Below are 72,089 nucleotides of genomic sequence, written 5' to 3'. Positions count from 1 at the left end.
ATAGACGAGCCGGAAGAGAAGGCGTAGTGATCCAAACTCCGCAGGGGGACAAGATCCAATGTATGATCCAACTGGATTTCCCCACAACCAACAACGAGGTAGAGTATGAAGCCTTGGTGGCAAGGCTAGACCTTGCAAAGGCTGCGGGATCAGAAAACATAGTTGTACACTGCGATTCACAGGTGGTAACGAGTCAGATCAATGGCGACTACGAGTGCAAGAACGATAGAATGAACAGATATTTAGAAGAAGTAAAATACCGAATCAACGACCTCGAAGTCAAATTCATTCAGATCCCAAGAGAAGAAAACGAATGTGCCGACCATCTAGCAAAAGCTGCGTCAGCCAAGTTTATGCTGGTTCCCGAACAGGTATTATCATTCGTTCAAATCTCCTCACTTATCAATGACGGAATAAATATGCAAGTTGTAAACTCTGAATGCAATTAGACTACGCCATTGATATCCTACCTAAAAACTGGGGTGTTACCGGAGGAGAAAGGCGCCACAAGAAAGTTGAAGGTCCAGACATCATGGTTTGTGTTGATAAAGAACGTCTTATATAAAAGAGGTTTCTCTCGACCGTACCTAAGATGTTTAGGCCAAGAGGAAGCAGATTACGTGATGAAAGAAGTACACGAGGGTATTTGCGGAAACCACTCAGGCGCGCGATCATTAGTACACAAGTTGATCCAAGCAGGATACTATTGGCCTACAATGATGAAGGACGCGCAAACTTATGTCCAGTCCTGCGACAAATGCCAGAGGTTCAGCAATTTCATCAGATTGTCGTTCGTAGAACTGACCTCTATAACGGCACCCTGGCCGTTCGTACAATGGGGACTTGATATCATGGGCCCATTCTCGACGGCGATTCGGCAGCTAAAATTCCTGGTAGTTAGCATAGACTACTTCACTAAGTGGGTAGAGGCGGAAGCCTTAGCCACCATCACGGAGAAGAACATCCGAAGTTTTGTCTGGAGGAATATCATATGCAAGTACGGGATACCCAGAGTACTGGTCTCTAACAACGGTAAGCAATTCGACAACGGCGCGTTCAGAGACTTCTGCTCGGAGTTAGGGATCAAGAATCACTACTCGTCGCCCACACACCCACAGGAAAATGGACAAGTCAAAGTCACGAACCGGTCCTTGCTCAAGATAATCAAGACCCGGCTCGAGAGGGCAAAGGGAATCTGGCCGGACGAACTACCAAGCATCCTATGGGCATACCGAACCACAGCAAGAACACTCACTGGAGAAATACCATTTCGACTTGCATATGGAACCGAAACTGTCATTCCCGCAGAAGTAGGGCTCACGAGCTACTAGGTGGAGAGTTACGACGAAGATAAGAACAAAGAGGCCATGCCCCTCCAGCTCGACCTAGTGGACTAAGTCAGAACGGCAGCAGAGCAAAGGTTGGCACGTTATCAGAATCTCATGGCAAAACACTACAACACCAAAGTAAGGCATAAGGACTTCCAGGTCGGTGATCTTGTACTACGGAAAGTAATGGGTGCCGTTAGAGATCCTTCACAAGGAAAGCTCGGCCCCAACTGGGAAGGACCCTACAGGATAGCATCATGGCAAAGGAAGGGGACCTACCACCTCAAGACAATGGACAGACAAAAGCTGCAGCACCCTTGGAACACGGAGCATCTACGGAAATACTACCAGTAGAGAGAATATGAAAAACCAACGATGATCCCCAATTTCCCAGTTTATTTAATTTTAGCTACAATTACTAGTTTTCCTTTAATAATTTTTGCTACAATATTTTGTGCCTTTTTAAGCCCAAGGGGACAGGTACTTTTCCTACAAATGCATTTTCTTTTTAAAAAGGAATTATTCAGACACAACCATGTTTTTCTAATTAAATTCAAGGATGGATAACCGTGGGTGCAAATGACTACCAGAATCCACAAAGTGGACAGATCACCCATAGGGTGAAAATATCTACAAAGTCCACAAAGTGGACGGATCAACCATAAGGTGAAAATAATTAGTCCACAAACTAGACAGATCACCCATAGGGCGAGAATATCTACAAAGTCCACAAAGTGGACGGATCACCCATAGGGTGAGAATATCTACAAAGTCCACAAAGTGGACGAATCACCCATAGAGTGAAAATATTTACAAAGTCCACAAAGTGGACGGATCATTGATAAGGTGAAAATAGTTAGTCCACAAAGTGGACGGATCACCCATAGGGTGAGAATATCTACAAAGTCCATAAAGTGGACGAATCACTGATAAGGTGAAAATAGTTAGTCCACAAAGTGGACGGATCACCCATAGGGTGAGAATATCTACAAAGTCCACAAAGTGGACGGATCACCCATAAGGTGAAAATATCTAGTCCACAAAGTGGACGGATCACTGATAAGGTGAAAATAGTTAGTCCACAAAGTGGACGGATCACCCATAGGGTGAGAATATCTACAAAGTCCACAAAGTGGACGGATCACCCATAAGGTGAAAATATCTAGTCCACAAAGTGGACGGATCACTGATAAGGTGAAAATAGTTAGTCCACAAAGTGGACGGATCACCCATAGGGTGAGAATATCTACAAAGTCCACAAAGTGGACGGATCACCCATAAGGTGAAAATATCTAGTCCACAAAGTGGATGGATCACTGACAAGGTGAAAATAGTTAATCCACAAAGTGGACGGATCACCCATAGGGTGAGAATATCTACAAAGTCCACAAAATGGACGAATCACCCATAGGGTGAAAATATTTACAAAGTTCACAAAGTAGACGGATCACCGATAGGGTGAAAATAGTTAGGAAATCCACAAAGTGGACGGAACACCCAAAGGGTAAAAATATTTAAAAACCCCCAAAGTGGACAGATTGACCATATGGTGATATACAAAGTGGACGGATCACCCAGTGGGTGGAAATACCTACCAAGACCACAAAGGGACGGATCACATGTGGGTTGGAAATATTTACAAGTCCAAAAAATGGACGGATCATCCTAGACGGGCAACAGTCAAAGCCCATAAATAGACGGTTGAAATTAAATTACGCTGTAGGTGAATCGTCCTTGACGTAAGAAACTCCTTAAAGTCAATAAAAATGGACGATTAAAACAAAATCCACCACATAGATGGGTAATCCAAGACATAGCGTTTGATATGCAACAAATTCTAATTGGACGGACACAAGCCCGTCAACTGAATATTTCCAAGTCCACAATAAAGGACGGGATAGGTTACCTAAAATATTCAAGTAGGACGGATCGTCCAAAAACAAAAACTACACAAGTCCATAATAATGGCTAGTTCTATAATGAACAACTTGAAGAGGACGAATATTTATGCATCATTCAAAAAATAATAAAGATTGATATAGCAAGCATAAAATTGTAAAACAATGCAATAACGACGGATAAAACCCTCAGAGGGTAACTATTTAATACACAAAATTAAGGACGGATTGTTCTCAAAAAAAAAATATTATTACATTTTCGAGTCGGCATCTTGAACATTTTTTTGCTGGAGCTGATTCTCTGTCACCTTGAACTGCCTCCTCAGCAAAAAGGTCGTCTGTGTTCTCTGAGGCAACGAGCAAAGCAGACGTCTGGTCTTGGTCATTAACATTTATCATTGACACATCCAGTTCAAGGTAGGCTTTCTTAACTTGACGGAGTGCATCATCAAAGCCTTGAAGGAACGAGCCCCCCAGCTCGCCTAATAAGGTGTCGAAATCACGGTATTCTCAGACCGCTACCTCCTTAGCCTGACGGAGCTTTTCCTTCAAGTCTTGGATTTCCTTTTCTTTGACCTCCAGGGCCTTTCCAGCCTCATCCATCTTTTGCTCAAGCTCTTTCCTTACCTGCTCTGAAAGGTCAAACTTTTTCTCCATAGTGGACTTCCACTTGCTAAGTTGACTCAGCTCACTCTCCGTCTGCTCCGCCTTTGCTCGAACACGTTCCAGGGCCGCCTCACGGTTAAGGCACCGGTCCATTAGACCCTTCATCATGACCAAGGACTGAAACAAACAAGTTAAGAGTGTTAGACAAAGACGAAGTAGAATGGACAGGCGTAAACCGACAGACAAACATTACCTATGCAACAGCAAAGAGACCCGTCTCCCCCATCACCTCCGTCGAGTGATTACCCAAATCCTCGTAATCTTTAGACGAGATTATAGAAGAAAGCTTCTCCAGGGCGAATTTGGAGTCGTCACGAAGGAGAGGAGGAGGCTTCTCTTGGCTTGTGGACGGGGCCTTCATCAAACCTTTGCCCGACCCGTGCTTTACTGGGGTGACGGTCTTCGCACCCTCAGCCATTAACCCGAAGACGGGTTCCAGAGAGACTTTCTGCTGCTTAAGCGGACGGTAAGATTTGGACAGAGGCTTTCTTTTTATCGACGAAGTTGTCCCCTTAGGAACCACCTCGCCAGATTCTTTTCTTTTGGCAGCCTGTGCCTTTATCAGAGCCCTCCTCTTAGCATCGTCTATCTCTGCAAAGAAGGACGGATAAAGTCATTAACTAAGTTGAAGTTGTTTATACAAAATAAAGGTTGACGGACTTACGTCTGTGAATTCTCTCGTTATATCTAACGGCTTCAGGAGTGGGTTCAGGACCGTCACAATACCAGTAAATGGTGTCTAGATTTACCAACTTTGCCCAAGTCCTTTCTTCCGGCTTGGTCTTTTGAAAATCTTCTCGAGAAAACCAAACTCCTCAACACTAACTTATGGGCGCCGTCTACCTGCAAAGGAAATAGACGATTAGGAAAAAGGAATCATAATTGACGAATATAAAAAGAAATTGCAAATTAGGACGGATGCATACGAGATGGATGTAATACTTCCCAAGTTGTGTCGACGGGCATATACTCCGTCTCTCCTGGATGGCTCATCCATTCGTCACCCTCTAGGAAGAAGTAACGACTCTTCCAGTCTCTATTTGAGTCGGGTGTTTCAAAAATAACCTTCAACAATGGGCTCCTATTGGCAAAACTATACATTCCCCTTGACCTGTCAATTTCATCTGGACGGTAGCAATGAAGGAATTCACGCACCGTCAGCCTCCTAGCGCCGTCTGTCATAGCACCATAGAGAATCTCCATTGCTATGAAGACCCTCCAAGTGTTTGGGGATATTTGGATGTCGGACAGACCCAAATATTTTAAGAGTTCTCTATGTAGGGTACTTAGTGGAAACCTAAGTCCCACCTTCAGCATCTGCTCGTACACTCCGACACCTTCTACCCCTTCGTAATAACATTTCTCTGATACATAGGGTAGACGGATTGGGATGTAGTCTGAAATTTGGAATTTAGCCCTAAAAGTGCTGAAATGTTTCTCCCTGATGACGGATGTGAATTTATGCACCGTCCACTCTGGTAGCATGATGAACTCCCTAAGTCCATCAGCACCAATGACGGATCCCAATGGTCGATCCTCGCCGTCATCAGACGTATCTTCTACTTCAACCATCTCCATATCCTCATTTGTTGAGGACGAGGAAGAGGCGGACGAACTCCTATCTTCGTCAAGACTCTCTGGGTCTTTATGACAGGACGGGTATACTTCCTCGTATTCTAACCCGTCACGAACTACTGACTGATTTCTTGACGCACTAGACATTGCCTACAATCGACGACAAAACCTAAGACTGACGGATCTAGTAGTGACTGACGAGTGTGTAGGTCTAGCAAAATGTAAGCACAAAATGCAAGACTTGGAAAAAATAATAATAACAATACTCACCGCTCTCTGAGTAACGAAAAGTTGACGGTTGTATAGTTGACTGGTAAAGATGTTCGACGGAGTGCTCTGACAAGGTTGATGATGGCGCTCTGACAATATGTTTTGGCTGAAAAGTATAGAAATGAGGAAGGAGAAGTGTGTTATATATATGAGAGATGCACGGAAGACGAAGCGATATTTCTATCCGGTACAAAATCCAATCAAAAAGTGACACGTGGCATGCCTCATAAATGCTTGACAACATGTCAACAAATGTTCGCAATTCATGTCTTTTTGAAGAACCGTCAACTTCAAGAAACTTCAACCGTCAACTTCAAGAGTCTTCAACCGTCAACCTAAATAATCTTGGACCGTCAACCCCAATTAAAATTGAACCGTCACCCTACTAGTCCGACCACCTAAATCATGACGGACCATTCGGTGAAGGGGGCAACTGAAGGAGTAAAAAATAGCATGACGAACCTTCGCTACATTGGGCCTAACGGATCCTAGCCCATGGGCCGGCAATAGGTGAGAGCCCATGGCCTAGAATGACTTAAAATACTTGTTACACATGTTTGAAATCCGATAGAATCTCAAAGGAAATCAAAATCCTAGTAGAAGGATAATTCTAGAAGATACGCGCTCAATGAAAGACCCACTCTACAAGGAAATGTTTTGCCTATCACGTTTGGGATTACTCAAGGAAAAAAGGCCAACCTTCTACTACTATAAAAGCCCCAATACCCTCACAAATCAAGGTACGCATAATTTCCCCTTCCCTAGCACTCTAGAGTTGAGAATAGTTCTAACTTGACCTTCCGAGGGTATTTGGCCGGCACCACACCGGTGCCCTCTGCTAGATCACTTCTTTCTTCTTGCAGGTTATTAGTTCAAGCGTGCGAGGATCGTGTAGCTTACTGGTGATTTTACGGCATCATCACTAATTAAACACTGTCGTAGTGTTGTTGTGGCTCCACCTTTGTAACTTATTATTAACTAGTTATAATAACCAAGTCAGTTTTTTCTTGAGTTATTAATCTAGTCAATTTAAGTGTCTAACATTAACTAGTATGAGTGAGTCTCACTTTCTAAAGAGAGAATAATGAGATATGCTGCATGTTTTGCTGTCGTGGCTCCACCTTTGTAGCTTGTCCTTGAAGATGTTAATTAGATGAGGGCATCTGTCCCTACAACTCATTTATACTACTTAGGAAAATTTCATGAGGTTGAGGGCTAGAGCCCCCCTTGGTCAATACTTAGCTCCGTCCCTGCATGTAATAAATAATTTTCATAGGAGAAAGTCATGTTAATCTTTTCTTTGATAAAGTGCATATTTTGTCATCAACATTTGATATTTATTTTAAAATTATTTTTATACTTTAAAGCATTTTATTTTAGTCTATATATTTTCAAAACTGTTTCAAGGTCTTTACGAACATCTAATAGATTAAAAAAAAATTTGTTGATGGGTTATGAATATTACTTGTCAAAATTATGGTTTCTAACTTGAGAAGTTATGTGATAGAGGGAGCTTATGGGTATGGTAAGTAATATTTTCGATCAAAGGTACGGCCTCGCGACAGCAGCCGTAAGCTCTACACTCTTCAATGAGAGACTCACTTGTGGCGCTTGTTTTGAGATCCAGTGTATCAATGATCCATAATGGTGCATACAAAATGCTGGTACTATCAAAATCACTGTAACCAATTTTTGCCCTTCTAGGACTCAACCATGCTTGTCCACAATGAAAGCAACCTTTCCCCACAACAGACTTGGCATATGGCAAAAAGCTCAATGGAAGACTATTCAAGTGCTGTTGATTAGGACCTTTCCTATATCAGAATTTCCCTTACCAGATGGGAATCCCCTTTACCAGGAGTTTACAAAATAAATGTTGATGGAGCTTCGGACCAAAAGAGGTACTCTAGCGTTGGAGACATTGTAAGGGTCAACCAATTGCTGGTCTCTGCAAGTTTCTTCAATCTAGTTATTCTGCAGAACTCGTAGAGATAATGGCTTTGGAGCAAGGAATCCTACTTGCTAAGGAATTGCAGCTGCCTAGAGTTATTTTAGAATCAAACGCACTCAATGTCATCCAAGCCATTAATGACAAAGCTATAGGGAGCAGTTTTCGGCCACTTCATTCAGGATTTTATCCAAGCTCGGGATATGTTTGAATCATGCTCTTTCAAGCATCTAAGCCATGACCTTAACAAGGTTGCCCACGAGTTGGCCCAATATGCTTGGAGGAGTGCAATTTCACATATCTGGAGAGGAGTCCCCCCACCCCCCCCCCCCCAATGGTTGCTTATTTAATTCAATCTGAGATGTGTACTGTTTAGCTATGTTGTCTGGCTTGTATCTGAACTCTCTTTGTTGTACTCTTTGTTTGGTTTTTAATGCCATCTTATTTCCCTTTCAAAAAAAAAAAAAAACCTATAGTAAGCCTAATGATGATTGGTTCAATCCCCCACAAAAACACTTTTACTTGTCCACGCCCATGTTCACAATACTGCTTGCACCATATGAACTTGGAATTATCCCGGTTAAATATAGTCGAGTCTCATGTATTAAGCAAGGAGGGGTTAGGTTTCAAATAAGAAGAAATCGATATTATTTGTTTGTATTATTATTATTTTGATAAGATTGTTTGTATTATAGTACAATGTTGGAGATGCTAGTGATATTTCTAATGTCAAAATTAAGGACACTTAGAGCATTCCCATCAGATGTGCTAAATGCCAAATATTTGGCATTTGGCACACCAAACATCAAAAAACCCTCCTATGACATGTTCTAAATGCTATAATATTTGACACACATGAACAGTACCATTCCATCTTTGGAATGGTACGGATGAAAATGATAACAAAAAAAAAATTATTCATTTTCTCTCTCTTCTTTTATGACTTTCTTTCTTCTCTCTCTTTCTATTTTTTTCTTTCTTTCTCCGCCTCTCCCTTCATCTTCTATCACTCTCTTTTCCTTTTTTCTTCTTCTTTCTTCTCCAAAAATCTTCACCTCCCCCTTTTTCTTTTTTCTTTTTCTTTTTTCCTTTTCTCTCTCTCTCTCTCTCTCTCTCTCTCTCTCTCTCTCTCTCTCTCTCTCTCTCTCTCTCTCTCTGCCTAAACTGTTGCCATTGAGATTGGCTGTCGCCGTGGAGTTCGGCCTCACCAATGAGGTCGACTGGTGGAGATCGCATGTAAGTTTTGGCATTTTTTTTTTTTTTTTTTGATTGTGGATTCCATATGATTGTGGGTGGTGGTGGAGTTGGGTTGATTCCATGTGATTTGAGTTGTATAAATGGAGTTGATTCATCTCTTCATTTTTTTTTTGGATAGTTTTGTTTTGATTTTGGGGATTTTTTTAAAAATAGTATTGGGTGGTGGTGGCGGGCTATGCTTGTGTATGGTGGTGGGTTTTTATTTTGTATTTTTTTTAAATTGATGATTTTTTTAATATTTTTATATATTATTTTAATGTATGGAATTGAAAAATAGAAGATGTGATGTATGGTGAATTGTAAAATAGTGTGTTAAAATAATAAAGTAGGCTTTTTGATGTGTCAAAATGGAATATTTATAGAACACCTGATGGGAATGGTCTTATATTGATTGGATTCAAATGTCGCGCAACTGGGGCCAAAATTGGCAGTTCGAACCACAGTTTACAGGGCAATTCTTGTCATTCCAAGTAACTACTAGTGATGAGAAAATGCTGCAATTTGATAATGTTGTACCTCGTAATTGGTGATTTCATCAAAATTTTCAGGCCGAGTTTAATTTTTAGAAATTCACTACCATTAGTACTTATTAATAAATTGAAATATTGTCTAGATTTACGGACATGCCATTTGTAATATATTATCAATAAATTGAGGTTATAAATTGAGGGGTGGCTAACCGTAGGAATGGTCCTAAAGTCTCCCATTTATTCTTCGCAAATGATAGTGTGCTGTTTTGCAGAGCTATGGAGGTTGAATGTAATAAGATCTTAGAGATATTGGAGGTGTATGAGAGAGGGTCTGGTCAAAAGATAAACAGGGAAAAAATGAATATCTTTTTTAGTTCGAACACTCTTTGTCATTGCAAGATCGAATTCAACATCTCCTAGGTGTCCTGGCAATCTGTCAGTATGAAAAGTATCTGGGGTTACCAGCTTTAGTAGGCCGAGCAAAAAAACAAAGTTTTATATTCCTAAAATAGAAGGTGTGGAAGAAATTGCAAGGGTGGAAAGAGAAGTTATTGTCTCAAGCGAGAAGGGAAATCCTCATCAAGACTGTTATTCAAGCTATCCTAACCTACACCATGAGTTGTTTTAAACTTCCCAAAGGGTTGGTTAGGGAGCTAGAAAGCCTTATTCAGAAATTTTGGTGGGGTTATAGCGGTGATTTAAGAAAGGTGCATTGGGTATGTTGGGAAAATCTTTGTGAAGCGAAGGAGGTGGGTGGCATGGGCTTCAAAGAAATTGAAAAGTTCAATGATGCACTCCTAGCAAAATAAGTTTGGAGGATGATAAATAACCCAGGGTCGCTTAGCTTTCGAGTGTTTAAAGCTAGATTTTTTCCAAACTGCTCAATATTGGAAGCTAAAGATTCTATAGCTGGGTCCTATGCTTGGAAAAGTATTCTTAGTGCGAGAGATGTTATCCGGAAAGGTATGGTTTGGAGAATTGGGAATGGCCAATCAGTGTGTGTTAAGGAAGATAAATGGCTGCCTAAAAGAGAGAGTAGTTCCATCATTCCCCTCTACCTACGATACTGCCTGAGACAAGGGTTAGTTCCCTCATTGATGCTGATCAGAGAGAGTGGAAAACAGAGGTGATTCAAGAGTTGTTTCTGCCTAGTGAGGCGTCGGTAATTCTGGGAATTCCGCTGAGTTTGAGGAACACAGAGGACCGGGTTACTGGGCCTACACTCCTTTAGGGGTTTATTCCACAAGTAGCGCCTATAAGCTACTATCTGGTAGAGACTTGCCAGGCAGCTCTAACCGTGAGCCTCAAAGACGTTTTTGGAAGGCAATATGGGAGCTGCGAGTACCTCACAAAATAAAACACTTTGTGTGGAAGGCATGCCACAATGCTCTCCCCACAAAGTGTAACCTGTTTCGACAGAATATCACAAACTCGAGGGTGTGTAAGTTGTGTAATGAAGGTCATGAAGATGTGTTACACGCTTTGTGGAAGTGTCGGGTGGTGGAAGGTGTATGGAGCTGTCACAGTTAGGCCTAACAAGCTGTGAACCCCCCTTCTTTAACTTTTTGCGATTTATTTGATCGTTTCTTGCAGGTGACGGATGACTTCAGGAAGGAAATCTTTGTAGTAGCAGCTTGGTGCCTATGGAATCGAAGGAATACCCTTCACTTTGGGCATCAAGTGCAACCTATTGCCAACATTAGCTCGCTGGCTAGTAATCTGCTACAAGAGTTCTTGGCGGCCCAGGAAGATGAAGCTCAGCCAGTGCATTCGCCTATTATCCAACACCAGTGGAGACCTCCAGAGCACGACCACTTCAAAGTAAATTTCGACGTTGCTATTTTCAAGCCTCTTAACTTGGCAGGTATCGGGGTTGTCATCCGAGATTGGTGTGGAGAAGTAACAACAGCTCTGTCTATGCCGATTGCTCTAGCCTTGACAGTTGCGGATTTGGAAGCTCTTGCGTGTCGCCATGCTGTGATGTTTGCTACTGAAAAGGACCTGCAGAATGTTATCTTCGAAGGAGACTCAGCTTCAATGATCAATGTTGTCACGCCCCGAACCCAACTATAAAGATAGGCATGTGACAACTGCCGCACGCTTATAAAGTAAGCCCCTTACAAGTGTGCAAGACCTTCTTAGCAACTAAAATTTATCCTCAAAATTAAATAAATTAAATCCAAAATACCTCAACAATTTCTTTATGAATAGATCTCCAATAATTTAATAGGAACAAAATCTAAACCTTATGTACATAATGCCCATTGGCCAATAAATATAAAACTATTCGAAGACCATTCAATCCCAAAATCACTAAACTTCTTTTCTCGCTCACAATACAACATCCAAACTCCTAAAACTTGTTATTCTTCATAATCGGAAATTGGAGGGGAAAAAGGAGTGAGTTAACAACTCAATAAGTAACCAAAATCCTAATAAGTTCTATCAAGTAATAGATTTGTAAAGTAATAAGATGTAATATGAGCCTTCAAAAGTTATAATATGCTATGGGTTTTCAAAAATAACTAAAAAAGTTTCATAGTCTTAAAATAATAAGTTGCAAATAGATCACATACTTTAATCTTACAAATATATCATAGATGGTTTAGAAAGTAGTCAGTTTTTCATATATCAAAAGCTATAACTTACAATAGGTTCTAAAAATACATAAGCGGTTTTAATGACTCAAAATAGTTCAAATACTCAAACCTTTTGAAAATCACAAATGTGGTTTTAAGGACTCAAAATAGTTCAAATGTTCAAACGTAATTCATATTCTTAACAATCTTATGACTATGGTCACGCTATATCCTCGTGACTAGGCATCAAAGTACCAATGAATAACTCTCATTGGTTTGGATATCATAATACCAATGAAGACCCCCATTGACTGGGTATCAGAGTACCAATGAATAACCCCCATTGGTTTGGATATCAGAGTACCAATGAATAACTCCCATTGACTAGGCATCAGAATTAATTCATAGTCAACTTATTCATAATCATATATAAGAAATCATAGTTTCTACCCAAAAAAATATCTTATTCAAATACACACACACACACACACATAATATATATATAATCATATATTCAATATTCAAATCTATTTGTGATATTTCTATATTCTTTACTTTAAATCAATATAGCTAAAAACAAACAATTAAATAAAATAATTCTTATATTCAATACTCATATGTATTTGTGAAAATTCCTTATTCTTTACTTTGAATCAGTATAACTAAAAACAATTAAATAAGATACATCATATATTCAGTAATCAGATATATTTGTGATAATTCTTTACTTAAAATCAGTAATACAATAGAAATAAAATTGTAACATCTGTAAACAATTTTCAATGGTTAAAATACGCACAATAAAACCAATTAGGATAAGGTTACTTACCTCCAAAAGAAACTTTTCCCTAACACTTCCTCTAAAATCCTTAAATATCACCTAGAACAATTTTTCAAAAATTTTTACTCAATAATCAGATAATTTAAATAAAAAAACTTATAACGATACCCGACCAATAGAGAGACTACTGAAATATCCAATAATTTCTCTTTATTATTTCAAAATAAAACTCCATGTATTCAATATATATATATATATATAAATCCTCTACTACTACTACCACTAACAAAGCCTAGAATACCTAAAATCATTTAGAGTCAAAAGGACTACCTAGACCATCTTCTATAGTTCTACATGTGTTCCTTTTTTCTTTTCTCTTTTCTTTTTTTTTTCTTTTTTTTTTTCCTACTGCCACTGCCGCCTCTAGTTTTCTCATGCCTCTAGTTTTCTCTTGGCATGAGGACAAATCTCTGACACAAGCTTTATTGAAACTATTCTTCCTCTACCAAGTCAATAAAATATATTAGAAAGAAGTTGACGTTCCTTCTTTTCTTTGCGTCAAGCGGTTATTTATTTATTTATTTATTTTCCTCCATCAATCCGATTCAATTCCTTAAGAAAATTTCGTAGAACACACCCATGCGGCCATGGCTAAAGAAAGTCTCACTGTTGGCCAAAATACTCACATAAGAAAATATTCTAATACCTCATAAAGTCTAAATTTGACAAAAGAATAAAATTTCTTAAGCTCTTACCTCAAGAATGTAGTCAATCCTTATCTACTTCAGTCATTTGAGTAGTCTTCTCTCTCAAAATATTTCTGCCATTATACGCTGACTTAAAAATTAGACTATGTATAACTAGGGTTTCAACCTTATTTTCTAAAAAAAACCCCTTAGCAATGTTAATTATAACAATTGACCCCCATAAACAAATTTACTTAAATACCCCTCTTTTTAAAATTTTTTTTTTTTTTTGGGTATTACCAATGCTATCTCCCAAGAAAGCCCGGTGCTGAATTCGTATGGAGATATTGTGGACGACATCCGTTCCTTAGTTTCTGTTTTTCAGTCATTTAAATTTTTCTTTGTTCATTGGTTTTGTAATGTGGTTGCCGATGCGTTAGCTAAAAAGGCCAAATGTTTAGTGGGGTCTCAAGAATGGTCGGGTGACCTACATACAGATATTTCCCAGCTAGTTGGCTTTGATGTCCCTTGAACCATTTTATTTATCCCAATAAAGTCCCAGTCTGGTTGGCTGGTTTCTCAAAAAAAAAAAAAGATGTATCTCTTTGACTTTTGATATTGTTGGCTGATATGTTTGTAAACGCAAGGTTTAGATCCTATAGATTTTTTAGGGTAAGTGGTTAATATGTTGGCACATCATCAATTCGCTTATATATCTTTAAATTAATCATTTCTCAACAACAACAAAAAACTTTAAATAGTCTTTGAAAACACATAAATATTCCTATTTATCCTAAACACCTCTCAACTTCTAGACTTGTCTCTTCTAAAAATGATTCAAATCTTCTAGAGTTCCTAAAGTACTCTACCAAGTGGATTGAAGGAATTGAGTTGGATGGACCATCATTTGTTGTTGAAAAGATTGAAAGTTTTAAGGATGCAAGAGATTTGTATAAAAATATAGAGGTTTTCTTCTTGAATGATTTTGCTAGGGACTGTTTTTTTTTGGATTCAGATGTTTTAGCTTTTGGGGAAGAATGGTGGCAGTGATTTTGCGGATTGATGATTTTTTCAAGTTTGAGATCCGTTCCATCAAAAAAAGAAAAAGAAAAAAGAAGCTTGAGATCTGTTTGTCTAGCGTTAATGCTTATAGCTTACTAAGCTTAATCCATTTTTTTGTGTTTTTTTTTTTATATTTTTTTTTATATAAGATAGAAATTCTACTCTAACCTAATTTAATTGTATAAGTTAATATTTAAGTTAGTGAACTGATGAGGTGGCAACATCTTAAACTATTAATTTTAAATGAGAGATGAGAATTTAAAGAAATTTACTTGGCAGAGTACTCTAAAAACTCTACAAGATTTGAATCTCTCTTGGAACATGCACATTTCCACAAGTAATCATCTTAGGCTATGTCTCTCCACTACTTACTTCCACAAAAGAAGCAAGGTCCAATAAAGGAAAAATAGCCTTTAAAACGTCTTCATAAGCCATTTGCAGCTTTCAAAGTGGACCCAAAAAAAAGAGACATCAAAGGTAGGGATGGTAAAAATTCCTCACCCTACCCTGCACGGGTTTTCTACCTTTTTGTGGCAGGGATAAGTTTTGCTCGTTCCGTCCTATCGTGCTCTACCCCACCACAAATGTGTGTTTATATATATATATGTGCGTATATTTTATTTAATATTTATTTAAATTATTTTTTATACATATCCTATTTATAAGTTTTGTTGTTACATATTCAATTCCCATTTCTCTCTCTTTCTCAATAAGAAAACATTATTAGAAAAAATAATCAAATTACATAGTATATACACAACACAAGTAATATAGGCACCCACCTACAAGAACATCACCTAAATGAACAAGCATTTATAAACTCAATCAAATCGTAAAATAAGAATCACAACTCAAAATAGCCATCCACTCATACAAGGTGCAAAGTAAAATAAACTTTAGATCTAATAGAGAATGTTCAATCCCCTCGAATAAGTGACTGTTACGTTCTTCCCAAGTAGTCCACATGATGCACAAAGGAGTAGCATTCCAAACAATCGCGTTCTTTTGCCAATCTAATCTAAAGGTCCCTTCCAACAAACCAGCAAATCTACCACCCTCCTTGGCAATTGGCATAGTCCAGTGTAGGCTAAAAAATCAAACCACCAAGGACCAAAGCTAGAAAGAAAACTCATAATGCAAAAGCAAATAATGCACAAAATCACCACTATACTTGCAAAAAGAGCACCACTCAACAACATGAATCTATTTTTTACAACGATTACCCATTGTAAAAATCTTACCTCTAGTAGCTGTCCATGCAAAGAAGGCAACCTTGGGAAGAACCTTGATCTCTAGACACTCTTCCATGGAAAAGGATTTGGGCTGCCTTGAGAAAGAACATATAAACTTCACCTATAAAAAAACATTGTTCCTTGAAGGAATCCAACCAATTCAATCATCCTTGCCTCTGCCAATCTTGTAAGAATAAAGAAGAAGAAAAATTGCAGAACCTCCAAATCTTAATTCTGAAAAGGCTTAAGGAATGTGACATGCCAAAGCAAACTACTATTACCCCCTTGCATAAGTTCCCCCACTGTAGCCTCTTGGGGTCGATAAATGTGAAAATTTTATGGTGGAAAAAGCTTCATGAAGAGGCACTTTCCCATACCATGGATCCAGTCAAAATTGAATGCGCTGACCATCACCAACTTCAAATTTTTTTTTTTAAAAGAGACACTTGACCAACTATTACAAATAAGTAGTAATATTTATTGTACACAAATCGTTTTATACAACTCAAAAAAACTAAAACCTTAAAATGTTTGTGTGGTTGTCCATCAGTGACCCAACTTGGAAATTGTGAAGTTAATTTGTTTCCCTTGACAAAAATCCATATGCCTTGTGGACTTAACATTTCTCAACTAACCACTTAGCCCAACAGGCTTTACTAATCTAACTAAAGTTGCTTGAGGTGAGAGGTCTTGTTGCAAGTGTCATTCACTCTATTGCTAATTTGTTATTTTGTTACACATCATACCCCACCTAAACCCACTTGCTAGCTCATGCATTAACTAAACCCACTTACACATAAGATGAGCTTCAGCTTGTTTATAGGCTTGGTAATAAATTTGATATGAGCTTGACAAATAAGCTCAATTTTTTTTTTTAATATATAAGATAGAATTTTATTCTAGTCTAATTTAAGTGTATACGTGTATGAAACTCCTTCCTGGAGACTTGAACCCCGGCCCTTGCCCCCCACACCCCACAAGCACTTATACTTGTGAAGTGACCATCGCACCAAGGGTGTGCGGTGGTAAATAAGCTCAATTTTTAATCCTTAAATTTATGTCACACTTTATTTATGCATACTCATTACGTCTTACATGAGTTTTTCCTGTCTCAAAGAGTGGATGAGCCAGGATTGATTTAACTCGTTCTATCAATTGAGATGATTTTGAATTTACTCTCTAAAGTTTCAAAATTTAGATTCGTATCCCTAAAATTATTTATAATTTGGATTTAAGTCATTTCATTAGTGCTATGTAATGAGGTGTCTGTTAAGTGCCAACTAAGTTCAAAACAATATCTTTTTTTTTTTTTCCTAAAAAAAAAAAAAAAAAAAAAAAAAAACTAGGTCATTTTAATTAATCACTAGTTTTCAAATTTCATCCTTAGGGTTGAGATAATTTTTATTTTTCCACATAAAGTTTTAAAATTTGGATCCATAAAACTACATCATTTTGAGTTTAAGTAGCACTTAATGGAGATCTTATTATGATGCATGGATGGAAGGACTTAAATTTAAATACTATATAATGTTAGAGATATGGATAACTTTAAGACACAAATCAAAATTAACCCAAATTTTAAGGATATAAATTACAATTTTGTATTTTTTTTATATACATATCATATACTATATAATAAAAGTTGGGTTTAGAAACCGTGGTTGCGCCAAGTGGCTTCACCAAATTGCAGAAATTTTTTGTAGATTTTTTTAAAAAATAGATATATTTTTCTTCTCCTATAATTTCTAAGTGGATAAAAATCATAATTTTTTTTTTTATAAAACCAACAACATAGTAGTATAGTACACATTTATGATTTTAGCTTCTCTTATAATTTCTAAGTTGATAAAATTCATAATTTGATTACAATCCAAACTCCATCTTAATTTGATTATAATCCAAATTTTTCATCTAATCTTTTATAAAAAAAAAAATCTTCATTAAAAAAAAACCAACAACATGTATACTTTCAAGTTGAAAAAAAAAAAAAAAACTTAATTAAAAAAAAAGTTGGCTGCCCCAAATTGCAAGAAATTTATAGATAAAATCAAAAAATAAATAAATATTGTAAGGACTCAATTTGTAACGATCCCAAATTGGTTTATTGGGTTTGAACGTTAAAGGCCCAAACAATAAATTTGTAGAGAGTAGGCTAAAAGGCTATGCCTTGGTTATTGGACAGTGGTTAGTCATGGTGTTCGAGATGATTGTACAGGGGTGAACTATGCTTGCCCAAGAAGATTTTTCTCCTCGGCACGGCCTAGGTGACTCAGGTTCTTAGCTCTGGCCCCCAGCCCCCCCTTCTTATGGATTGCTTCCTTCTCCTTTTATACCAGCCTTTACCCTCCCTCCAATGTCTATGTATAGGTCCAGCTTTCTAGGGCTGATACTTGTCCTATCAGCCCATACCTAAAATGGTTGGGGTGGTTGTAAAAGCTGAAAAGCATTGCTCTGTCAGGCGCAGAATACTTGATTGCAGTAATGGCAGCCTTTCCTTTGTCCCTTGTCGCCACACTGCTCAGGGGTCCTTTTCCCATTATTGCAGAGGTGCCTAACTTTTCCTTGAACCGCTCCAATACCATACTCGCCCTTTTTTCTAGGAGCGCCTTGGGATGCCGAGAACAGAATCGTCCTCGGCTATATCTTTAGGTCATTTGGACTTCCGTTGCATGTCCTCGGCAACGCCTATCCTCGGCGTGGGCCTTAGGCCCTAATGCAAAGTGGGCCGGGATCACAAATTCTCTAGCCTCACAAATATTAAGCCTCATGTATATCACTATATCCTACTTGAATTTGATCACAATTGAAATACTAATCCGAGTCAAATACTACCTCCAATACTAATTAGATAAAGCATGAATACAAAAACTTCTAAATAAAATGAATTACAAGGATCAATAAAGCTAATTTGATAAAGCCTAAGACACTTTGTTGCGCCAAGTGACTTCACAAAATTGTAGAAATTTTTGTAGATTTTTTTTAAAAATAGATATATTTTTCTTCTCCTATAATTTCTAAGTGGATAAAAATCATAATTTTTTTTTTTTTTTTTTATAAAACCAACATCATAGTAGTACAGTACACGTTTATGATTTTAACTTCTCTTATAATTTCTAAGTTGATAAAATTCATAATTTGATTACAATCCAAACTCTATCTTAATTTGATTACAATCGAAACTCTTCATCTAATATTTTATAATAAAAAAAACATCATTAAAAAAAACTTAATTAAAAAAAAAGTTGGCTACCCCAAATTGCAAGAAATTTATAGATAAAATAAATAAATATTAAGCCCTATGTATATCACTATATCCTACTTGAATTTGATCACAATTGAAATACTAATCCGAGTCAAATACTACCTCCAAAACTAATTAGATAAAGCGTGAATACAAAAACTTCTAATTAAAATGAATTACAAGGATCAACAAAGCTAATTTGATAAAGCCTAAGACGCCTAAAGAAAAAGGAGAATACGCATAAAAAAAGGGGAAGATAATTTGATTACAATTGAAACACTATCTGCATCAAATACCTCTTCTAAATATTAATGTCTTAGCTATTATATATTGATTTCTTTTTCAAACTATGTCTCTCTCTCAGTTTGAAAAGGAAAAAAAAAAAACCTTCACTCCCTCTTCAAGAAGCGGTTTGACATGGAAGACATAACCACCATCACAGGCAAATTTTTTTTTACACTTTACATGCACTTGATTTGTCTTTCAAATATGCATATTGTTAAATTTATGACTATCAAGATCTATAGATTTAGCCAACAAAAGACAAAGAAACACTATTCTTGCGAACAGATTATACAAGCAATGAACAATTAAAGGTAATCAATATAGTCATACATTTATTTTACAAAATAAATTTGTATCGAACTGCTTCAATTGTGCACATTTTTTTAATAATAAATTTATTTCCAAGTAAAATAATCTTCTTGATGAATATTTCAATATACCAGGATGCTAATGTTGTTGCAAATTTGCAAAGACGTGAAATACCTAACAAAAACCCTGGAGACATACCTAATATCGATCAAGACTAGTTCAATTTAAATTTTAAATCACTTATCTTTTTAATTCTCTTTGCCGTCTCTTCATTTTCCCTCTTGTTTTTATCTTATTAGCGTTGAAGTCGTCTTATTAGTATTTGCAATTGCAAAAGACCTTCACTTTATCTCGCTCCATTATCCAACACAAGGGGTACCCATGATTGAATCTTGCACTGCCACGCCTAATTTCCATCCATGTTTATAAGACATTTCATGCACTTTTCATTTTCAATTAATTAATAAAATATTAATAAAAAGGGAAAATACAAAAATAAAAAAATTTCTTGAAAGTTTGAGTATATCATATCAATTAACTCTTAGAGGTAGTATTATTTTATTTATGTGACAATCTGTAATTGACTGCATTTACTTTCATATAAACCGATTATTTTTTCTCGACCAATTATACTTAGTCATGTGAGAGATTTATTTATTTATTTTTTTAAGGGAAAAGGCTGCTTAGTTTTTTTTTTTCTTTTTTTGTCATACTAATTTTTTTTTTTTGATATAATCATTTATGTTTAAATAATATACATAAATCTCTCTCTCTCTCTCTCTCTCTCTCTATATATATATAATAATAATAATAATAATAATAATAATAATAGGTGAAGCTGAGAAAAATTTAAATTAGAATTCCAAATTAAAGTTTCAATTTTGCACTATGTGTCCTAAATTATTTATTCTTAAAGAGTTTTATTTCTTAATTTTAGAATCAAATGTGAGACCATATCATATAAATATTCATCGAAGTGAGTTATTAAACACAAAAACCAAAGAGTCTAGAATAAATGAATCGTAAAAAAAAAAAAAAAAAAAAAAAAGTGCTTCACAATAATTAAAAAAAAAAAACATGGACAATTTACATTTTATATCCAATAATATATTTGCAAATTTTTTTTAAAAGTTAACAAAATATGAAAATGACTATCAATAGTATTTAAATTATATATATATGAATTATATTATGTATCTTATTGTATATCTTTAAGTGTATCCATGCATATGCATGGGGTTACAAGCTAGTATATATTAATAGGTAAAGTTCAGAGAAAGTTCAATTAAAATTTGAAATTAGAATCTAATTTTGTGCCATGTGTCTAAATTTATGTAGGGACCACACCATAATTATCCACTTAAGTTTGTGCCATGTGTTCACTTAAGTTTTTTAATTTTTGTGTCAAGTTAGTTAATGAGTGCAGTAGGAGGGTAAGGTTCGAACATGGAATATTGCCAGGTAGATCCAACCCAAGGAGAAGGTGGGCCTAACTTCTCATTAGCTTTGGCCTAGCATGTTGACAAGAGCCCAGATATTGAAACCGAAGAAGCGGCCCACCCAAGGAGCGAATACTCCTCGGAAGACTGTAGATAAGCCACCTGGGGCAGAAGACTAAAGATGGAGGAAAGAAGTAGAGACGTACAGGTAAAGAAGAGGGGAAATTTCCAGATAAAGTACTCATCATTTCCGCATTAAATGCACTGTATCAACTCAGCTTGTTGCATTTAATGGCAGAATGTCTCTTGAATAATGTTTTTACAGCTTGCAACCTACTTTACCACCACCAATCAGGCATTGATGGGACAAGTATCCAAGTAAGGATCCATGGTTGCCTAGGTGGAGGGCTGGGATGAGGCCCCAGCTACTATAAAAAAGGAAGGAGGCTCCTTTAAGAGAGGGAGAAGAAAAAATGGGACAGAAAAAAGATAAAGGGCAATGAGAAGTTTTGTAACCGAAAATTGAGTAATAAATGAACTAGTGATCCTCAGACAAATCCGAGGAAGAGTTAATGCAAATCTTTGCCTTTCTTACTAGTAATCTTTCATATTTTTAACAACCTAAGAATTGGACTTTTCTCTAAGCTCATTAACGAATCCATTAAGGCCTGAAAAGGTTGACCTTGGCAACTTACCTCTACAAATTAATTGTATTGGGCATTTGTACAGTAGTTACCCACTTAACTTGAGTTGGGCCATGGATCTCTGCCCTTTACAAGTGCAAAATACTATGAATTTAATATTAATGAATTATAAATTAAAAAAATCACATATACTCAATAAAAAATCACCACACATTCTATCTTATTAAAAATTAGAAAGAAATATAATAATCATAAGCAGTATTAAATTTAGGTAAGAATTTTAATATGTGACTGTAGGGACAAAAGGCCCAAAAAAAAAGAAAAAATTTAGGCCTTAGGCTTGGTTAAGGAGGCTCAGTGGCTTGAGGTCAGATCAATAGTAAGGAAGATGTAAGACTTTGAGCTTCATGAGCAAGTTATGACTGTGAAAGATGGGGGAAGTATGCTGAGGAGAAGTATCTCCTTAGCTAACGAGATGAAGGTCAGAAAGTGTGTTCTGTCGTCCAAGGTGACGTTTCAGGAAGTTCTATTGATAAGGATATACTTTGTGAACGTACAAGAAAAATGGCAGTTAGGAAATATCTAAGGGAAAGCTGCTACCACCGCATTGAATGCTCTGCAGCTAACTCTCTGGCCGCATTAATGAGGAAGTGATACTTGAACAGTAGTTTTCAGCCTTACAACTACTCTCCAGAGACTTCAGGAAGGTGCAGATGTAACAGGGATCAACACTAACAATTTAACCTACACGTGGAAGGCAGAGATGAAGGCAAAGGGATAGTATAAAATAGGAAGAAGGGAATGAGAGAAGATGATCGAGAAAATTGAGAGGAAAACACTGTAGCAATCAAAAGTTGAACTTGTAATCAAACTTGAGAAGAAACATATAAGAACTGATCTCCTCGAATTATGCCGAGGACAATTTTCTTTAAGTTAAACTAGTCTATTTTCATTTTCTTGTCATCTGGATCCATTTTGCTTATTATCTGACTTATTAAAACTCAGTTTTCCAACCTACTCTCTACAAATTCATTGTATTGGGCTCTTTGAGCCTAAATTCATATATCGTTTGGGCTTGGGAGCCAAAAATTGTGTCCTTACCGTGACTAATTTTGTTTACTTTTTTTTAAAAATAATTTGGCAATTATTTATATATTTATGATAAAAAATTGTGTTTAATTTTAAATATATTTATAAATATGCACGTGTCACATGTTATATTTTTTAATAATTTGAGTAATTATTTATATTTTATTAAAAAATTGTATTTAATTTCAAATGTATACATACATTTGTATGAGTAAGTGTCAGTAATCTAGAGCATCCGCATCAGATGTGGTAAATGTGCCAAATGCCAAATATTTGGCACATTTGCCACATTAAACACAAAAATGGAGGTTTATCAGATGTTCCAAATCCCAAAAATTATGCAACACGGCTACAGTACCGTCTCAAATATGAGACGGTAGGGATAGATGTTGCAAAATTTTTTATAGTTTTTTTATTCTCTTTTCTCTCTCCTCTCTCTTCATTTTTTTTTCTTTTCTCTTCTCTCTCACCGGTTCTCTCTCTCTTCTCCCTGTATTATCTCTGTACTCATCTCTTAGGATCTTCGACCAGTCCAGGATGTTCACTGACAGCGACGACGGCGTAGCTCTGACGACGACAGCGCGCTCCGCCGACGAGGGCTTGGAGGACAGCTTCTTGGAAACGCGCACTGATCTCTCTCACCCTCTGAAGCTGCCACCGCCGATCTCACCCAGCCGCTGTCAATATCGCTCAGCCACGCTTGATCTCACCGATCTCACCCCAAGGCCGCCGTCGATCTCACCCTCTTCCCTCTCCTCTCTGTCTGCCTTTCACTCTGCCTTTCTCTAGTTGTGGGTTTTTTTTTTTTTTTTGGCTGCAATTTGGGTTGATCTGATATTGGTGAGTAATTGTGGTGGTTGGTTTGCAGTAGAGGTGGGTTGTAGTGGTGGTGATGATGGGTATTTGTGTTTGTTTTTTAAATTGTAGGCGGTAGGTGGTGGTTCAGTTGATCTGGGTGGTGGTGGGCTGTGGGTTATGGGCAGTGACAGTGGCAGTGGTGTTGGGCTGATGGCCGATGGTGGCTGTCGGTGTTGTTGCCATAGTGGATATTTGTGACTGGTGATTGTGTCGTTGATGTTGTTGATGATAATAGGGGAGGGGATAATATATTATTTTAATGTATAAAATTGAATAATAAAATATCTGATAAATGAAATGTTATAAAATGATATGATAAAATAATAAAGTAAGGCTACACCGCCACATCTTTTAGCATACTGCAAATTAAACTGTGTACCTGTACTTATTCTTTCTTTTTGTCAGAAGAAATCAAGTCGACCCGAAATCAGGGAGCAGAAAATGCCTTCGCCAGAAAGCTATTCCGCAAAAATTCCCAAAATGGGCACATTTAAAAAAGCACCCGTAAACGAAGCAAGCAGAGATCTCTTAGGGGTACCGTCGTAACTTCATATTTAACGCTCCGTTAACTTCTTCCGTATAAAAATGAAAACTCTTCACTCATCTTCAGTGACTCTTCCTGAGCAAGCTTCGAAGCTTTAACTAACTCTAGCTACCAAGTAAAGGAAGACTCAGTCAGTCATCCAAGGGTATTCTCGTAATTCCATTAATTAACTCTCAATTTCCCACACCTATAAAAATCCAGCAAATCCCATTTTCACCCAAAAATAGAAAATAAAATCCCAAAATTTTTTTACCCCCAAAAAAAAATCACATACTTTCCCCGCCATTTGCTTCTTACAATTCTTTCTTTTTCAATCTGATAATTCATATTCCTCTCTTCTCTAAGTTCTAGGGCTTCGAAACTCTCAGCTCGAACCAAAAAAACCCTAATTCCCTTTCAAAAAACCGCCCTCAGATTTCCGCATTATTACGCTTCGTACCACTCCCTACATGCTCTCTTCGCACTCCGAATCATCATCGTCGTCATCTCGGACTCACCGGCGGTTCACCAATCGATGAGCTATCCAATCAATTCGGGCTCGGGCTCGGGCTCGGCGGGCCAGGGCCAACGCGGAATCGGACTCTCCAACACCATACACTCGGAGGTCGCGCCGTGCTTGCCTCTGCCTTCGCTCCCCGTCTTCTGCGGCGCTTCCGATCAGGACCTCCGCCTCTTCGACGAGCCTCGCGGCGGCGGTGGCTTCGGGTCGCTCAATCGCGCCGATGTTCTCTCTCAAGCTAGTCGAATCTCTGATCTGCTCCGCCAAACTGACGTGTCTTACTTGTATGTATTTTTCACTAAGTAGTTGAGAAATGTAATTTCAGTTTGACTCTTACAGTTATGCTCGAATAATGTACTTAGTTCAATTTTTTTTTTTTTTTGGTAGTTTGCAATTTTGAATTTTTGAAGTGGTTTAGCTTATAAGCTCGAAGAAGTTCAAACTTCAACGAATTTGAATTGCTAAAAAATAGGTTACGTTTATGAATTTGGTGATTGTATGTGATTGAAGTGGATTTTAGCCGTTAACAGAGTTGTGATTCAAAATTTTGATATTACATTTTCGCTGAAATCTTTTGAAAATGCAACAGTACAACTGATTTTAGTTGGAACTGTTTCATTTTTTTTTTGGAAAGTAATTCTTAGTATTTTGATTTTTTAATTTTTTTTCCTTAATTCAGTGGAATTTGGAAATTTTAAACTGTTTGAGATGCTTGGTAAATGTAAATGTGGTAATTATTTATGATAATTTTTTTTTCCAAATTGAATCTGCGTGCTATTTATCCAGTTACTGAGAAAAAAATGACTGTCAGTGTCGTTTTTCCCAAAAAGTACCTCAGCCACAGTGATTTGTGTGGTTTCTCTGTATTTTAATTCCCCATTAATGTTGATGGAGAACCTGTTGATTGGAGTAATGACGTTATAATCATTATTGCAATAACTGTTATTGTTGTTTTCTTACATGTGGTGTCATCTGCAGGATTCTCAGAGACGATACAAGGGCAGTTCCATATGGATATGTGGAGCCTTTAGAACTACATGAACAAGTTCTACGATGTAGTTCGGAAGCATTTGAGTGCAGTACTGCAGGTAATCAAAGTACTCGTCTACCGTTTTCTTCCTTTGAACGTGTTGCTACTGACTGTGAATTGAAACAACTTTCATTGATGGTGCATTTACTTTTGATGATGTTTTATCATGGAATTCTGATGTGCAAGTAACCATGCAGCTCTTGTTTTCTATCTATGCTTTAGGGTTTTTGGGACTGTCTCTTAGTTTAAATTAAGCAATGACTTTGACATAAGAGGAAACATTTAATGACACAGGCTTTTGGTAGGCTTAGGGTTAAGAGAATTTGTGGATTTAAGGTTTAGAAATTTAGAAGAAAGGGTTAGGGTTCAAATATTGAGTAGAGTTTTTAAATAATGGGGAATAAGGACGAGCATTTTTACTTGGAGTAATTAGATTGCTGAAATTTTTTGTACAGTGGGTGTATGTGGAAATCTATGGCTGGTTTGATAGCTTATTTGGTGGCTATTTGGTAGGGCCAAATATGTAGGGTTTTAGGATCTGAAGAAGGGCTTAATTTGGGCTTACAAAGAGAGAAGGAATAGAAAATTTTGTCAATGTTCAGGGTTGTGAACAATGTCCATGAACAGTACTTAGCGTGCCAAAGAAGAAGCAGAGCGAACATGCTTGGCAATCATGCCTCAAACCTCAAATCACTGAATATTCTATTAATCAAGATCCTTGATTTTTTTACACTAAGCATGTTTATATGACACTATTGATCTATTCCCTAATCTAGAGATAGGACCCCTTAGTTGGCTGGTAAACTAAAGACTAAGACTCTTATAAAAGACTAACTTAGATTCAATGAAAATAAACTCTCTAAGGCACTTTAGAAACTCTTAGAAACTTTTGGGCTAGACTAAGTTATGAAAATATTCTTGATTCACATGAGTTGTAGATGATTATATATCTTGATTCATGATGAAATTAACCATAACTTATGAAATAATAGCTTAAGTAATAAACTAATGTAATCCTATGCTACTTTTGACTCGGTGTTCGTTTGGATTAGGATGGAAAATTAAAATTATTTTATTATTCAGCTTATTTTTGGTACTATTCATGGCCTCATTGCACTTTTTGGTACCATTCATGGGTCCCGTTATACTATTTCAACTAACTTTTATTTTTACCTACAGTACTTTCAGCAATAAGTTTTCAGTTTTAGTAAAATAAGCAGTATCCAAACACACCCTCAACCTATAAAACCGCACAAGTCTCTGTTGCCTAAATTGAGACTTGTACATTTATCTACTGGATCTCTTGTTTCCATGGTTGCATCAAACTTCCTTGCAGTTAGAGTAAGAGAAGCGCTTCAATATATTTGGGCACTTGCATTTGAGTGATTGTTCTTTCAAAAAAATTATTCTCTTATAAAGAAAATGATCATTTTTCTTTTTCCGTAAAAATTATTACTTCCCCCCTGCCCCTCCTCCAAAAAAAAAAAAAAAACTCTTGATTTAGTACTTAGCAATAATTTTTTCTTCCTCTTTAGAGTTCTTCTCATCCTCTTGGAACTTATGTTGAATTTACATTAATTCATTTTTAGGTCTTGTAGAAAATGTCTGAAGCATCTTTGTTTTAAAAAAGAAACATAGGTCTAAAAAGCCATTTACTAAGTCTAAAACATAGGTCTAAAATGTTTACTTTTTCGTACTCTGTTTCTGTTTCTTTGGGCTCGTGTTTGGGGGTGTACGAACTGTACAATTGTATCTGATTTTTTAGTTTCTATTTCCTTTAGCTCTTGATCTTTTTGTATTTGTTTTTTGTTCAAAGTGTTCACCATCGTGAACATGATGTTCTTTTTTTTCTCAATAAAAGTCTTATTACCTATCAAAAAAAAAAAAGGATTTAGGATATGTATACAATACAATATGGACATGATGATAAGTCAATGCTTGAAAATTTATGATAATATGGTAGAGATATTTTCATTAGTTAATATATAAATAAATATATATTTTTGTTTGGTGAGCTACATGCATGCAATTAGATTGAAACTCATGATGTCACTTTCAATCCCATTCTTTATAGAAGGAGGAAATGCATTCAAGTTAGAGCTCATCGGCAATATGTTAAACACATATTATGCTATATTTTATTATAAAAGAAAAACAAATGCTAAAAGGCATAAAAACAATACAACTTTTAAGAAAACATTAATTTCATAGAGAAAATGTGAGTGATAGAGGTGCAGAGAAATAAAAAAAATTTACTCTAGTATCCCACTGCATCCATGATTGTCCTTGATAAATAATTACATCTACCAAAGTGTGAGGCAAGGTAGTCAAAGGCGAAAGGCAGCCTTATGGTGCCATGGCCTTGTATCGCTCGTGTGTGAGGTACACTAGTTGCCAAATTCTAAATACAGGTATTATACATATAATCTAATGTTCAAATATTATAGTCAAGTGATTTTAACATTTGTTGCATGAAAAAATTAAGTCTATTAATTAATCTAATCTTAGGATTTAAAACAAGCTTAAAAAAAAAAACTATCAAAGCTAAAGCCTAAAAGATTACATGATTGAAAGTTATGATTATTATTATTTTATCTAAAAATTGATGAGGAGATAAAGAGTTGATACAGAGAAAGGAGTGAGAGGAAAATAAGGAAAGATGAAAAAGAGCCTGCCTGAGAGGTTAGAGTGGAAGGAGGAAAAAAAAAGAATGAAAGGGATGAAGTGGAGCTACCAGAGAGAGAGAATAAAGGATGAGAGGGAGTTGCTAGAGAGGCAATAGAGTGCGAGAGAATAAAATAATGAGAGGGAGTTGCTGAATCTTTTGCTTTTTACTAATAAATTATACTTTCATTTTTCAAGAGATCATTTTTCTTGGAGTGTTAAGTATCAAAAAATAAATATTTTTCTTTGTGCTGTTATGGTTATTTCGTGTCTAAATTTACTGTTGCTGTGCTTATTGTTTATTGCATTGTTCAAGTTTCTCAGGTCCTATTAAGGAGCCAATCTCTACCAGTACAGTACCTGAAAAGAAGTCCTTTGAGCAAAGCATACATATTACAAGTAAAGCTCAAAGAGACTACGGGGCAACTCACAATTATCAACCTGACTATGTTGTAGCTAATGTATGTCTGAGTTTGGTTTTAGAAATTGGTGATTGAGTTGTATTTTTTTGCTGATCTTGAAGATGGAATTGCAGAACGTATCGACATCATCTTCTAGGAAACCAAAAGCAAAGAAGAAAAGTAGCGATAATTTCTCATCATCGGTTGGACCAGATCCTGCTGAGCTTCAAGGTTGATTTTTCTGGCTTTCTGCTTTTAGTATTGTCTTCAATTGTTCTCTCATTTCTTTGGTATATATGTGAATATTTTGCTCTATATCTTTGTTCAGATGCCACCATTGGAAACTTTTGTGAGTTGTTGGAGGACTTCTGTGGTAGAGCTGAAATTCTTAGTGATGATCGGGATGAAGCAGAGTGGTTAGCAGTGCCTCTTTCTGATCTTAGGATGCTAATAAACGAAATAATGTCTATCCGTGCAAAGAAACTTCTACATTTGGTTCATGTAGATATTCTTGTTAGGCTTTTAAGGGTTCTTGATCATCAAATACATCGAGCAGAAGGCTTGACCATTGATGAATGCGAGCATGTAAGCTTGTTACCATTATGTTTCTGTTCTGCGTAGTGTATGTATTTCCCATGCATCCTTAGATCATACTTTTTGCAAGTCATTATGTTTAGTTGTTACTGCTAATTTCCCATGTTTAGTTTTGCCCTCACTTTCTTTATCGTTTTGTGTTGGAACTAATGCTTTGCAGCTATTAAAATTATAAGCACAAGTTCCTCCCAATATATTGATGTTTTCTAATATTTCCACCTTAGCTGGGAAGGTGATAGTCTTGGCTGCTTAACAACTTAGTCCATGCTGGTGCATTGTGTTGCTTCTAGTTGATCATGGGAACATGTTACTTTTAACATATCATTGGCTGTAAATTTGGAACTAACCTTTTCAAATCCTTTTTTTCCTATGTATTTTATAGTTCTAGTTCATTTCTGTTTATTGTTGGGCTATGCAAATTTTTTTTGGACATCAGTCATTCACATTAAAACCAACTAAATTATTAATGAATTTAGATAATATATATAAAACTTTCTTTGATTGACCTATCTTTTATTTTTATGACTTGACTGCTCCTAGATGTGATTGCATTACCAATTCCTTTGTTTTTTTGGAAAGTTGATTATTGTTTCTGCTTCTTCCCCCACATAATGGTATTTCAATCCATTTGTGCCCTTAGCCTAGTTATGCTATCAGATATGTGGCAATCTTTTTGGTATCCCAACCGTTTGAGCTACTATTATCTCTACTTTCCTATTTGTGGGCCGTGTAGGACTTAAGTTATGCTTCGCCAAGAGCCTTGTAGCTCAATTGGCATCTCTTGGTATTTCCAATGAAGACATCCAGGTTTCAAATCCCCCCACCCCAATTATCAATGTATATAAAAAAAAGGACTTAAGCTGTGCTACTTGAATTGTGTTTCTCTCCAACTTACTTTATTATTGATTTCCATTTCTCTTAAGATTTTGAAATTTTTGTACAAAGCTGTTAACTATAGCTTGCTAACTTGTTATTTTTGGATTTTTCTTTGAAATAACTAGTACTTGGTTGTAGATAGAATGGAGTATTGTTTGCCAATACATGGTTTATTGTTATATGTTATGATACTGAGATTTGATGCCAAATAGTTCTGGTCTTTGCTCTGCTTTTCTTAATGATTTTTTTTTTTTTAATTTTTGCAATTTTCCAGTCAGATTCAGATATAGTTTCATCAATCTTTTGTGCTCTGGAGTCCATTCATGCCGCTCTAGCAGTAATGACTTATAACCAAATGCAAAAGCAGCTCTATAAAGAAGAGGTAAATGCCTTTTTTTTTGTGGGGGGGGGGGGGGGGTTTAAGTTTTGCACTGGTGGGTCTTGAATTCACGACCTCACCCTCCACCTTGCTCTTCCAAGGAGAGGAGGTACTGTTTGAGCTAGAGTTCATTGGCTAAAGAAGAGGCAAATGCTCTAATTTAGTGTTCTTTTAAATGTTTGCAGTGTTGATATTCATGGTTTTTCTTGTATATTTTTAGTGCTTAGAGTATTCTTGTGTTTTCATATGGTTATCACCTGGGTTGTTGACTATTGTTTATGTAATTACAGATTATTGAAAGAATTCTAGAGTTTTCCAGGCGTCAAATAATGGATGTCATGTGTGTTTATGATCCATCATATCGTGCCTTGCATAAACCAAGTGAAAATGGGGGATTTGAAGGTTAGCTTTTAGAGTTGTTCAAGAAAGCTGGAATGTCATTAACCTACTTTTTTTTTTTCCTGACATTCTTGTATTCTGCAATTGTGGTAATTTTGGGCCATGAGTATCTCATCCTTTCTTCACCAATTTGTTAGTAATTGGTATTGAACTGATTCATGACTCACTCAAGTGTTCTGCATTTGGCTTTCTGAACTTGTATTATTTAACTGATCCAAATTTTTTGTCATGTTATTTTTCAGGTGACGAAGATGAAGAGCTTGATGCTGAACTTGGTTTGGCAAGCAAGAAACGACGTAGTAATAAGACCGTTAGAGTGAAGAAATCGTCAATAAACAAGTGCTTATCAATATGCTGCTTTCTTCATTAATTATTAAGGCAAAATGTTTAGTGTACGTGAAGTGGGGTCTGTTCTTATAGTTTATGTGTTTACTTTGATAGGGTCTCTGCCTCTGTGAATACTATTCTTCAGAAAATGTGCACTATTCTTGGTTTACTCAAGGATTTGTTGTTAATAGAGAGGTTGTCGGATAGTTGCATTTTACAACTTGTGAAGACAAGCTTTACGACATTCTTGGTGGACAATATCCAGCTCTTGCAACTGAAGGCAATTAGTTTAATAAGCGGGGTACATATCTGTACTTTTTGTTTCTCCGTGTCAGTTTGTGATTTTCTAATGTCCATGCATGTCTGCATACAAATTAATCTTCTGGATTCTTTAATTGTGTTTACAGATATTCTATTCATACACACAACATCGTACTTATGTAATAGATGAAATACTTCAGCTACTTTGGAAGTTACCATCCTCAAAGCGAGCACTAAGATCTTACCACCTACCTGATGAAGAACAAAGGCAGATTCAGATGATTACTGCTTTGTTGATTCAGTTGGTGCATTGTAGTGCAAACCTTCCTGAAGCTTTAAGGCAATCATCAAGTGGTAATCCCATCTTAGAAGTCTTGATTGATTCTAGTTACCCTGTAAAATGCCATGAGGCGGCCACGGAGGCATGTTGTTATTTTTGGACCCGTGTGCTTCAGCGCTTTGCAAGTTTGAAGACTCAGGATGTTTCTGAGATGAAATCAATGATGGAGAATCTTGTTATGGATTTGCTGACAACGTTGAATTTACCTGAATATCCTGCTTCAGCTCCTATTCTGGAGGTATCACTTATTTTGAGTTTTATTATTTTCATAAATGCATTAGATTGTTTCCATGCTAAGGCAGGGATTTGCAGGTTCTGTGTGTCTTGTTACTCCAGAATGCTGGGCTGAAATCTAAAGACATCTCTGCACGTACGATGGCCATTGACCTTCTTGGCACAATAGCTGCGAGATTGAAGCGTGATGCTGTACTTTGCAGAAGGGACAAATTTTGGGTATTGCAGGAACTGGTTAATGCTGATGGTGCTGATGATTGCAGATATCCGAAAGATGCATGTTCTATATGTTTGGATGGAAGGGTTGAAAAATTGGTCTTTGTATGTCAAAGTTGTCAGAGATCATTTCATGCTGATTGCATTGGAGTAAGAGAACATGAAGTTCCTAACAGAAGCTGGCAGTGTCAATTTTGCCTCTGCAGGAAGCAGCTTCTTGTATTACAATCATACTGCAAGTCGCAGTTCAAGGATGATGGTAAAAAGAATCAGAGTCGGTCAGAAAAAAATCCTGAAGCTTCTGATCCAATTACAAATGCTGAAATTATTCAACAGCTGCTATTGAATTACCTTGAAGATGTTGGTTCTGATGATGTGCATCTCTTTGTTCGCTGGTTTGTACTCATTAGATCTCTCTCCTTACTGGTTTTTTGGTATGATTGATGCCAAAGGGATGATGCATATTTGTGAAAGTGCAGGTTTTATCTCTGCCTGTGGTGCAAGGATGATCCTAAATCTCAGCAGAAGTTCATTTACTACCTGGCTAGATTGAAATCAAAAGCAATAATACGTGATCCTGGAACTGCTTCTTCGTTGTTAACAAAGGATTCAGTCAAGAAGATTACTTTAGCATTGGGACAAAATAACTCTTTTTCTAGAGGGTTTGATAAGATTCTTCATATGCTTTTGGTTAGTCAGATATTTCTTTCCTTGCTTATTTATCAAGTTATGCAAGCTTTGCTCTTACAACATGATTGATTTCAGGCAAGTTTGAGGGAGAACTCTCCTGTAATTAGAGCTAAGGCCCTAAGAGCGGTAAGTAAATAATTTTTTATTTAAAAAAAAAAAAGCATTTTTGAGTCTTTATGGAAATTAAGAATTTTGTGAATGTTAGCAAATGTTTTTTCTTCTGATTCTTCTTAATTTGAATATGACAAGCAGGTTAGTATTATTGTAGAAGCTGATCCTGAGGTATTATGTGATAAACGTGTGCAATTGGCTGTAGAAGGAAGGTTTTGTGACTCTGCAATATCCGCAAGGGAAGCGGCGTTGGAACTTGTGGGCAGGCATATTTCTTCACATCCTGATGTTGGTTTGAAGGTATGTTTAATTTAACTTCCCTGTTCATGCAGTTACTGTATCTGATACATTTGCTTTGTTCTCATAATTGGTGGGGTTTTGTAGTACTTTGAGAAGGTTGCTGAGAGAATAAAAGACACCGGAGTTAGTGTTCGAAAACGAGCTATTAAAATCATTCGAGATATGTGCACTTCTAATGCCAACTTCTCTGAATTTACGAATGCGTGTATTGAGATCCTTTCTCGTGTTAGTGATGACGAATCTAGTATTCAGGTAATTTTGAAGCAATAGTTTGATTGTTACTTCTATTCATTTTTTGGGATGTGGGGTTTGGGAGGAATGAGCTATTTTTTATTTATAGGTAAAAGAAATATTATTTGGAGGATACAAGTGTACATGATGTATGTATCAAATCACTCCTAATTAATTAATTCTCAAATTTAAATTGTCTAAAAATCTAAAATAGTATATGGGGGAAGGTTGCCTAGATTAGTTGACCAGTCATACAAACTTCCTAGCATCGATTGCCTAATGACTAGTCATGCTATTCCCCTCATCAAATTGTCCACAACACTTGGAAGGGAACAATTGTCCAAATTTTAGAACATCTACGGCAATGAAAGCTCCCTTTCCAAGAACATAACAACTAAATCACTATTCATGGCATTACAAAATATCTCCTGTGACTGAAAAATTAAGCAGGTGCTGCTCAATTGAATCCCAACTATTCTTGCACATGCAGCAGCACCAATTAGCAATTAAAATAGTACTTAACCAGAAAGTATCCACTGTAAAATTTTTTCCAATGATGCTATCCATGCAAAGAAGGCAACCTTTTGAGGCGCCTTTACACTTCATATGGTCCTCACAAGGGAAAAATAATCATCGTAGAACCCCTCGATATTTCATAGTATGAAGGAACTTTGAATTTTCCTGCTTTTGAAGGTCTCCTTGATAATTTATCTTCCCCTTGTCTACATGAGATATTAGAATACAATAAAGCAAAGAATCAACAGAGTCAAATTCCAAATCTTGGATTGACTGTTTAAACTGAGAGTTCACACTTTGTCCATCACTCAAATAAACTGCTATTTAATCATTCTTGTATACTACAGTCATAAATAAATTCGGAAATGCATCTCAAAGACAAGAACTCCATGCCACAAATCATGTCAAAACCAAACCTGCATACCATCCCTGACAAAGAATTGAAATTATCTTTTGTCCACTCCCCTCCAAAAAAAAAAAAAAAAAAAAGAATATCCGGATTTTGTATGTATGATATGCCTCCAAAAGTGATCTCTCTTAACTCTAAACCTCCACAACCGTTTCCCTAATTGGACCTCATATTTTTCTATTGGTGAGTTGCAGATAGGTCTTGAACCCACGATCTCTTCATTTATCTAGAACTTTTGAGGAGGAGTTGCTAGTTGAGTTAGAGCTCATTGGTCATTTCCCTAATAGACTTGATTCAAGGAACTTAGCTTATAAATCCCTAAACCTCCCTCCTTCAAAAGAGAAAAAATCGTCCCCCAAACATCCCCATATTGGCCTCCACTAAAAATACTTATTGGAGCTTCTGAATCTATTGGCAAAATGAATGGGTATTTAAAGAGTGACATAAAGTATGTTGAGTAAACTACTTAGCCTGTTAGGGGTGTGAATATCCCTGGATTATCCAGCAACTTGTTTTGGCGGTTGGTGTCAATTGCTTGTAGGTTTTACTACCTAGAATGAGTCGAAAGGGCTCTTCTTTGGAAACATTCCCTACATTATAGGAGAAAAAAGTGATCCTCTCTTCATTTGACTACTTCCATCCTACAAGCCTCTCTTCCATCCTTTCTATAATAGTATTCCTTACCACTAGAGCTTTGAATGTGGAACCCCAATGGCAAACCCAAATAAGTCATAGGCAATTGAGCCACTCTACTCCCATGATCATTGCTAGCTCTGTTGATCTTCTTACATCTCCAATAGGTATCAATCACTCTCGCTTACATTAACCCTCAAACCTGATACTACTTCAAAATGAAGAACACATAGGAGGTACGCAAGTTGAGTAGGATTCTCCTCACAGAGCAAAATATATTTTTAACAAAGAGAAGATCTGAAATCTCTATAATGTCGCCATTTCCTCAACCATTTAAACCTAGCTTGATGACCTTCTGTCACTCTGTGCAACATTCTGCCCAATATATCCTCAAGCAACGTAAATAGAAGAGGGGATAAAAGGTCACCTTGACTTTGTGTTCTGGAGCTATTTGAAAAGACCAATGGGGTTGTCATTCACCGGTACAGAGAGCCTTAACCAAACTTCTATATTGGAAACAATAAGCGCTCTCAATTGAAATATGTCTGCTTGGATTAGCTTTTTACTTATTTGGGTTTTTTTTTTTTTGGTTGATAAGTAATGCAGTTCTTATTTTTATATATATATATAAAACCGAAGTCTTTGGAGCTTCCACAATTTTCCACGTCATCACTACTTTCTTTTTCTTTTTATTTTTGGTTTTATATCTTATCAAGTATTACAATAGTATAGTTAAAATAAAACTCTATTAGATATATGTTTCAAAAGCTTGAAAATTCTATTTCAACTAAAATTCTATAACAAAAATTTTCACAAATATAAACTTCTGCCAAGGTCGAAACCCTTCATACTCACTCAAATTTTCACAAAGAAAACACACGTATCAAATTGAAGCCATAGTAGGAAGCAAGTTGATTCTTCAACGAGAACAAATCCTGTAGTACAAAGGCCACCTAATCGCTTTTAGTTTTAAACTCGATTGTCTTATTAACAACAAAGTCTATGAATTGCAGTGATGGACAGTTGTCCACAAATAACATCCACGCAAGGGCTTGATGTTCTTCTTAATTATCTCATATAATTCTAGGAATTATTTTATTTAATATTTTTTGGAATTAATATATTTAGATGGTTGGCATAGCAGACAACGTAAAAACAATTTTCTGTCATTTATGTTGCCTTCTGCATAACCCTAAATCAATGTTGAAAGGTTGTGTTTTACAACCTTCTGATTTTGGTAACCAAACCCCGCACCTATGATTGTTTATGATTATTTTTGTTCATTGTTTGTAGTTTAAACCCATTAAAACTTATTGCTTGATGGTATTTCATGGTTTTTTTTTCCCTTTACTTTTTCTTTCAAGGTTGCTTGGAACACAACATAACATGTGATTTTTTTTCATTGTTTAAAGTTTAGACCCATTAAAATTTAAAACTTATTACTTTATAGGTTCATGTACTTTTTTCTTCTTCTTATTTTTCTCTTTTGAATAGTCATATATTTTTGGCATTTTGGAAGTTTTCACATCTGAATTTTTGTGTTAGTTTTTGCAATATTTGAACATGTTTAGCAGGTTTTAACAACTATACCATGTATTATTCTTTTGAAGGTAATCAATTTTTCTTTTATATTTCTCTATTATAAAATCATATATATATATATATATATAGTTTTGTTTCAATAATTTATAGGATGTAAATCTTATGATTCCTTAATATTTTTTGACCTTTTGGAAGTTTTAACATCTGACTTTTTTAGTTATATTTTTGTAATATCTAAAACTATCTGGAAAATTTCAATGATTATAACCATGAATTATTATTTTGAGTGTAACAAATTTTTCTCTTATATTTCTCTGTTGTGTAGTCACACACACATATATATTTTTATAATTTTTAAGCTCTTAATCTTTTGATTCTTTTCAATAGTTATAAGTTTATAGTCATGAACTATTCTTTAATATTTTTCGTAAGTCATTGCACGTTCAAACAATGACTTCTTTATCAAATTGTAACACAAATTGAAGTTATACAAGAGCAATTCATGCAATAATGTAGTTTCTTAATCAATTTAAAATTTTATAAAATCATTTTAGTTTACCACATAAATAGGTAGGTTCCCGTGCATAGCACGGGTTAGCGACTAGTTAATATAAAAAACAAGTCACCCAAATGTACAGGATGTACGGGGACGATACGATCAATCACTCAAATTACAAGAATATAACAAATCAATAACAAAACATATTGACAAACTATGCAAAGCAGACATCCAATCCAACAAAAGTGAAAAAAGAACAATTGTACCTAGAAAAAGTAAGGTTTTCTAAAGTTGAACATAAGCAAATAAGATAAATGAGTTCTCAAAAAAAGCTAATCCAAACGCACATAATTGTATGCCTTTTCTATGTCCACCTCACAAATAACCCCTGGAGCCCCACTATGTAGTCTAATGTCTAAACATTTGTTATTCCATAAAAATTATTATTTTAAAAAAGGTCTGGAAATTCTGTCATGGCCACTGTGATCCCATCTGTTCCTGTCTTCTTGTGTGGGAATCAGTTTGTATCTAAGTCCCCAGCTAGGCACCATGAGACACCCCATCTATCAGCTGCTACTTTAATCTTAGCCCATAAATCTCTTTATCCCTATGATCATTTGGGCCATACACCCCTAATATCATCCATTCAAACTTGTCTTCTGCATTTAGGCATAGGGAGGAATGAGCTACTTTATATGAAGATAATATGAAAGTTAGAGGCCTCCCACAGGGATGCCATGCTGCTTTGCATAGACTCTGCCAAAAGTGAACTTACAGGCACATACCAAGGCAAACACAAATGCAAGTCAAACTTCTGTACTAAATCTTAACCAAAAGAATAATGTTTCTGATGGTCACTTTTACTCTTAACATTTGTGACTATCTGCTTCGGTACATTATTTCAACCCTAAAACAGCATTTTATGTGCAAAGTGTATCTTCCCTTCCATAAATGATATATCTAAAAGCCCTTGCTATCTTTAGCTGCCATAACTTTAAAACTGCTTCCCCTGAAAATAACCTTTGCCTCAAGTGGCTAGCCATTCATATAAACAGAAGCCTCCCAAGTTTATGGGGTGCTGACGTGATTTAGAAGCCACCCAGACAGTGTATTCCTTGGCCCTGCTGTGAATGTAAGTCATAGACCTATGAAATTAGATGTAGCAGGATCCCATGCTTAGACCTGTATTTTGCAGTAGCACTTGATGAATTCACATATGATTTTCTTTTGATTTTGGTGCTAAATCTTTGTGAGGAAATCCTAAATGGGCTTGAGTATTAATATATTATATTAGGAAGATATCTACGAACCATGGCTTGTGAAAATGAAAGTTTTTTCTCAATGAATTGGTTTTTTTCCCTTATCAACCTGAAAAAAAAGTAAGTGAAATATGGTTGAGAAAGGTTATAAGTTCACCTCTGACAACCCTGTTGTATTTCCTAGACGTGTGCAAAATATAACGTGTTATGGCCTTCCATTTATTACATTTCTGGGTAGGGAATTTTAATTGAATATATACTCCTGAAATTTTGTTTGTATATTTTAATCTAGCTCCAAACTTTATATTTCTCTCTTCTACAGGATCTTGTTTGCAAGACATTCTATGAGTTCTGGTTTGAGGAACCTTCTGGTTCAGAGACTCAGTTTTTTGGAGATGGTAGTTCTGTTCCACTTGAGGTTGCTAAAAAAACTGAGCAAATTGTTGAGATGTTGAGGAGGATGCCAAATCACCAACTTCTCGTCACTGTCATTAAGCGCAACTTAGCTCTTGATTTTTTTCCACAATCAGCTAAAGCTGCTGGGATCAACCCTGTATCTCTTGCATCAGTGCGTAAGCGTTGTGAGTTGATGTGCAAGTGCTTATTGGAAAAGATACTACTGGTACCCTTTTTGCCTATTAACATGTTAAAGTTTTTGATACTTTGTTACAAATATGTTGAGCCTTTCATTCTATCAGGTAGAGGAAATGAATGGTGAGGAGGTGGAGGTGCGTGCACTTCCTTATGTGCTTGTCTTGCATGCATTTTGCGTTGTGGACCCGACCCTCTGTGCCCCGTCCTCTGATCCTTCTCAGTTTGTGGTTACTCTACAGCCATATCTTAAGACTCAGGTTATCTATCTATTGCAAATATTTAATTTATACTAGTATTTTTTCTGAAAAATGTTCATAAAATTAATGTTGATTGCATTTCATGTATGTACTAGTTGTAGTATATAGGCAGCCTAAGGAGCTGGCTTTTATTCCCCACCCCCCCCCCCCCCCCCCTTCTCTCTTTTGTATTTGTATGTAAAAAAGAATGTGAACTACCAATATTACCTAATAATATAAAGGTTAGCCTATTTTCCTTTCCTGTAAATGACTCATTTTTGTATGGATTTGTGAAAATTTTGTGGTGTCTCTCTAGAGTCTGTTCGAAGAACTGTTTTCGATATGATTCTGAGTTACACATTTGAGAGAGCAAAGAGAAGAGAAAGAAGCTCAGAAGTTTGAAATTTCAGTTCCTTATTTTTGACATTGCGTCAGAGTTCTGTATATTTATTGCTCATTGCTGATGTACAAGGACTTATAAGTGCAGTAAACAACCATCGAAGCCACTCTAGTTATAACTTTGTCTTAAATGATCATGCAATATAACAAGATTGTTTGAACTTGTCCTATTTTGGACATTTCAATTTGCCAGAACAATGTAGAACGAGCCTTTGTGAATTTAGCTTTGTGCCCCCCACCCCCCCCCAAAAAAAAAAAAAACACAAACATACACACCTTTTTAATGCAAGAACCTTTATACATAGAAATTTAAGATATAAAAGAATCTGCCAGTATTTTAACTTGATTTTGCTTGTACTCAGGTTGATAATCGAAGGGTTGCTCAGTTACTGGAGAGTGTTATTTTTATAATTGATTCTGTTATGCCATTGCTTCGAAAGTTACCTCAAAGCGTTGTTGAAGAACTCGAGCAAGACTTGAAGCACATGATTGTTCGGCATTCCTTCTTGACAGTTGTTCATGCTTGCATCAAGTAGCGTCAAGTTCTCAGTTCTTTTCTTACTCTTCTTATGATTGCAATTCCCTTATTGAGTTTCCTGTGTCATACATCATTAAAGGCAGGAATTATTATGTGATCTAGGTTTTTTCATCTGTTCTGCAACTGGGCGGCTAATTTGATGGGAAACCAAAATGCCGAAAAAGGCTGTAAAATGGGTTGTTAAAATCTAAGACAGTCAATTTGAGTCTATTGTGGAGCAACTCTTAGTAATCACTTGGTTGTAAATATTGTTTTCCTGTGCATCATCAACAATGCAGGCCTGTATGTGTGTGTGTGTGTGTGTGTGTAATGTTGTAATCTATTGCATGCATATATTTCTGTAACCTTGTAACCCCTGCATTCTTGTTACTATCTTTACCCCCTTTATTACTTCGATGCAAGTTGATTCTCTTACGTCAAATAGTGTTATCGGCTTATACATGATTCATTTGTAATGCATTTGAAGATTTTGTAGCTTTATATTATAGTGCATAAATTTCTCTTCCTGTGTTATATTTATTTGTATAAGATTTAAATTAAAGTTTCTATATAAATTAGAGAAGATAATAGCATGGTGGATTTGTCCCTTTTAAAGTTGGCTACAGATATTTTTTTTGCAGACCCCAAGCAGCTGGGATATAGTGTTTTGAGTTAGGGATAATTATGCTTCTTGTTTGTGCCATTTCTTCCTTAGCAGAAAGTTAATTTTGCTGTTTTGGACATCCAGCTAATATTTATTCCCATCACAGGTGCCTTTGCTCTGTGGGCAAAGTTGCTGGAAAAGGTGCTACTGTGATTGAGTATCTTATTCAGGTCTTCTTCAAACGTTTGGATGCCCAGGCAATTGACAACAAGCAGGTTGGTGGCTAATAATCACGTACATGTTTAATCAAGTCAATTGCATGTCAACCTTTAAACATGTTTTATTTATTTTTTTGTGTGTGTGTGTGTTTCTATACCCTTGCACAAGTTAAAGTGGTTTAGATTTGATGAAGAATCTTTAAGCTACTAAGAATTCTGGAAAAAAGTGGATGCAGTGTGGGAGTAATGACTTGGACCTTAAAACTTTCAGAAAGTGGAGTCTAAGTTCATAATTTTCTAATTCAAGCTTTCAATGCATTTAGAACTTCTCTCAGAAGAATGCCTGGCTGTTCTCTTGAGTGTTTGCATTTGGGTTCTAAGCAGTGTTATGCTTAGTACTTACTAGGAGATTCACCCATAAATTTGGTCAGTTAAGTGATTGGCTTAGCACAAATGCGAGAATAGCTTAGGTATTTGCATTACCAAATATAAGTTTGATTCTTTATATCAATGCATCGTTATTTAGTTGAATAATATAAATTATGAGAAAGGTTTTATACCAATTTCTTGTTCAGACTTTTAATGATGTAGTTGTACGAGACTATCTCCAAAGTAAATATATAATGTGATAAAACTGTCTCCCTTTGGGTGAAAGCAAAGAGCAACCTAAAGTTCATCTTCAAATTATATACAGTTTGGTAAATACTAGAATATCTCGAGAGTTTGAACATTTTGTTTCCTGAAATGCTTAACCTATAGAGTGGTGAGTTTTGCTTTTGCAAGAGAGGCTCCCTTCAGCTTGGAATAAAGCCATCTCCAATATGTGTATGCATGGAATTATCTTAATTATTTTGAAGTGGTACCCACATATGCTTTGGGTTTTGATATTAACATTAGATATATGTAAAGTGTCATTTTCTGAAAATTTTGTTTAACTGTGCTCCAGTATGCAAAGTCTGCTAAACATGTAATAGGTTTTAGTTAACTTTAAGTTGGGGAGTAATTTATTTCTTGGGTATACATGTCTGAGGATGAATAAGTCGTGAATTTGTTGTCATTTCCTGCTTATGGAAACCGTTGGTATTGAGATAAATGAACTTTTTGGAAATCCTATGTTAATAAATTTTCTTTCAACTGACAAACTGTTTGTGCCAATAGCCTTGTAACTCAATTGACACATTTTGGTGTTTCTAATAGACATCCAGGGTTCAAATCCCCTCACCTCCCAATTATCAAATTATTAATACTGGCAAACTATTTGTATGATTCTTGTCAAGTTTCTTCCTTCCTTGGACTCTGCCTGCTTATGAATCAAGGTTTATGATCATTATTTCAATATGCCTTCAGTGTCTTTCTACATCTTATTACTTGCTGAAAGTATAACATATTAGCAGCTTTAGATTTGAAATAACTCATTAATATGCTTTGGATTTAATTATGTTCTATTTTCTATATTCTTCATGTGTGTGTGTGTGTGTGTGTGTTTAATACCAAGACAAAGTGAATGAAGAAGTGCTATAAGATAAAATTGTTTCTTTTGCTAATTTCAGCTAGTTGGGCGGTCCCTTTTTTGCCTTGGATTGCTTATCCGCTATGGCAATTCTTTGATGGGCAGCTCCAGTAACAAAACTATTGACGCTGTCAGTTGTCTCAGCTTGTTCAAAAAATATCTCCGAGTAGAGGATTTCATTGTAAAGGTTAGATCATTGCAGGTAATGCCTTCTCATCTCTTCTTGGTATTTGTAGCCCCTGGTTTAACTTTGAGGTCTTCTTATGCTTCCTTATAATTACTGTAGGCATTAGGATTTCTTCTAATTGCTCGGCCCGAGTACATGTTGGATAATGATATTGGGAAAATAGTAGAGGCAACTTTGTCTTCTGGCTGTGATGTTCGCCTTAAGGTAATAATGACACTTCTCAATTTCCGCTACCATATTCAATATGTTTCTGATTCATTCTGTCAACCAGATGCAATCATTGCAAAACATGTATGAGTATCTTCTTGATGCGGAAAGTCAAATGGGAACAGATAAAGCAAATGAAAATGCAGTTCATTATTCTGTAGAAGGTGGCCACAGTGTACCTGTAGCTGCAGGTGCAGGAGATACTAATATATGTGGGGGTATAGTTCAGTTATATTGGGATAGTATTTTAGGTAGATGTTTGGACTTAAACGAACAAGTTCGCCAAGCGGCCCTTAAGGTGAGAGTCTCATTAAGAGTTGTACTTTTCATGCTTAAATTTATTGTACCTATTGTATACCCTTGTACATGGGTATATATGGGTGACACTTTTTGCTTTTTCAATGAAATTTTACTTATCAGAAAGAGTTGTGCCTACCTCTAAGATAAAGAACATTTTAGGAAGTTTGACTTTTTACTTTCATTACTAATCGTGCTATTCAGAACTGAGACAAATATTCAGATGAAGTATCAGGAAATGTTCTGGTGTTAATTATGTTATTTAAATGGTTGAATTTGAAGTTGTGATTCCCTGGTATTTCTGCTATCTCTGGCTACTAATTTTTGTTTCTTTTTTTTTTTCCTACCCAATTTTTCATTCTATGCTACCAAAATAGATTGTTGAAATTGTGCTGCGCCAAGGTCTTGTTCATCCCATCACTTGTGTCCCATACCTTATAGCTCTGGAAACAGATCCGCAGGAGGTGAATTCAAAGTTGGCCCATCATTTGCTGATGAACATGAATGAGAAGTAATGTCCTCTAAATGTTTTTTTTTTTTTGAAGTTTTCTTCCCGGTAAATTTGCTTATGCGATCTAAGTGAAGCATCTTTTCAGGTACCCTGCATTTTTTGAAAGCCGTTTGGGGGATGGCCTTCAAATGACATTCATTTTTATACAAGCCATAAGTGGCATTAATGAAAATGCAAACCAGAAGGTCCAGTCCAAGGTTCTAGGAAATGTGAAGGGGAAATCTGATGGTGGCTCTGTCTCTCAAGCAAGGCTTGGAGTTTCTAGAATTTACAAGCTCATCCGTGGTAACCGGGTTTCAAGAAACAAGTTTATGTCCTCAATCGTGAGAAAGTTTGATAACCCAAGCTGGAATGATTCTGTAGTCCCTTTCCTGATGTGAGTTTCTGTTATTGGTGTTGTGCCTATAGTTCTGCTTTATGAGTTGTTTAGAGTAGAATAATAAGCTGGTTCCCTTTTGCAGGTACTGTACTGAAATACTTGCTTTGCTTCCATTCACATCCCCTGATGAGCCACTATATTTGATCTATGCTATAAATCGAGTAATACAAGTTAGGGCTGGGGCACTTGAGGCAAGTATGAAAGCCCTGAATAATTATTTGTCACAAAAAGATGCAGAGAAGATACCTTATGACAATGGACAACTGAAGCCAGCTGTTCAGCCTGATTTCAACGAGATGACTTCCATGGATTTGAATGGGACAATCCAGCATGAGCCAGCTGGTCATCCTATCTTTGATCATAGGATGCCAATGGATTTGAATGAGAGTATTCAACAAGATATTGCTGATCAGTCAGTCTTTAATCATAGTACCTTACTGGGGGCAAAAACGCGTAGTATGAGCTCAGGTGTTTCTTTTATTCTTTCAGAAGATGATCTGCAGAAAGTCCAGGTAGCTTTAAAGCTCTCTTAAATCATTTTTTTTTTTTGCACTAAGAAGAGTTTATTGATTTCTGACAAGCACAAAAAATTTTGATGAGTTGTTTATGTTTTACCTAATAAAGAAAATGAAGAATCTTCTTGTGTTAGTGCCAATATAAATATGCATTATCCATGTTTATAAACCGTTTCCTTCATAATATGTTGTTGTGGCTGGACCAGGATGTATGTTGATTTTAATTCCTTTTAAACCCTGCCTGGTTCTTATGCAGGCTGACTGTCTTGCGGCAATTGCATTGCAGCTTCTTTTGAAGCTAAAGAGGCACCTTAAAATTGTCTATAGCCTGAATGACGCTCGGTGCCAGGTAATACTATGATTTGTCTTAACAGCGACATGTATGTTCTATTTGTGTATAAGTTACGTATGAGGTGTTTATGCAATGCTTTTTACTTTCAAACCAGGCTTTTTCTCCTAATGAACCCGTAAAACCAGGAGATGTTCTCTCCAGACAAAACATTCCCCTTAACATCAGTGAAACACGCACCAGTTTGCCTGCCACTTATCAAGATCTGATACAAAGATATCAGGTAGAGTGTGCAATGATTTTAGGACCCATTTTACTCTCATGTAGTTTTCATTGGCCTGATCAATTTTCTCTTACTGGTTTTCTTACTGCACAGGAATTCAAGAATGCTTTGAAGGAAGATGCTATTGATTACTCGATTTATACAGCAAATATAAAGAGGAAGCGGCCTACCCCCAGAAAAGGACGGAAATCTGTATACGGGGGAGGTGATGAAGATGATATTGATGATGAAGACTGGACAGGTGGGGTTCGAAGGCTAAGTAATAGTGGCAGGAGAGGTAACAGCAATAGGGGAAGTAGGCAACGATGATAGTTGTAAGTATATGACAGGTAGGCTAACTTGTACATTAAGTAGGAAAGGAATAGAAATAGGATAGGAGAGAGAAGAGAATAGAAATCTGGAAACAGTGGAAAGAAAGGCACATAAGGGCCTGGGATAGTACTGGCTCTAGATGAGCACTTTCTCTTGCTGTTTCCATCTTGTAACTTGCTTGACATGATAGGCACAGCATTCTTTTTGTTAATGAAATTTAATTTCTGTAAATTGATTGTCTCCAATGTAATGTAGAAATCATGTTCCTCGAAAATGTATGAAATTTTGGTGGCACTCATTGAGGGCTTTCCCTAGAAACTTCAGATTGCACTAGACATTTTCTGAAAGTGATCATTTCATCACCTCTTACATTGCCTTAAAGATGAATCAATTCTAGGGTAATGCTATTCACCAAAATACTTGACAGAAGCTATTAGTCATTATTTTCCCTTCTCTTTTCATTGATTTGATTTGGTTTGAGAGTATATTTGTGGAAGAAATGAGTTGGGTAGCGATAGAGATTGGCTGATAGCCTGGTACGCATATTCTGTGCTCATAAATGTTTCCTGATCAAGTTGCATGGTGGATTGGGCCAATTAAATTTGATTTCCCAAGCTCAACTCTTAGTCCAGCTTAAAATTGGATTTGATTTGTTCCTTGTTCGTCTATGAAATATTAAAATCTGTTTGTATCATTCTGTATAGCTTTTGAAACCAGAAACTTGGTTTAGAGTATCCTCAATGTTTCTCCCCTTGGATAAATGATCATTTTATTTTCTTTTTCCCCAAAGGGCTGAGCGTATAAACTCAAGCCGATCATCATGTTAGATGTTACTCTGGGAGTCTGGAGAACTGTTGATTGGCCTAGTTCTATTTCTTTCGAACTTAATAGACCTCATATTGGTCTTCTGGCACATCCATGCCGTAATGGATACGCCACATTGATATGACTCCGAATTGAAGTTACGATGGTTTAGTATCTCCATTTTCACGGGTCTCACGGTATGTTGTTGATGATATGTAAGTGATGGCCATGGTACCGCTGGGAGCAGCTCAGCCCCATTGTCTCAGCCCCCATTATTTCGTTCCCTTAGCACAGAATGATCGGAAGTGAGACAGTTTCCAAACCTGAAGAGAGGGAACTTGCTTCTTTGTTCAGAACCAAGGTTCAACAATCTAATCCTAACCGAGTGGAAGATTAATCAACGTTGCATCTTTCATTGAATAGAGAGAACTTCACTAGGAAGATAAAGCAGATCTTTCTACGTCTCAGACAATCCAATCTGAGACCTCAGAGATATTAAACATTGCATGTTAATTAAAGGGTTACAACTTAAAACCGATATTACTCAGTTACCCTTACCAGGTAGTTTTCTACATCCCCCCTTCTGCCATATTGGCATATGACGAGTAAACTTATGATGGTTTGTGGAACAACCTACTATTATTCCATTCTAGTCAATGATGAACCTAAAGGTATGATAAATCCATCTCAAGGTATACGGCAAAGAGATTTACTCTCTCCTTTCCCCTTTTTTTTTTTTTAGGTTGAAATTTACACGAACTCATATCACAAGTTGTTACTCTTGAGTAATATACAAGGTTTCTTTTGGTGTAAAAATGGCTCTCATTAGGCTCATCTTCTTTTTGTAAATGACGATATTTTCTTTTTCAGGGTAACTCAACACGTTCTTTTCTTTTTTAGGGTAACTCAACATGTTCACTTTTACACGGACTCATATCACAAGTTGTTACTCACGGGCTCATATCACAAGTTGTTACTCTAGAATAATAAACGAGATTTCTCTTGGTAAAAATGGCTCTCGTTTGACTCATCTTCTTTTTGCAAATAACAGTCTGCTCTTTTTCAAGGCAACTTAACACGCTCACTTTTACACAGACTCATATCACAAGTTGTTACTCTTGAGTAATATATAAGGTTTCTCTCGGTGTAAAAATGACTTTAGTTTGACTCATATTCTTTTTGCAAATGATAGTCTTTTTTTTTTACAAAGCGATTCAACACATTCACTTTTTCAAGGAGAATTATTTTTAGATATTTTTTATAATTTGTAAATTCTTACAATGCTTGGTTCAATCCGACAATCAAAAACCCATAATCTTAACTAGATCCTGATTTAACAAACTAGACAAGGTTCACGTTTCTATGATAAGATGTCATTTTTTTTTCAATCAAGATTTCTTGTGTTGTGCAGCGATATGGATTTACCCTTATGTCTAAATTCTAATGTAGAAAGCATGGCAATTGAACTCCCCCTCTATTGATGTCCTTCATAAAATGGGACGCACTGATTCTAATATTAGATGTTGACTGTAGCTCGGTGGTATCCAATAAATGGTCCCACCAGAATATTTTTAAAAGATTAATAACAAATAAATAAATAAATAAATAACGCAGATTTCAAAAATGCAAGAAACAACAAACTTTATAAAACACTTGCCAAAGCTGTCTAAAATTAGGCAGAAGCGATGGCCCAGTATCAATCCTCTTACAATCTAGAGCTTTTCCCTTGTTTTATAAATCACACAAGGAGTATAAGACCATTATTAAATTAAAATTACGGTGTAATAGAAGCATTACTAAATGGGAAAATTCAATGAATATTACACTGAAAAGAGTGATTTGCCACCAAGTTTGAGAAAGGGCCTTGCGCCTAGTAACTCAAGGTACAATGACAAAAAGAGGCTGCAAGGATAAAGACAGAATTCAGATAAATAGATGCAGCATACAATTTGGTATATGTGCATGTATGGGTGTTTGTGTGTGGATGTGGATGTGGGTGTGGATGGGTGGGTGTAGAAAGAGAGAATACCGTGTCTATGCTAACTGGTTTCCCGTCCTCCATAAGAATCTCGGCTATTGTTCCAGACTGATCAGCCTGCAGGGCAAAAATATCAGTATTGCAGATGTCACGCATTAGAAGTCTCAGAGCGGAATGCAACATATCAGGCGGCAATTAAATTTAGTATATTATTACCACAACAATGCATACATAAATTTAATATCCTTCAGGATTTTCCTTCAAGCCAATGTTCTCTGATTGAAATGACAATAACAATTCTCCAAATCCAAGATGGGTTTTGCTCAATTGTTATGAGAAGCGGGAACAATAAGTAATTTATTAAAAAGCATCCGTAAGAGGAATAAATAAAGATCAAGAAAATGATGTAGGAACCAGCCTAAGTAGGTTTGAACACAGTAAAGGAGGGAAAGTACCTCAATTTCATTCATTAGTTTCATGGCCTCAACTATGCAGATGGCCTGACCTTTTTGGACTTTATCTCCAACCTGAAAAAGGGTAAGATAATGATTTGAGGGAATATTGTTTATCCCTTATATTGAATAATGCAGTATATACAAACATTGCACATCGGCATGCATAAACACACAAGTAACTTGTTCAACACACAATTTCTCATCTGCCATGTCTTTTGAGGGACAAACCCTTAAGTCGTAAGCTCATTAAGGCAGACACTCACCTTGACAAATGGTGGTTCACCAGGTGCAGGATTGCGATAGAAGGTTCCAGCCATGGGGCATTTCAGTGGTGGATGAGATGAAGCGCTTGCCTTTGCAGGTGCGGGTAAGGCAGGTGCTGGTGCAGAAGGAGAAGGGCTTGCAGAAGCAGCTGCCGTGGCTGGTGGTGGAGGAGATGGAAGCGTCGCATAGGTTAGATGTGGTGGCATACTAGCAACAGGGGCAGATGGTGCTGCCTGCTGCAAAGCTTCCTTCTTTCTAATTATGAGCTCACAGTCCATTTGCTTCAGTTGCAGCTCTGAAATATCTCTTGAATCCACAAGTCTGCTCATGAAAATGAAATAAATTCAACAGAAAGCACAATGTGGCTAATATGTATCAAACAGCAAATAATGCATTCAAGCATGTGTATGCAAGAGTCACTTTGACTTACTTGACAAGGTCTGATACTTGAGACATGAATGCTGAGATTGATGATACATCTGAACTAGGGTCTGGTACAGGATGCGATGACTCATCTCTCCCTTCTGACGATACAACTCCAGGCTGCGTGGAAGGTATGGGTGCAGAATTTGAAGATTTCTTGGCAGTTACCTAGAATAAAAGTAGCTTTAGTAGATGCTTGTGATTATATCTCATTTTAAAGACAACTTTTGGGTTTTGGATTATTGAGAACAATCTAACCTCATTAAGCTGTGCGCAAACCTTCCAGACAGTGGATTGCTTCAAATTAGGGATCTGCAGAACACAATAATACAACAAAACAATAAGATTTTTTTGGCAGCAAAATTAGCCTATCATAAACAAAACTGCATGTACGAGAAAATATTCATGTAGTGTGCATTGATGTTAGTCAAAAACCTTCCATAAGGCCAAAGATACTTGACAGGTTAAAAGCGAGCAATTGAGAATTTCACCACTCACTGAGAAATTAAAAAATATATATATACCAATGACCTTGCTGCACATTCTTCCATAACTTCTGTTTTACATTCATTAACATCATGACCATGTGAAACTCTTTTGGTGTATGTGCCACAAACCACATTTAATTTTCAGTTCTGATAAACTACCAGAGATTGGAAAGGGTAATAGTGGAGAGATAGATTTGGAACTCTTTTTTTATAATCTAGATTTTGAACTCAGGATTACATACTTTGATATAATGATAAATTATCACCTGTCCCAAAAGTCAGAGCTCATGAAAAGGGTAATTTTAGTTTTTAGTCGATTAACTAATATCCAAAAATGTCTTCAAGTATGACACATAACAAACGTGGTTCATATATACATGTTAAACATAAAAATAAAAAGAAAAATTTTATCTCCAAATCGGTTTGAAGGAAAATTCCTCAATCCCACTACAAAATGACCATCACATGATTTTTTTTTTAAATTAAAAAAAGTAATACAACTTGTTCAAATAATATAAGTTGATGGTCTTATGAATCGCTACACAGTAGGATGAAGAAAGAAATTACTCCAAATTTGGATGAAAACTTTGTCCAAATTATAAAGTCTAGCTTAATTATTATTTTTTTTAATAAGAAGTAATAATTTTTCCGAGAGCCTTGTAGCTTAATTGACACTTCTGCAGGTTTAAATCCACCTAAAAAAACTAAGAACTAATAATTGAGGTACATAAGAATAAAATAATTCAAAATCAATATCTTGACCAATACAATTCGCATAATTAGATATCAGTAAACAAATGAAAACTAATCTACATATGAATGAAAACGAGAAGAAATATATGAAAAAAAAAAAAAAATCATATAAACAATGGATAAGAAGACCAGAATGTGCGAAATGAAATTGAAAATGGAGACAAGATTGAAGATTGGGAATAAGAACAAACCGGGTCAGGAAGCGAAGATCCGAAAAGCAAAGAGGGTCTGGGAGTCGACCCACGGTGAAAAGAAACCAGCTTCAAGGACTGCTTGGGTCTAGGCTGGTTGTGGTTAGTGGAATTGGAATGTCGCAGCAAAAGGGTCTTTGGACAGGGCACCGTAGACGACGCCATTTTTACTTTGTATCAGTGCTTTTTGGTTTTGGGTTTGGTTTTGGTGAGTTGGTGATGGGTGTGTTGTTTAAATGGGAAATGTGGGCGGCGAGATCGATGAGATGTATATGAGAAATCTGAGGATCCAAAACCAAAATGGGGGCTAAACTCTGTGTGCTATTTTTGTGTTGTATTTATTTTATTTTATAATTTGGGGTTTGTGGGGGGTTTCGATGTTTACGATGTGAGCAAAGTACATAACAAATAACAATCAATCAAAAAGAGCTGTCTATCTGTCTCTGAGGTTTGTGTTTCCCTCCCAACTCCGAGTGTGTTGTGTGCCAGTTTGACGTGGACTACTATGGTGGGTCCCTGTTATTTTGATTTTCTGAAAAATTTGACGGTGCTGATGTGAGGAGTAGAGCATCAACGGCTACTGTTTTAAGCTTAGTTATTTCGGCCGTTTGGAGTAGGTTGCGAGTTGGGTACCAATATCAATATCACCTCCCAACAAGTTATGTGCCTTTTCCATCATTTAAATAAATTAAAAAAAAAAAAAATTGCTAAGACTACAACTTTTGTCACAATTTATTAACGTGACCAATTATGAGAGGTGGAGTTAGGACCCACCACTCATAACTTACCATATGAGTAAGTTGTGATAAAAGTGAACAAAGTTTCTCTTCAACTCTTCAAACTTTTCATATTTCTTTTTTTTGGGTATGAATTTTGAAAAATTTAACAGTTGAATTTCATGTTCCTTATGTTCTTAACATGTATATCAAATATCGTTCAAATCGGATATTATTTATTACTTGATTAATAAATTTATTTTTTATACATAATTTTAAATTATAAAAACTTGAAATTTTAAGGGGTGTTTGGATTTCTAGTTTCCATAACTCATAACTCAAAAATGGTGGGACCCATGGCTGAGAAGTCTATTTGGATTTTCATGACTCTGTTTCCAGTTTTTGTTTCCATCACTCAATTCTATGATTTTTGAGTGATGAGTTATGGAAACTAAAAACACATTTTAGGTGTTTTTAGTTTCCAAAACTCAGTTTTCAATGGCATTTTTGTAATTAAACACATATATATATGGACCCACTGTCAGTGCCTTGTCAAGTCTGGCTCCCCCTTTCACATCCCCACCAACAATTTTTACTTCACACAAAAAACCCAACCCACAGAAACTCATCTCCGTTACCAAATCCAAGCATATCACACTTCATCCCCTTTGCCTAGCCACGCCAACTGAGCCCCCACCTCATCCAACTCGTGGCGAACATGACGGCGAAGTTCTGGAATTGGGTTCTCTTTTTATTTTTTACTTTTTTTCACTGGGTTTCCATTCCATTTTTTTCTTCTTGATTTCATCGAGGTTGTCGCTGTTGTTGATGTTAATGTTGCTGTTGCTGCTATTGTTGTGGCTGTGGTGGGTTTTGGAGTTTTTAAGGAACGGTGGTTTTTTTTTTTTTTTTTTTTTTTGGGTTTTTGGAAAAGAAAAATACTGGATAGCCATTTGGTTATATTGTAGATCTGGGAAAAGCACGAAAATAAGGATCATGGTGGGCTTGATTAAAATATGTGTTAACATGGATGAAGAGAAAAGTAGAGAAAAACAGGGGAAAATGAAGAGAAAAACGAAGGGGAGAGACAGGGGAGAGAGAGAGAGAGAGAGAGAGAGAGAGAAAAGTCAACTAACATTGAGTCAGTGTGTGGGTCCCAGTTTTTTTGGTTGAAAACATAACTGAGTGATGGTGCCAAACGGGTTGGGTGTAGGGAGTTGGGGTATTTTGAGTGATGAGTGATAAGTGACGAAAATTGAGTGAGGAGTGATGAGTGATGAAAAAATAAAATCCAAACAAGGCCTAACACTTGTTTGATGACAGAACAATTGATCTTTGATATTCTTGAAAGTTTGCAAGCATGAAGAATACAATAAGAACATATAATCTAACAGTTAGATTTTCAAAATTTACTATCAATATAAAAATATATGAAAAATTTTGTTTGACAAAACTTGTAGTTGTAGAATTTTTCAAAAAACAATAATAATAAAGTTAAGCGTCTTTCTTTTAATGCAAATTGGGCCAACGACCGGATTAATGAGAGGATATCTTTTTCTTCTTTTCTTTTCTTTTCTTCCTTCCTCTTTTTTTTTTTTTTTTTTTTAAGAGAATCTAATGAGAGGATATCTATCTCCAAATCCAAAACTCCACCCAGACCCATTATGAAACAGTTATCCAAATTCAAAACTCAAAACTCCACCTCCAAACCCACCACTAAAGTTATCCAAATTCAAAACTTACCACGAGAAGTTGCATCTGAAAATGATCAAGTAGTTTTTTCCTTATTATTTGTACAACAATGCCATTTCTTGTCCATTAGAGATTGCATCTTGACTCAACTCTTATTAGTAAACATAAAAAATCAATTTGTCTATAAATCTTACACTGTGTTTGGTTGGGGTGAAAATAGGGAGGATGGAAAATATAGGGAGGAAAATAGGATAGAAAATAGTGTTTTCCACTATTTGGCAAAAGAAGGAAAATGGGGAGGAAGGAAAACCCGGGAGAAAATTTTCTCTCCCGGGCCCACAATTTTCATCCTCCCAAATCAGGAGGAAAATATAGAGAGAAAAGTGTTGTGAAAGAACTTTTACACAAATACCCTCTCCCAACGTCTACAACAACCCAGCATGGTAGAATAAAAAGAAGGAAGTAGAAAATAATCACCCAACCGCCAAACCCAGCACCACCACCAAACATCGCAACCTAGCACAGAAAATTAACCCAAAATCAATGAAAAAGCAATTAGGAAGCCCACCTCAAAATCAATCAAAACTCATCGGAAAACCCAACCCAAAATCATTACGAACACACCACAAAACCATCAAAATCGTTCTAAATCTAGATCCAAATTCATCAAACCCATATACAAAATTGATGGAGCTTTCAATCAAAATACAAACTCAAATCCCAATTTTAAAACTAATAAAAAAAAGTAAAAAAAAAAAAAAAAGAGCAAAGTTGACCCATTTGAGCCTCGGTGGGAGGAGGACATGCAGTGGTGCTCCTTGAATGCTCTGGAGTAGTCGTAGTGCTAGAGAAGAAAAGAAAAAAGAAAAGTGAAGATTGAAGATAGAGCTCCAGATGAAGTGCTAGAGAAGAAAAGGAGAAGAAAAGAAAAAAGAATAATGAAGATAAGAGGATAAGGCTCCAGACGAAGTGCTATAGATAAAAAGAAAAAAAAGAAAAGTGAAGATAGAGATGAGGGAAAGGTGTGGAGGAGAAAAAAAGAAAAGAAACGTGTGGCTAAAAAAAAAAAGAGATAAGGGAAAAATAAAATAAAGAATAAGAAATTAAAATTGAAAAATGCTACTACAATATTTTTATAATAATTCTTAAGTGGTGGGTTGTTGCTAACTAATACGGATAAAATAAATATTTAAGTGATGTGTTCAAATTAAAATCAGTAATAACTTACCACATATAATTTATTGTGAAAATATTGTAAAATATTAAGAATGTAGCACTTCTCATTAAAATTAGATAAATGAAAGAAGATTGAAAAAGAAATATTAAAGAAAGAATGAAGATATAATATTTAAATGGGAGAGAGAAAAGGATAGAGAGTATGTTGGAAAGTATATTTAAAAAAGTAGGTAGGCAAAATGTAAAATGAACTGTTCACTTTCCAAACAGTACAAAAATTTGAAGAGCCTGCTAAAGATGCTTTGAAGGAGTGTATTATGGCTCAGAAAAAGGAGGGGATAGGTGGGGGTAGGTGGGAAATAATAGAAAAAGGGAAGAGAAATATTATTTTAATAAAAAAGTGTGTATAATAAATAAATTGATGTGAGTATTTTGTAAAAATAATGGTGTAAAATAGAAAAAGTAAGTTTTTTTTTTTTTTAATAAAATAGACAAAATTTTTTAGACAGACTAATGCAGTTTCTCTTATCACTTTTGCCTCTTCTCATGTTACCTTTACAACACACCAACATCCAGCGGTCCAGGTTCTCTTCTCTCTCTCTTTTTTTTTTTTCAACATGATGCGATCAAGTTGTACATTATTGTAATTTTTACATTATAATAATAAAAATAATAACATAAATTTATACATATAATGTGGTAAATTTTATATTATTTAATGAGTATAAATAAATCTATTTCTTACCTATTATGTAATAAGGGTATTGTGGGGGATTTTTCCTCCGCAAGCTTATTGTCTTCTTTGGGGAGCCAAGCCCGCAAGGTTTTGTTTCTCGTCCCCGAGTATGGAAGTCCAGGATTTTCACCTCAGGCCAAGGGTTTTACCTTGTAGCCATTTTGGCTTGACACCTTTGTCCCACATCGGTTAGAGATGCGCCCCACTCATGCTTTATATGCCCTTGGAGCTTGCATGAGTGTACCACTACTCCGCACGTGTAGTAGTGGTAGAGGCGTGCCCCTCGAGGGTAACAAAACCGTGCGGGGAGTCAAGGGTGTCAAGCCAATATCGGCCAATAGCGCCTGAGGTGAAAATCCCGAAAATCCCCCCAGAGCGGACAATACTCCGACGGGGCTCGTCCCCTGAAAAGCGCCTTTTTTGTGGGGGATTTTTCCTCCGCAAGCTTATTGTCCTCTTTGGGGAGCCAAGCCCGCAAGGTTTTGTTTCTCGTCCCCGAGTATGGAAGTCCAGGATTTTCACCTCAGGCCAAGGGCTTTGCCTTGTAGCCATTTTGGCTTGACACCTTTGTCCCACATCGGTTAGAGATGCGCCCCACTCATGCTTTATATGCCCTTGGAGCTTGCATGAGTGTACCACTACTACGCATGCGGAGTAGTGGTACACTCATGCAAGCTCCAAGGGCATATAAAGCATGAGTGGGGCGCATCTCTAACCGATGTGGGACAAAGGTGTCAAGCCAAAATGGCTACAAGGCAAAGCCCTTGGCCTGAGGTGAAAATCCTGGACTTCCATACTCGGGGACGAGAAACAAAACCTTGCAGGCTTGGCTCCCCAAAGAGGACAATAAGCTTGCAGAGGAAAAATCCCCCACATGTATAATAGTCAATTTAAATAAATTATATTTTCCATCCTTCCATTTTTCTCTCCAACTAAACAAAAGAGTTTTCCACACTCTCACTTTTCCACCCCTCCAACCAAACACACAAGAGGGAAAACTAAATATTTTTATCCCCCACAATTTTCCATTCTCTCACTTTTCCATTCCTCCAACTAAACAGACCCTTAGTCTTTGACATTTTATAATTCTTGTATTTTTCCTCATATACCTGGCGATGCAATTGCAACATTTTTGTGTTGAGGTATTATGTTCAAAGCAAATGTCACAGGTAATTTTTCTCAACCATCAACCCTATATATTGATTAGGTATGGTCATTTCAAAATGAAATTATATTTTTTATTTTATGGAATAAAATGAAAATACATAAATATTACTCAATGTAAATGTTTTTTTTATTATATTGTTTCTTTTTCCTTTGCTCGGTTAAATTTACTTTGGGTTGGGTTTATGGTCGATATTTTGATTTCTTTCTATTTCTTTTCTTTTTATACCTTTTAAGGTAACAATCTTAATTCTTTTTTCAGGTCAAGAGTTCAGGCTATGAATTTTTGACGAACCAAAACAACAGAAGAAGTATGGTGTCAACTATTAAATAGATGAAGTGTATATAGGATTTTAAATAGAAAATTATGACACTAAAACCAAAAATTAAAAAAGAGTCACATCACATGTGTGAAGTGTGTGTGTGATGAGACTAGTGTTATTTAATGTGTATATGTAACTGCTCTTTTACATAGTGTGATTCTTGTCACATGCTTCGTGCACCCTCCTTCATGGATTGGGTCACTTGCAAGCATGTAAATTCTGTATATGGGACACACAAGCTTGTGAGAGGCCTAACCATATAAAGGGTGTACACACAAAATAATTTTTGGTATGTGAGAGAGTGAGAAAATTGTTACATATAACGAATACATGAATCGTTGTCTATAGTGAATGAGACCGTACATATTCCATAATAGAAATGGCTATTCTTGTATAATGACTAATAACTATTTGGTTGACGTTGTGGTGGGATTGCAAATAGTTCAAGATGTTGAATATTTTCTTTAAAAATAGGCATGACATTGTCAACCTCTACATTGACTAATCTCTTACTAATTTGATGTCAAAATTATAATTGGTGAAGACAAAAAGTTGACAATGATCGGTAGAGAGCAATGCAATGTATTCATTTATACACAAACTTTCATGTCCCTCCCCAAGCCACGTTTCTTTGCAAGTGACACTGAGGTTTTGTTCAATGAGAGAGAGAGAGAGAGAGGTTTCAATTATAATCATGTGAGATTCATATAGTATAAAATTTTGTAATTTTTTTTCCCTCGAGGAAAAGAAAGAGGAAGTAGAAACATTAAGGCTGACCACATGACATAAGGCCTGGCACCTAATTCTTATAATAATATGTATTTTTTTTTCTCTCTCAATTGAAAAAAAAAAATAGATTTTTAAATTTTAAATATAGTTTTGTGGGGACCGGCCCAAAATAATAGGTTGACTGGGCCCTGGGCCTGTCCGAGGAGGCGTTCGTCCGAGGAGCGTCATGGTCCAGAATCCTTATTTAGGCCCACTAGGGCAAAGAGAACATGTCCGAGGAGGAATTCCTCCTCGGACATTCCAAAATCTGGATCAAGGGTGCGCCCCAGCTACTGTAGTCCTCCCTCCAAGTACGTAAAAAGAAAGGAAACCCAAAATATCTCAGCAAAGGCTGCCTTCACCACATTAAATGCACCACAACTACTCTCCTGGTCGCATTAATGAAGAGAAGACCCCTGAACAGTGCTACCTTGACCACTGCAACTCACAAAGAACTGATAAGGGTGTCTGATGGGACAGGTGCTCAAGTAGGGGTTTGGATGATCAACAAGTGTAAAGCCCAGATGATAGGAGAGTGCCTATATAATATGTAAAGGTCCCCCAAGAGAAGAGGAGGAGAGACGAAGAAAAAAAGAGGAGAGAACACTGTAGAGAGCTTTTATTTGCATGAATCTGTGTCCGTTAGTCAAGTTTGAGACCTGATCATTTGAGAATGATCTCTCTTCACTGCTACCTCCTTTTGTTCTTATCTCTGTATCCCCTGAGCCTATGCAACAAACCGTCTAAGCTAACTGAAACCAAGTTCTTTAGCCCATACTCTACGAAAAAATTCATTGTGTGGGACCTTTTGGGCCAAGACCTGACAAACAAGGATCGAGTCAACTAAAACTGTGTCCCTACAATTGGCGCCGTCTGTGGGAGGAACTAAAATATCAGTAAGCACAACGAATGAGCATGGCAGAACTAGGTCCACACCAGGAGAATCCTTACCAGGCTAACCCTCAACAGACAGAACCCATTGAGTCCCAGCGGCAAAATAATCCTGCCAACCCAGGCAGCAGAAGGAATCGTGAGGGAAGCGTACATACTACCCAGACGAGCCAAAGTCATACCCAGATAGGTAGTCACGTATCCCAAAGGCGAAACAGTCATCAGGCCATGTAGCGAGAGATAGATGACCTGAAAAGGAAGTTGCGACGTGCGTAGCGAAAGCGATCTCCCTCCAGCTCAGATGCGTCCTCTAACGAGGAGGACATGAGTTATCGACGGAGATTGAGAACACCCCCAAGTGAAACCTTTTCTTGCGAGAAGGAGTCTTGCCCTGTACGAAAGTATGAGAGCCCATCCAGCAAAGGTTTGGGAAACGATGCTATGAATAGGGCACTAGACCAGATTTCAAGATCACCCTTTATGTATAGAGTTGAAGGGGCTAAGTTGCCTTGACGCTTTAATCAACCAGCGTTCGCCATCTACAACGGCCGAGCAGACCCGGTGGAGCACGTGAGTCAGTTTAACCAAAAAATGGCTATCTACTCGCAAAATGAAGCCCTAATGTGCAAAGTCTTCCCATCCAGCTTGGGACCAATGGCGATGAGATGGTTCAACAGCCTGAAGACAAATTCCATAGGCTCATATAAGCAGCTCACTCAGGCTTTCTGCTCTCGCTTTATTACAAATAGCAGAGTCCCTCGACCCCTAAGTTCGTTGTTGTCCTTATCCATGCACGAGGGAGAGACCCTGAAGGCGTATTGGGATAGATATTGGGAGATGTATAACGAGTTGGATGAGAACCATGATGATGTCGCTATCAGCACATTCAAAAGTGGTCTCCCCACTGAGCATGGCTTAAGGAAATCTCTCACTGGTAAACCAATTGCCAACGGTCATCAGTTGATGGATAGGATTGACAAGTACAAAAGGGTGGAAGAAGATCAGCTATAAGGAAAGGGAAAGGAGAAGATCATTCCCTCCAAAGCGAATGATTTCAGGTCGGAACGATATAACCATAACCAGCCGAGGAGAGATTTTTTGAGACAGGCTGGACAAAGTAACATGCAAACGGTGAATGCCGTGTTTAGAGAGCCAATACAACAAGTGCTGGAGAAAGTGAGGAACGAACCCTTCTTCAGATGGTTGGGAAAGATGGCTGGAGACCCTTCAAAACGTAACCAGAACCTGTATTGCCACTATCATCAGAACCATGGACATACCACTGAGGATTGCAGGAATCTATGGAATCACCCAGATCAGTTGGTCCGAGAAGGAAAGTTACGTCACCTTTTACACCCCTCGAGCGGTCATCCAAGCTAGGCAATGCAAGAGCCTCGAAAAGATGCATCCTTAAGACCCCCCACAGGAACGATTCATGTCATCCTCGCCGCTCCAGGAAGAACCGGGTCATTTCCTTCCAGGGTGTTGTTTGTGGCTCGGCTCTCTGCCGAGGACGGGGGAAGAGAATTTAAAAGGCCTAAAAAGGGAAGCTCGTTAACATTAGGATTCTCGGACAAGGATAAGAGGGGAACTATCCAACCTCACAACGATGCCTTAGTGGTTACGCTGAGAATCGGAGGCTTCGATGTGAGAAGGGTGCTGGTAGACCTGGGTAGCGCAGTAGAGGTAATGTACCCTGATCTATACAAGGGGTTGAACTTGAGGCCGGAGGATTTGACGACTTATGACTCTCCCCTTATCAGCTTCAAAGGGAAGACTGTTACGCCAAAATGGCAGATCAAACTACCCATACAGACTGGGTCAGAGGTGGTAGAGGTGAACTTTATCGTGGTTGATGCCTACTCGCCCTACACAGCGATAGTAGCCAGGCCATGGATTCATGCCCTAGAAGCTATATCCTCCACACTTCACCAAAAGGTAAAATACTCGTCCAGAGGCCAAGTAGAAGAGATTTGTGGAGATCAGGCCATGGCCAGGCAGTGTATGGTGGCCGCCATCTCACGTAGGTCCCATGCAGAGTCCTCGGCCTCTGAGAACTTATAGTAACCAGCCACCTCGGCAGGGCAAGTCAATGAGTCAGCCGAGGAGATAAGGTGTGAAGGTTTAGAAAAAGTTTATCGTTGACAATGACCCGGAGAGGTTTTTCCAGGTCGGCTCCGAGCCTCCTCAAGAAAAAGAGGAACTCGTTGGATTTCTGAGAAGAAATGTCGATATGTTTGCATGGGACGCTTACGACGCCCCGGGGGTTGACCCTAGCCTTATTTGTCACCACTTGAATGTTAACCCATCTTCCATTCCAAAGAAGTAACCACCCCGACGTCCTTCAAAGGAACATGCCAGTGCTGTTAGAGATGAAGTGACAAAACTGAAAAAGGCAGGGGCTATTAAAGAGGTCTTTTACCCCGAATGGCTAACAAACATGGTGGTGGTAAGAAAGAAAACCGGGAAGTGGCGAGTTTGCGTCAACTTCACAGACTTGAACAAGGCCTGCCCGAAAGACCCGTTTTCATTACCTCAAATAGACCGACTGGTAGATGCGACTGTAGGCCACCCTCGAATGAGCTTCCTGGATGCCTTCCAAGGCTATCATCAGATACCTCTGGCATTAGAGGATCAGGAGAAAATAGCGTTCATGACACCCGTCGGAAACTACCACTATAAGGTGATGCCTTTTGGACTAAAGAACGCAGGGTCAACGTACCAAAGGATGATGACCAGAATGTTTGAACTGCAACTAGGCAAAGTTATTGAAGTCTACATAGATGATATTGTGGTAAAAAGCAAGGTGGTGTTCGAGCACGTGAAAGACCTAGAGATCATTTTTGGCATCTCAAGGGAGCACAAGTTGCGGCTCAATGCCTCCAAGTGCTCATTCGGGGTCGGGTCTGGGAAATTCCTAGGCTATATGGTAACCCACAGAGGGATAGAGGTAAGCCCAGATCAAATCAAAGCGATTAATAGCCTACAAGCTCCTCGGAATCCGAAAGAAGTGCAAAAACTCACTGGCATAATCGCAGCATTAAACCGGTTCATATCACGATCTGCAGACCGATGTCGACCTTTCTACCTCTTGATAAATAAGTGGAAAGGGTTTGAGTGGTCAGAGGATTGTGTCCGGGCCTTCCAGCAACTTAAGGAATACTTGTTGCAACCGCCCATCATGTCTAGCCCTGAGGCAGACGAGGTACTGTTTGCATACATAGTCGTAGCCCCTCATGCTGTAAGCCTGGTACTAATACAGGATGACAATGGGGTACAGCGACCAGTGTACTACGTAAGTAAATCATTACATGAGGCCGAAGTGCGATACTTACCATTGGAGAAAGCAATTCTGGCGGTAGTGCACGCCACACGGAAGCTCCCTCATTACTTTCAGGCACACACGGTCATCGTTCTAACCCAGCTTCCCCTTCGAGCGGTGTTTCGAAGTGCCGACTACACAGGAAGGATCGCCATGTGGAGTGCACTTTTGGGAGCCTTTGATATTAAATATATGCCTAGGTCCTCTGTCAAGGGTCAAGTCCTCGCGGACTTAGTCGCAGAATTCGCTGAACCTTCTGTAGAAACAATAACCGAGAAGAAAGACATGGATGGAAAATCGATTGGCACAATCTCAGCATGGGAGACCTTGCGCTGGAGGGTCTACGTGGATGACGCGGCCAACCAAAGAGGATCTGGAATTGGGCTAGTTTTAATATCGCCCGAAGGTATTGCCATTGAGAAATCACTAAGACTCGAGTTCTCGGCTACGAACAACGAGGCCGAGTACGAAGCCTTACTTCAAGGGATGACGATGGTTCAAAAATTGGGCGGAAGGGTAATGGAAGCGTTCTCGGACTCCAAATTGGTCGTTGGCCAAGTGACAGGTGAGTTAGAAGCTAGAGATGCTAGAATGCAAGAGTATCTCGGATGAGTCAAATGCCTGCAGTCGGGTTTTGAATCCTTTAATCTAACACACATTTCCAGAAGTGGGAACACCCATGCAGATTCGCTGGCCACTCTTGCCACGTCCTCGACGCATGATCTGCAGCGAATAATCCTTGTCGAGGATTTAGTCCAAGCGAGTTCAATTAGAAGAGACCCAGCTCAGGTCCATCAGGTTAGAAAGAGTCCCAGCTGGATGGATCCTATAATGAACTTCCTCAAAGACGATACACTACCAGAGGGAAAACTGGAAGTCGAGAAGATACGAAGGAATGCTCCTCGGTTTTGATTGTCGGAAGACCACAAGCTATACCGGCATTCCTATTCTGGGCCGTACCTATTGTGTATACACCCAGAGGGGTCCGAGTCCCTGCTTGAGGAGCTACATGAGGGAATTTGTGGGAGTCACACAGGAGGAAGATCGCTAGCGCACAGGGCACTCACCTAGGGATACTGGTGGCCGAATATGCAGAGAGATGCCCAAGAATATACAAAGAAGTGTGATCAATGCCAGAGATTCGCCCCAAATATCCACCAACCTGGAGGAATCCTTAACCCCCTCTCCAGCCCTTGGCCGTTTGTTCAATGGGGTCTTGATATTGTCGGTCCTTTCCCTAAAGCAGCAGGGAATAAGCGATACATAATAGTCGGCACCGACTATTTCACCAAGTGGGTAGAGGCTGAACCTTTGGCCAACATTAAGGACGTGGATGCCAAGAAATTCTTTTGGAAAAACATTATTACGCGCTTCGGAACTCCTCACACTCTCATCTCGGACAACGGTCTTCAATTTGATAGTAAGAACTTCAGGGAATACTGCAACGAGTTTGGCATCACCAACAGATATTCCACTCCTGCCTACCCCCAAGGAAATAGGCAGGCTAAGGCCGTGAACAAATTCATAGTAAGCGGTCTGAAAAAGAGATTGGATGATGCAAAGGGGAGATGGGTGGAAGAGCTTCCGCATGTTTTATGGACCTATCGAACGACGTCGTGACGGTCGACGAGCGAAACTCCTTTTTCAATGACTTATAGGGCCGAAGCTGTACTCCCAATCGAGAACAGCTTCCCTACATTGAGGTCTAGCACTTTTACCCTAGAAAACAATGAAGAGTTACTGGGGAGAAGTCTAGACTTAGCTGAGAAAAGAAGGGAAAAAGCGATGATTCATATAGCCTACTATCATTAGAAGCTAAAGCGGGGATATGATGCCAATGTAAAGCTGTGACCTCTAAGTCCAGGCGACCTCGTAATGAGGAAAATTCTCGGCAGCGCTAAGAACCCTTCTTGGGGCAAGTTGGGACCCAACTGGGAGGGACCGTATCGCATTACATCTGTGGCTAGAATAGGTGCCTATTACCTAGAAGACTTAGATGAAAAAACTGTACCTCGCCTGTGGAATGTAAATAATCTAAGAAGATATTATTATTAATGAAAGCAGCTCAGCCTATGTTTTGTTCCATGATCATCGCATTGGTCCATTTCCGTCTATTCAAGTTTTAAACAGAACCTAAGTCCTGCATGGCTCCTCGGACCACAGGCTTAGGGGAAATTAATAACTTATGGCATCTATCCAAGTTTTAAACAGAACCTAAGTACTGCATGGCTCCTCGGACCACAGGCTTAGGGGAAATTAATAACTTATAGCATCTATCCAAGTTTTAAACAGAACTTAAGTCCTGCATGGCTTCTCGGACCACAGGCTTAGGGGAAATTAATAACTTATGGCATCTATCCAAGTTTTAAACAGAATCTAAGTCCTGCATGGCTCCTCAGACCACAAGCTTAGGGGAAATTAATAACTTATGGCATCTATCCAAGTTTTAAATAGAATCTAAGTCCTGCATGGCTCCTCGGACCACAAGCTTAGGAGAAATTAATAACTTATGGCATCTATCCAAGTTTTAAACAGAACCTAAGTCCTGCATAGCTCTTCGGACCACAGGTTTAGGGGAAGTTAATAACTTATGGCATGTATACAAGTTTTAAACAGAACCTAAGTCCTGCATGGATCCTCGGACCACAGACTTAGGGGAAATTATTAACCTGAGGCACCTCTACAAGTTTTAGACGGAAACTAATGACTTACAACTCTCGTGCGATTCCAAGAGGAACAATATTAGTAAACATCAGAAGAGAAAGGAAAAAAAGAACATTTTATATTAATAAGCCGGGGTCAATACAAAGAGAGGTCTTTACAAAAGAACAAAAATAAGACAACTCTCATTAAAAAAAAAGGGGGGGTACAATAATTAAAAACCTAAAATCTAAGCCTCAGCAGGAGGATTCTCTTTCTACTTTGGCTGAGGAGGAGGAACCTCGGAGATGGACTCCTTGGCAGGATCCTTGGCTTTATCAAGCACAGGGATGGCATCAGGAATAGCCATGGCTTGCTCAGGAGCTTCAGGTGCGCCATCAGGATTCTCTCGGATCTCCGGCGGAAAGAAGACCTTCCCGGGCAACCTCAGCGCTGAGTCTGCAGGAATTCCTGCAGCATCAAGAGCATGAGCCCATGAGATGCTGCAATACTCCCTACATACCTTTGGAATATCCTCAGAGAGCCTGGCTTCAGTCTCCTCAGCCCCAAGCTGATAAGAGGCCTTCTTTTCAGCCTCGGCTGCTTCCCGAGCTAGCTGAACCTCTTCTTTAGCCCGCCGGACCTCCTCCTCAGCTTTTTGTAGCGCGGCCTTGAGATCCAGCACTGTTTGTTTTTCAGTGGCCAGGCTGGTCTCAGTCACGTACAATTGTTGGCGCTGGTCCTTCGCTTGGGTTTCAACGTTCTTCAAGCCGGCCTCAGCACTCCGGCGCTTTTTCTCCGCCTCTTTGAACTTCTCCGCAAGTTCAAAGTTCTCTTGCTTGAGGGACCCCATGGTTTTCTCCACCTCTGTCCGAGATTGGGCCTTAGCTTCAGCTAAGCTGCGGTTGCTGCGACAGAAGTCCTCAGCCACAAACACCTGCTGAGTGATCTGCCAACAAAACAAAAATTGTCTTAGAATGCAACAACGTCTAATGATTTAACGAAAGGGTAGAAGAGTGACTTACCATTGCAAGGTCCCTCTTAAGGGATAGAAAGAGCTCGGGCTGAGAGAACCGCCTGTAGGCCTCTATATCCCGAGGGAGGAGTACTGGCTATTCCAAAGCCTCAGCTATGTACCCTGCTCGGCCCCTGTTGTATTCTCGGATCGATGCAGTGTAAGGGATAGTAACCCCATCTAGCTCCAGCTTTGGGCTCCAAGTGCGCGGTTGAACACGCACTTCAGCCCGGTTCTCCTCCTCTCAGCTCTCTACGGAGGAAGCCCCTTTATTCTTTTGACCCCGGGTGGTTTTTTGCTGCTTGCCCTGGCGGGGCACCACCTTGCCTTCCTCAGGGATTTCAGCCGGCCTTTTCTTTTTTAGGTTTGGGTTAACCTTGAGGCCAAGGTTAGAAGGAACCTGAGGAGCAATTGGAGGAAGGTCCTGGGTCTGCGACTGAGCAGGCACCTTCGAAGATTGACATTTTCCTCGGGAGGACATCAATTCTCGTAAAGTTTTTCCTTTGCCAGCCATATAGTCTACCTCCTCGTTTGAAGAGTCGTCCGAGCAGGCTATAATAATCGGAGCGCCAACCACGGAGTTTCGATCCTGCTCTCCTTCAGGGTCTGAAAGCTCAATCAAGGGGACTTTATGAACCTCCTCTTCAAAATAGAACTCGTCTATCTCCTCCTCAAGAGAAAGACGAGATGATTCGGCCTCTCCTTCAACTGGCGCAGCAACTTCAAGGTTGTCTGGCGGAGGCAATTGCGCGGCTGGTGGAGGATTCCGAGCACCAGGTAACACGATTGGCTTGAGATCTTGTCGGGCCAAAAACTTGGGCTTGGATACGTCAATCCTAGCCAACCTTGGACTACCAGCTCTTATGGCGTGGCCAATGGCTTGGAAAGAGCGGGTTAGTGGTCAATAGCCCAAAACCAAATGACACGCGCGTAGCTACCCGTCCTCGGTAACGTAGATTTCTGATCTTAGAAGATAATTCAAGGCCTGAACGTTCACGTGGCTCAGCTTGGGAGCAACTAGAGCTCTATCTGCAATACAGCCGAGAAGGAAATTAGAGTTAAACTATAAAATTTATGACTTAAGCAAAAAAAAAAAGAGTGAGTCCGAAGAGCTAAGCCCCCTACCTAAAGGACTGTCCCTAAAGGCGCCGCACCTGGAATTCCTGCCCGAGTTAGACAATGAAAACCATCGCTCCACTCTCCTGAGGCAATGAGGAAGTCATCCTTCATAGTCTTATTGGATATGGGGAGACAGGAGATTAGCCTAATCACCTCAGATCGAGATTTAAGGTAATACCCTCCCTTCTCGACATAGTGGCACTCGTACAGGTGAACCACATCATGCCAGGTCAGGCCTAGACCCATCCGCTCGTTCAAGACATCTATGTAGCCTAATTCCCTAAACATGTTTGGAGTGCACTGATGCGGTGTCAACCTATGGTGGAACAAGTAGTCCCGGGTAATCCTACGCATGGGAAGTGTCATTCCTCCTTCTATAAAGGCAATCATAGGAATGACCACTTCACCCACGTCTCTATCTATCATACTCATTCTGGGGGACAGTACCGCAGAACCACCCCCTACGAGATGTGGTATTTTTCTCTAAAGGCCTCCATGGCAGCCGGAGTGTCTACTAGGTCTTTGAATATACCCATCTAAGTTGAACTGGAGGGACGGAAATAAAAACCGAGGAGAAAAGTGAAATTTGAGGAGAAATTCAAAGCAACGAAACGAACGAAACTTACGAGTATCTTTACAAACGACCAGTGAGATGTTTGAAAATCTCTTCTAGGAAGGACGCTTCGCGGAAACGGTTATGGAAATTTGAAGAACGGAAGTGCTCGTAGATTTCTGGGTGTTGGAGTTCTCTGGACTTCTGATATGCAGATAAAAAAGAAAAGATGAGCCTCTCTAGCGCTTTATATAGCAAGAGAGAGAAAGAGAAAACCACTCCCAAGAATTCGAGGAAAAATGTTGGCCGTCAGATCCACGCCTCGCCGTTGGATGAAGGAGACATAAAGCTACCTGGAGTAAATGGCCGCGCCTCGTAAATTGTAGCGTGTTAAAAGTAACTGCCCGCATGCGCGAACCAAGATCTCATTAATTCCGTCATTTGTAAATGTCAAAACCCCGCTTTTCTCCTCGGAAAGAGATCAAAAACCGGAGTGTTGGGGGCTATTGTGGGGACCGGCCCAGAATAATAGGTTGACTGGGCCTTGGGCCCGTTTGAGGAGGCGTTCGTCCGAGGAGCGTCATGGTCCAGAATCCTTATTTAGGCCCATTGGGGCAAAGAGAACATGTCCGAGGAGTAATTCCTCCTCGGACATTCCAAAATCCGGGTCAAGGGTGCGCCCCAGCTACTGTAGTCCTCCCTCCAAGTACGTAAAAAGAAAGGAAACCCAAAATATCTCAGCAAAGGCTACCTTCACCACATTAAATGCACCATAATTACTCTCCTGGCCGCATTAATAAAGAGAAGACCCCTGAACAGTGTTATCTTGGCCACTGCAACTCACAAAGAACTGATAAGGGTGTCTGATGGGACAGGTGCTCAAGTAGGGGTTTGGATGATCAACAAGTGTAAAGCCCAGATGATAGGAGAGGGCCTATATAATATGTAAAGGTCCCCCAAGAGAAGAGGAGGAGAGACAGAGAAAAAGAGAGGAGAGAACACTGTAGAGAGCTTTTATTTGCATGAATCTGTGCCCATTAGTCAAGTTTGAGACCTGATCATTTGAGAAGGATCTCTCTTCACTGCTACCTCCTTTTGTTCTTGTCTCTGTATCCCCTGAGCCCATGCAACAAACCGTCTAAGCTAACTGAAATCAAGTTCTTTAACCCATACTCTACAAAAAAATTCATTGTGTGGGACCTTTTGGGCCAAGACCTGACAAACAAGGATCGGGTCAACTAAAACTGTGTCCCTACAAGTTCAATAAAATAAAAAATAGGAAAGTACAAAAAAAAAAAATCAACTGATCAAATTGGTCCAATTAGGGCCAATGCAGTCCATTGTCCATTCAATCTATTTCAGTCTATTTCTTTTAGTTTGGTGAATTCGGTCCAATATGGTGATGCTTTGGAAGTTTGTTTAGATGAGCTACTTCATTTGTGTCACCTTCTTAACATAATTTTGGTAGGTTCTTGATGAAATTACATTTTTCTTATGTTATTAAAGTCTTGTATTTTTTTTCTTCCTAATATAAGTTATGAATTTACTTATATCTACTTTATCTTTAGGTCATTCAAGACCTATAGAGGATGAACCGTTTGTAAGAACCAAAAGCTTAAGCGTGACATTTATTATTTTACGCTCCTATTGAGCTACATTAGTGTAGCATTTCAATCTAGTTTGGTTCACTTCAGTCCATTTGGTCCATTTCGATCTACTTTAGTCCATTTTGGTCCATTTCGATCCATTTTGTCCAGTTTGGTGATGCTTTAGAAGTTTGTTTAGAAAGATGAGCTATTTCATTGACAATTTTGTCACATTCTAAGCATAATATTGGTAGGTTCTTGATAAAATTGCATTTTTCTTATATTATTAAAGTCTTGTATTATCTACTTCATCTTTAGACCATTTAAAATGTATAGAGAGTGAATTGTTTGTAAGGAGTATTAGAAAAAAAATTCTAACCACACAAATTCTAACCATACATTACATTATTTCAAAATATCTCACCTTATCACCGTGCACCCTTGGTGCGGTGGTCACTCCACAAGTATAAGTGCTTGTAGGGTCACTCCACAAGTAAAAGTGCTTGTAGGGTGTGGGGGGAAAGGGTCGGGATTCAAGTCTCCAGGAAGGAGTTTCACACACATATATACTTAGATTAGGCTACAGTAGAAATTCTATTTTGTATAAAAATAAAAAATAAAAAATAAAATCTCGCCTTATACAATAATTGAAAGTAAAATGCATTACATTTTGTTAAAAAAAAAAAAACTTACAAAATTTAAAACAGTTTCAAATAATAAATATAGATAGCTTAATTTAGAAACGTTGTATAAACTATAATTCGTAAGAAAATAATCACACCATTTTTAAGAAGGGTATGATATTTACACTTATAAGTCCCATATAATATTTTTATTTTTCACTTAACAAAAAAAAAATTATCAAATTTTTTCTCGCATCGCGTGGGTTTGTGACTAGTAAATATATTGGTACTACATCAACAACATGAAAAATAAATTCTTTAGTTATTTTTTTTTTATTGTGTTTAAATTTTGACACGCCAATTTGTAGAAGTTTATGTAAAATAAGATTTGAAGTATCTCTAGCTTATTTATACTACTATTTAAGGGGTTTTTCTTATTTGGGATGGACATTATGATGGTTTAAAATACTTCTAAATCCTAAGTTTAAGTAGAGAAAAAACTAAAGGACAATCCGGTAAAAATACATTTCTAAAACATTACCAACAAAATAGGACTACTCTTTTGTTGGTTTTCAAATTGAGTATTAAAATATTTTTTTTTATATAAAATAAATATTAAGATATTTGAATTCCTTCCACGTTTTCACTTTTTTCTTTTTCTTTTTCTTTTTCTTTTTTTTTTTGAATTGCCCGCAATTTTTTTTCTAAACGGTTATAATAAATTTTAAAAATTTGACACATCTTTTTTCCTAAAAATTAGCACACACCATATCTATTTAAATAAAACCACACGTCTCTTTTTAGTTTTCTTGCACAGGCTTTTGGATTGCCTCAACTTTTTGCTCACTTCATCACCATCTCAAATTTTAGAAAGATTTGTTTCCATTGATATTGCTGAAATTATTAATTGGTTAATTTATGTTTTTTTTTTTTTGGTAATGTTTTTACTAGTCTTACGCTTTTTTTTAATCTTTCTTTTTTATCTCTTTCTCAAGTCTATTTCTATAGTTCCTTTGATCTCCACAATTTTTTTCTCACTTCATCACAATCTTTCTTTTCAAAGAGGCATGTTTCCTATATAAAGAGTAAAGATGAGACTGTGAGGGTTTGGGATATGTCTTGTTATCTTCTTTTTCTTTTTTGTCATTTTTTATATTATTTTTTCATTTTATTAGTTGATTTTGGTTTGAAAGTGTGCATTTCTCTTCTACATTGACAGTTCTAAAGTCAAATGGAGAAAATGAATCATTACCACCAATGTTATTGTATTTATATTTAGGTAGATATTAATTTGGTTTGGTGAATTAATTTCTTTCATTTTCAGGAACTCGGTCTATACACCTTTACTATTTGGGTGGAATCATGAAAGAGTATTATTTTTTGCAATCAATGGTTATTGTGGATTTTGCTTTGGTTAATGTGGATTTTGTTTTAGTGAGGCTAGTATCACTGAAACATGTGAACTTTAATATCTAGAAACACATAATAAATAACAAATAAAAAAAATAAGGAAAATGCTAACAAATTCCCTTAAGAGTATTGATTAATAATCCATTTAAAGAATATTTTTATGAAAAAAAAAAAAATTTTGATGTTTTGACAGCTTTTTTCATTTCCCATAAAAGTTGCATCAAAACTTTCTTAAAATAGATTGTTAATTAATGCCATAAGGGCACTCGTTAGCATGACCCAAAAAATAATCAAAATCCAACACAAACATTTAGTACATATATGTAGCACCAAAGGAAATTAGAAAATATAAGCCTGTTCTCTAGAGCTATTGATCTACCATAAACAAAAAAGCAAAGGAAAATTAAGCATTGTTCATTCCAAATTATCTGCTACCCCGTCTTCCCTTTAAGTAAAAAAGACTCTTCACGTATAGGTAAAAGCCTTTTAACTGTATCCACCCATTAGGTCTGTGGGGCCTAATAATTTATAGGCCGGGCCCACTTACTCATGGGGAGTCCAAAGGGCCAAACCAAAAAAGGCTACGACCCAAGCTCAATAACGTAAAGCCCAAAATGGCCCAGAGATGTTGCCGAGGACAGTTTAGTCCTCGGCAGACCCAAAATTCCACCGAGAAGAAGGGCAAAAACGGTATAGGAACAAGCCTGAAAGAAAATCCAAAATATCTAGGAAAAGCTGCCCTTCCCATGCAAGGCTCTGACCTAACAGAGCCGTATTCTTCAGCTTTATCAACCATCCCCAACGACTTTGGGTTTGGATTGACGGGACAAGTATCAGTCTTGGAAAGGTCGACCCTACACGTGGACGAAGGAAAGCGAACGCAGGCTAGTATAAAAGAAAAGTAAGTAATCTGGATAAAGGGACTGGAAAAAATGGCCAAAAAAGGAGGGCCTCCCAGTCTACTTCCAAAAGATAGATTCCAGGGGTGAAAACACCTTAAACACGTATGAACACCACAAAAACCCACCGCCGGGTAACCGAGGCCTAGCCTTTCAAACCCACTCTCTACAAATGATATTGTCTGGGCCCTTTCACGTGCGAGCCCAACACTGTTGTGGTTCGTTGCGGATCGTGTCCTTACAATTGGCGCCGTCTGTGGGAAAGGCTTGCGCGTTGGCTCAGGCGACAATGGAGTTAGGCTTTTGTCAAGCAAGAGTATATGAGGATGCCTTTATGACTGGCGACACATCGTTGTTGTTCCAACATAAATTCCCACTAGGGGCTACGCCTCGCAGTGCCAGTGGCGTGGGCAAGTCTAGGGGCTTCAAACATCAAGCTGACTTCCTCCACCTTATTCGAGGAGCTAACCT

The 72,089-nt window shown here is 37.7% G+C and overlaps 4 protein-coding genes and 1 pseudogene across 4 annotated transcripts in view; 4 read left to right on the top strand and 1 right to left on the bottom strand.

The window, feature by feature from the left end:
- The window catches only part of LOC126701813 (uncharacterized), a 2,219-nt gene extending 888 nt beyond the window's left edge, over positions 1 to 1,331 (top strand). The window contains exons 2-3 of the mRNA XM_050400194.1: positions 5 to 371; positions 450 to 1,331. Coding sequence (XP_050256151.1) covers positions 5 to 371; positions 450 to 1,331 — 1,249 coding nt within the window. The remainder of the gene's footprint in view (positions 1 to 4; positions 372 to 449) is intronic.
- A 5,928-nt stretch (positions 1,332 to 7,259) lies between these two features.
- Positions 7,260 to 9,472, top strand: LOC126701805 (expansin-A23-like; annotated as a pseudogene).
- Positions 9,473 to 24,297: 14,825 nt separating this feature from the next.
- Positions 24,298 to 45,860, top strand: LOC126714449 (sister chromatid cohesion protein SCC2). Its single transcript, XM_050414603.1, has 28 exons — positions 24,298 to 24,944; positions 25,639 to 25,748; positions 28,679 to 28,815; positions 28,890 to 28,986; positions 29,084 to 29,340; positions 30,500 to 30,607; positions 30,895 to 31,006; positions 31,246 to 31,342; positions 31,445 to 31,631; positions 31,738 to 32,169; positions 32,244 to 32,776; positions 32,861 to 33,071; positions 33,147 to 33,197; positions 33,324 to 33,482; positions 33,567 to 33,734; positions 38,894 to 39,193; positions 39,270 to 39,422; positions 40,163 to 40,332; positions 41,088 to 41,196; positions 42,690 to 42,851; positions 42,936 to 43,040; positions 43,108 to 43,341; positions 43,718 to 43,851; positions 43,937 to 44,227; positions 44,313 to 44,742; positions 45,002 to 45,094; positions 45,192 to 45,317; positions 45,411 to 45,860. Exons 1-28 carry the CDS (start codon positions 24,676 to 24,678, stop codon positions 45,624 to 45,626), a joined length of 5,451 nt encoding a protein of 1,816 aa, XP_050270560.1. The 5' UTR covers positions 24,298 to 24,675; the 3' UTR covers positions 45,627 to 45,860.
- Positions 45,861 to 48,057: 2,197 nt separating this feature from the next.
- On the bottom strand, positions 48,058 to 51,567 carry LOC126714450 (biotin carboxyl carrier protein of acetyl-CoA carboxylase 2, chloroplastic). The gene is made up of 7 exons (XM_050414604.1): positions 50,986 to 51,567; positions 49,812 to 49,865; positions 49,561 to 49,721; positions 49,130 to 49,451; positions 48,867 to 48,938; positions 48,463 to 48,528; positions 48,058 to 48,335 (listed from the first exon to the last, which is right to left on the bottom strand). Exons 1-7 carry the CDS (start codon positions 51,148 to 51,150, stop codon positions 48,312 to 48,314), a joined length of 864 nt encoding a protein of 287 aa, XP_050270561.1. The 5' UTR covers positions 51,151 to 51,567; the 3' UTR covers positions 48,058 to 48,311.
- Positions 51,568 to 59,834: 8,267 nt separating this feature from the next.
- On the top strand, positions 59,835 to 60,515 carry LOC126701798 (uncharacterized). Its single transcript, XM_050400170.1, has one exon. It carries the CDS (start codon positions 59,835 to 59,837, stop codon positions 60,513 to 60,515), a length of 681 nt encoding a protein of 226 aa, XP_050256127.1.
- Positions 60,516 to 72,089: the final 11,574 nt, after the last annotated feature.

Source organism: Quercus robur, chromosome 2 (genome assembly GCF_932294415.1).
Source record: "Quercus robur chromosome 2, dhQueRobu3.1, whole genome shotgun sequence".
NCBI lineage: Eukaryota > Viridiplantae > Streptophyta > Magnoliopsida > Fagales > Fagaceae > Quercus > Quercus robur.
This window is presented reverse-complemented; position numbering and strand designations above follow the sequence as displayed.

Bases quoted from the DNA above. Each gene is read 5' to 3' on its own strand.
- LOC126701798 (XM_050400170.1), top strand. From the start codon at position 59,835: ATGCAAGAGCCTCGAAAAGATGCATCCTTAAGACCCCCCACAGGAACG.
- LOC126714450 (XM_050414604.1), bottom strand. From the start codon at position 51,150: ATGGCGTCGTCTACGGTGCCCTGTCCAAAGACCCTTTTGCTGCGACAT. The intron at 49,866-50,985 runs GTTTGTTCTTAT...TGTGTTCTGCAG, and splicing joins GATCTTCGCTTCCTGACCCG to ATCCCTAATTTGAAGCAATC. The intron at 49,452-49,560 runs GTAAGTCAAAGT...TTTCATGAGCAG, and splicing joins CAAGTATCAGACCTTGTCAA to ACTTGTGGATTCAAGAGATA.
- LOC126714449 (XM_050414603.1), top strand. From the start codon at position 24,676: ATGAGCTATCCAATCAATTCGGGCTCGGGCTCGGGCTCGGCGGGCCAG. The intron at 31,343-31,444 runs GTGCTTATCAAT...TTACTTTGATAG, and splicing joins AAGAAATCGTCAATAAACAA to GGTCTCTGCCTCTGTGAATA. The intron at 41,197-42,689 runs GTTGGTGGCTAA...TGCTAATTTCAG, and splicing joins AGGCAATTGACAACAAGCAG to CTAGTTGGGCGGTCCCTTTT.